The sequence below is a fragment of the Rattus norvegicus genome, chromosome 7, assembly GCF_021556685.1.
Source record: "Rattus norvegicus strain SHRSP/BbbUtx chromosome 7, alternate assembly SHRSP_T2T, whole genome shotgun sequence".
NCBI classification, from domain to species: domain Eukaryota; kingdom Metazoa; phylum Chordata; class Mammalia; order Rodentia; family Muridae; genus Rattus; species Rattus norvegicus.
This window is the reverse complement of record NC_141540.1, coordinates 93,847,174-93,919,262: the sequence shown is the minus strand read 5'-3', so window position 1 is coordinate 93,919,262 and position 72,089 is coordinate 93,847,174.

The following is a 72,089-nucleotide window of genomic DNA, read 5'->3' as shown; positions in this document are numbered from 1 at the left end:
ATGGAAATAGAAACAATAAAGAAATTACAAAGGGAGACAACCAGGGAGATGGAATACCTAGGAAATAGATCATAGAAATAAGCATCACCAACAGAATACAAAAGATAGAAGAGAGAATCTCAGGGGCAGAAGATACCATAGAAAACACAGGCACAACTGTCAAAGAAAATGTAAAACACAAAAAACTCCTAACCCAAAACATTCAGAAAATCCAGGACACCCTGAAAAGATCAAACCTAAGGATAATAGCTATAGAAGAGACTAAAGACTCCCAACTTAAAGGACCAGTAAATATCTTCAACAAAATTGGAGAAGAAAACTTCCCTAACCTAAAGAAAGAGATGCCCATACACATACAAGAAGCATAGAGAACTCCAAATACATTGGACCAGAAGAGAAATTTCTCCCATCACATAATAGTCAAAACACCAAATACACAAAACAAAGAAAGAATATTAAAAGTAGTAAGCAAAAAGAGTCAAGTAACATATAAAGGCAGAATTGCAGAATTACACCAGACTTATCATCAGAGACTATGAAAGCTAGGAGATCCTGGGAAGATGTCATACAGACCCTAAGAGAACAAAAATGCCAGCCGAGGCTACTATATCCAGCAAAACTCTCAATTAATATAGATGGAGAAACCAAGATATTCTATGACAAAAAATTACACAACCAAAAAGAGCCCAGGTCCAGACGGGTTTAGTGCAGAATTCTATCAAACCTTCATAGAAGACTTCATACCAATATTATCCAAACTCTTCCACAAAATTGAAACAGATGGATCACGACCGAATACCTTCTACGAAGCCACAATTACTCTTATACCTAAACCACACAAAAACACAACAAAGAAAGAGAACTTCAGACCAATTTCCCTTATGAATATCGACGCAAAAATACTCAACAAAATTCTGGCAAACCGAATCCAAGAGCACATCAAAACAATCATCCACCATGACCAAGTAGGCTTCATCCCAGGCATGCAGGGATGGTTTAATATACGGAAAACCATCAACGTGATCCATTATATAAACAAACTGAAAGAACAAAACCACATGATCATTTCATTAGACGCTGAGAAAGCATTTGACAAAATTCAACACCCCTTCATGATAAAAGTCCTGGAAAGAATAGGAATTCAAGGCCCATACCTGAACATAGTAAAAGCCATATACAGCAAACCAGTTGCTAACATTAAACTAAATGGAGAGAAACTTGAAGCAATCCCACTAAAATCAGGGACTAGACAAGGCTGCCCACTCTCTCCCTACTTATTCAATATAGTTCTTGAAGTTCTAGCCAGAGCAATCAGACAACAAAAGGAGGTCAAGGGGATACAGATCGGAAAAGAAGAAGTCAAAATATCACTATTTGCAGATGATATGATAGTATATTTAAGTGATCCCAAAAGTTCCACCAGAGAACTACTAAAGCTGATAGACAACTTCAGCAAAGTGGCTGGGTATAAAATTAACTCAAATAAATCAGTTGCCTTCCTCTATACAAAAGAGAAACAAGCCGAGAAAGAAATTAGGGAAACGACACCCTTCATAATAGACCCAAATAATATAAAGTACCTCGGTGTGACTTTAACAAAGCAAGTAAAAGATCTGTACAATAAGAACTTCAAGACACTGAAGAAGGAAATTGAAGAAGACCTCAGAAGATGGAAAGATCTCCCATGCTCATGGATTGGCAGGATTAATATAGTAAAAATGGCCATTTTACCAAAAGCAATCTACAGATTCAATGCAATCCCCATCAAAATACCAATCCAATTCTTCAAAGAGTTAGACAGAACAATTTGCAAATTCATCTGGAATAACAAAAAACCCAGGATAGCTAAAGCTATCCTCAACAATAAAAGGACTTCAGGGGGAATCACTATCCCTGAACTCAAGCAGTATTACAGAGCAATAGTGATAAAAACTGCATGGTATTGGTACAGAGACAGACAGATAGACCAATGGAATAGAATTAAAGACCCAGAAATGAACCCACACACCTATGGTCACTTGATTTTTGACAAAGGAGCCAAAACCATCAAATGGAAAAAAGATAGCATTTTCAGCAAATGGTGCTGGTTCAACTGGAGGTCAACATGTAGAAGAATGCAGATCGATCCATGCTTATCACCCTGTACAAAGCTTAAGTCCAAGTGGATCAAGGACCTCCACATCAAACCAGACACAATCAAACTAATAGAAGAAAAACTAGGGAAGTCTCTGGAACACATGGGCACTGGAAAAAATTTTCTGAACAAAACACCAATGGCTTATGCTCTAAGATCAAGAATCGACAAATGGGATCTCATAAAACTGCAAAGCTTCTGTAAGGCAAAGGACACGGTGGTTAGGACAAAACGGCAACCAACAGATTGGGAAAAGATCTTTACCAATCCTACAACAGGTAGAGGCCTTATATCCAAAATATACAAAGAACTCAAGAAGTTAGACCGCAGGGAGACAAATAACCCTATTAAAAAATGGGGTTCAGAGCTAAACAAAGAATTCACAGCTGAGGAATGCCGAATGGCTGAGAAACACCTAAAGAAATGTTCAACATCTTTAGTCATAAGGGAAATGCAAATCAAAACAACCCTGAGATTTCACCTCACACCAGTGAGAATGGCTAAGATCAAAAACTCAGGTGACAGCAGATGCTGGCGAGGATGTGGAGAAAGAGGAACACTCCTCCATTGTTGGTGGGATTGCAGACTGGTAAAACCATTCTGGAAATCAGTCTGGAGGTTCCTCAGAAAATTGGACATTGAACTGCCTGAGGATCCAGCTATACCTCTCTTGGGCATATACCCAAAAGATGCCTCAACATATAAAAGAGACACGTGCTCCACTATGTTCATCGCAGCCTTATTTATAATAGCCAGAAAATGGAAAGAACCCAGATGCCCTTCAACAGAGGAATGGATACAGAAAATGTGGTACATCTACACAATGGAATATTACTCAGCTATCAAAAACAACGAGTTTATGAAATTCGTAGGCAAATGGTTGGAACTGGAAAATATCATCCTGAGTGAGCTAACCCAATCACAGAAAGACATACATGGTATGCACTCATTGATAAGTGGCTATTAGCCCAAATGCTTGAATTACCCTAGATCCCTAGAACAAACGAAACTCAAGACGGATGATCAAAACGTGAATGCTTCACTCCTTCTTTAAATGAGGAAAAAGAATACCCTTGGCAGGGAAGGGAGAGACAAAGATTAAAACAGAGACTGAAGGAACACCCATTCGGAGCCTGCCCCATATGTGGCCCATACATATACAGCCACCCAATTAGACAAGATGGATGAAGCAAAGAAGTGCAGGCCGACAGGAGCCGGATGTAGATCGCTCCTGAGAGACACAGCCAGAATACAGCAAATACAGAGGTGAATTCCAGCAGCAAACCACTGAACTGAGAATAGGACCCCCGTTGAAGGAATCAGAGAAAGAACTGGAAGATCTTGAAGGGGCTCGAGACCCCATATGTACAACAATGCTAAGCAACCAGAGCTTCCAGGGACTAAGCCACTACCTAAAGACTATACATGGACTGACCCTGGACTCTGACCTCATAGGTAGCAATGAATATCCTAGTAAGAGCACCAGTGGAAGGAGAAGCCCTGGGTCCTGCTAAGACTGAACCCCCAGTGAATTAGACTGGTGGGGGGAGGGCGGCAATGGGGGGAGGGTCGGGAGGGGAACACCCATAAGGAAGTGGAGGGGAGAGGGGGATGTTTGCCCGGATACCGGGAAAGGGAATAACACTCGAAATGTATATAAGAAATACTCAAGTTAATAAAAAAAAATTACACAATATCTTTCCACAAATCCAGTCCTACAAAGGATAATAGATGGAAAACTCCAACACAAAGTGGTAAACTACACCCTAGAAAAAGCAAGAAAGTAATCTCTTTGCCACAAATCCAGAAGAAAAGAGCCACACAAATATAACTCTACCTCTAACAAAAAAAATGACAGGAAACAACAATCACTATTCCCTAATATTTCTTAACATCAATGGACTCAATTCCCTCCAAAAAAGACATAGACTAAAAGACTGGATATGAAAAGAGGACTCAACATTTGGCTGCATATGGGAAACACACTTCAGTGACAAAGACAGACACTACCTCAGAGTAAAAGGCTAGAAAACAACTTTCCAAGCAAATGGTCCCAAGAAACAAGCTGGAGTAGCCATTCTAATATTGAATAAAATTGACTTTCAACCAAAAGTTATCAAAAAAAATAAGGAAGGACATCTCATATTCATGAAAGAAAAAAAAATCCACCAAGATGAACTCTCAATCCTGAATATCTATGCTACAAATGCAAGTGTACCTACATTCATATAGAAACCTTACTAAAGCTCAAAGCACGCATTGCACCTCACACAATAATAGTGGGAGATTTCAACACCCCACTCTTATCAATGAACAGATCATGGAAACAGAAATTAAACAGAGATACAGAGAAACTAACAGAAGTTATGAACCAAATGGATTGAACAGGTATCTATAGAACATTTCATCCAAAACCAAAAGGATATACCTTCTTCTCAGTACCTCATGGTACCTTTCCATCACAAACAGACCTCAACAGATACAAGAAAGTTGAAATAATCCCATGCCTCCTATCAGATCACCACGGAGTAAGGCTGGTCTTCAGTAACAACAAAAACGACAGAAAGCCCTCATATAAACGGAAGCTGGACAAAGTTCTCCTTTATGATAACTAGGTCACTGAAGAACTAAAGAAATAAATTAAAAACCTTTTAGAATTAATGAAAATGAAGGCACAACATACTCAAACTGATGGGGCAGAATGAAAGCAGTGCTAATAGGAAAACTCATAGCTGTGAGTGTCTCAAAAAAGAAACAAGATAGAGCATACACTGGCAGCTTGACAGCAAATGTAAAAGCTCTAGAACAAAAAAATACACCAAAGAGGAGTAGAAGGCAGGAAATAATCAAATTGAGGGCTGAAATCAACCAAGTAGAAACAAAAGGAACTATACAAAGAATCAGCAAAACTAGGAGCTGATTCTTTGAGAATATCAACAAGATAGATGGACCCTTAGCCAAACAAACTAGAGGATACAGAGAGTGTATACAAATTTACAAAATCAGAAATGAAAAAAGAGACATAACAACAGAATCTGAGGAAATTAAAAAAATCATCAGATCCTACTACAAAAGCCTACATTCAACAAAACTGGAAAATCTGGAGGAAATGGACAATTTTCTAGACAAATACCAGGTACCAAAGTTAAATCAGGAACAGATAAACCAGTTAAACAACCCCATAACTCCTAATGAAATAGAAGCAGTTATTAAAAGTCTCTCAACCAAAAAGAACCCAGAACCCCAGATGGGTTTAGTGCAGAATTCTATCAGACCTTCCTAGAAGAACTCATACCAATACTATCCAAACTATTCCTCAAAATAGAAAAAGACATAGCACTACCCAATTCCTTCTAGGAAGTCATAATTATGCCTATACCTAAACAACACAAAGACCCAAGAAAGAAAGAGAACTTCAGACCAATTTCCCTTATGAATATTGATGCAAAAATACTCAATAAAATTCTCCCAAACTGAATCCAAGGACACATCAAAATGACCATCAGTCATGATCAAGTAGGCTTCATCCCAGGGATGCAGGGATGGTTCAATATATGAAAATCCATCAATGTAGTCTACTATATAAACAAACTCAAAGATAAGAACCATATGATCATTTCATTAGATATTGACAAAGCATTTGAAAAAATTCAACACCCCTTCATGATAAAAGTCCTGGAAAGATTGGGAATTCAAGGTCCATACCTAACATAGTAAAAGCAATATACAGAAAACCAGTAGTCAACATCAAACTAAAAGATGAGAAACTTGAAGGAATCCTATTAAAATCAGGGAGTAGACAAGGCTTCCCACTATCTCCCTACTTATTCAGTATAGTACTCAAAGTCTTAGCCAGAGCAATAGGACAACAAAAAGAAGTCAAAGGGATACAAATTGGAAAAGAAGAAGTCAAAATATCACTATTTGCAGATGATATGATAGTATACTTAAGTGACCCCAGAGTTCCATCAGAGAACTACTAAGCCTGATAAACAACTTCAGCAAAGTGGCTGGGTATAAAATTAACTCAAACAAATCAGTAGCCTTCCTCTACTCAAAGGATAAACAGGGTGAGAAAGAAATTAGAGAAATGACACCTTTCATAATAATCCTAAATAACATAAAATAGCTCGGTGTGACTCTAAGAAAGCAAGTGAAAAGTCTGTATGACAAGAACTTCAAGTCTCTGAAGAAAGAAATTGAAGATCTCAGAAGATGGAAAGACCTCCCATGCTCATGGATCGGCAGGATTAATATAGTAAAAATTGTCATGTTGTCAAAAGCAATCTAGAGATTCAATGCAACCCCCACCAAAATTCCAACTCAATTCTTCATAGAGTTAGAAGAAGATATTTGCAAATTTATTTGGAATAACAAAAACCCAGAATAGTGAAAAATATCCTCAACAATAAAAGAACTTCTGGGGGAATCACCATCCCTGACCTCAAGCAGTATTACAGAGCAATAGGCATAAAAACTGTATGGTATTTGTACAGGGACAGTCAGATAGATCAGTGGAATAGAATTGAAGACCCAGAAATGAACCCAAACACCTATTATAACTTGATCTTTGACAAAGGAGCTAAAAATGATCCAATGGAAAAAATAGCATTTTCAACAAATGGTCTTGGTTCAACTGGAGGTCTACACATATAGAATGCAATTTGATCCATTTTTATCCCCCTGCACAAAGCTTAAGTCCAATTGCATCAAGGACCTTCACATCAAACCAGAAGAAAAAGCGAGGAAGAATCTTGATCACATGGGCACTGGGGAAAATTTCCTGCATAAAACAACAATGGCTTATGCTCTAAGATCAAGAATCGACCAATGGGACTTCATAAAACTGCAAAGCTTCTGTAAGGCAAAAGACAATCTCATTAGGACATAACAGCAACCAATAGATTGAGAAAAGATTTTTACAAAACTTATATCTGATAGAGGACTAATATCCAAAATATACAAAGAACTCAAGAAGTTAGACTCCAGAGAGCCAAATAACGCTATTAAAAATGGTGTACAGAGCTAAACAAAGAATTCTCAGATGAGAAATATTGAGTGGCTGGGAAGTACCTAAAGAAATGCTCAATATCCTTAGTAATCAGGGAAATGCAAATCAAAACAACCCTGAGATTCTACATCACACTAGTCAGAATGGCTAAGATCAAAAACTCAGGAGACAGCAGATGCTGCTGAGAATGTGGAGAAAGAGGAACACTCCTCCATTGTTGGTAGGATTGCAAGCTGCTACAATCACTCTGGAAATCATTCTGGAGTTTCCTCAAAAAATTGAACATAGTACTACCTATGGACCCAGCTATACCACTTCTGGGAATACACCCAAAGATGGTCCAACATATAACAAGGACACATGATCCATTGTGTTCATAGAAGTCTTATTTATAATAGCCAATAGCTGGAAAGAACCCAGATGTTCTTCAACAGAAGAATGGATACAGGAAATACGGTACAGTCATACAATGAAGTACTACACATCTGTTAAAAACAATGACTTCATGAAATTCTTAGGCATATGGATGGAGCTAGAAAATATCATCCCGAGTGAGGTAACCCAATCACAAAAAAGGACACATGGTATGCACTCACTGATAAGTGGATATTAGCCCAAATGCTCGAATTGCCAGGATACAATCTAGACCACATGAAGCTCAAGAAGTATGACCAAAATACAGATGCCTCGGTCCTTCTTAAAAGGGGAACACAAATCTTTGTAGGAGGAGAAGAGCACAGACTGAAAGAATGACCATTCAGAGCCTGCCCCATTTGGGGAGACTGCCCATATACATACAGTCACAAAATCCAGACAATATTCCTGATGCCAAGAAATTCATGCTGACAGGAGCCTGATATAGCTTTCTTCTGAGATGCTCTGCCAGATCATGACAAATACAGAGGGAAATGCTAGCAGTAAAGCATTGAACTGAGAATGGGGTCCCCATTTGAGGAGTTAGAGAAAGGATTGAAGGAGCTGATGGAGCTTGTAACCCCATAAGAACGACAATACCAACCAACTGAAACTCCCAGGGACTAGACCATTACCGAAGAGTACACATGGACAGACCCATGGTCCAGCTGCATATGTAGCAGAGGATGACCTTGTGGGCACGAATGGGAGGCGAAGCTCTTGGTCCTGCCAAGGTTGGCCCCCCTAATGTAGGCAAATGTCAGGGCAGGGGGTGGGAAGGGGTGGATAGATGGGTGGGGGGACACCCTCATAGAAGAAGGGAGAGGGGGATGGGTTACTGGGTTTCTGAACTTGAAACCGGGAAAGGGCATAAAAATTGAAACGTAGATAACAAAATACAATAAAAAATGTTAAAAAATTAATGGTCTTTATATCCTGCCCCGGTGATGAGATACGAACGTGTTTAATGCAGCAAAATTTCAATTATGGCAATACTTTACATCGGCGTGTGCAGTTCAGTAGTCAACCTGGATATTTACATTGTTTATTAAAACTGAATAGAACAGAACATAACAGAACAGAATAGAATAAAACAATTAAAATTGTCATTCCTCATTTCTCTGTCACACTTCACATACTGAAATGCCTTGTGGCTACAGAGAGCTGTATTTTGCAGTGCACTTAGAGAACTCGTCCGTTAGTCCTGGAAGTGTGTTGTGCAGCCCTGCTCTAAAGTTTAGAGGTCTACACAGGATGATTGAGGAAATCCTCTGTTCTGAGTAACAAGGACTGCTTCATATGTAACTAATTCTAACTAATACAGCACCCAGTGCTTTGGTAGCATTCTTTGGGTACACTTATGTTTACTTTGAACACTCCACAGACGAGCTCTACTCCAACTAGATAGCATGGAATTACCTCAGCTTGGGTTCAAAGCTTGCCACGTTTGCTTTCTGATTTTTCCCTCACAGACTCTGCTTCCTCATTATTAATATTACCTGGAGACCTCAGCATCTCGTGTTTTACCTAATCTTTCTCAGGCCTATTTTATCTTCAGCTTCTCTACGTATCTAAAACAACTCTCCAAAACTCTTCACTCTTTTTCTGGGAATAGCATTTCTGAAACACTCACTTTCCATCTTCTGTTAACCAGCAATACGGTATGTTATGCCAACAGTAACAAATAACCCTAATTCCTTACTGTCAGTTCAGGTTTTCATTTCTCAGTCCTGATATAGAAATTGTTTCCCCCAGTGAACTAGACTGTTGGGGGGAGGGTGGCAATGGGGGGAGGGTTGGGAGGGGAACACCCATAAGGAAGAGGAGGGGAGAGGGGGATGTTTGCCCGGAAACCGGGAAAGGGAATAACACTCGAAATGTATATAAGAAATACTCAAGTTAATAAAAAAAAGTTACTAACAAAAAAAAAAAAAAGAAATTGTTTCACCTTATCCTCAATCCAGGATTCTAGATAACTGACTGTCATCTAGGTAGTCGCTGTGATTGAAAGAGAAATAGCTCCATAACACACGCACTAACTCCTAATGTTGCCCTCACAGGCCATATGCAAGTCTTTCATTCATTCCAATGATTAAAGCAAGTTACATAGTTCTGCCTAAGTCTGAAGGAGGTGGGAAGTACATGTTGCTGGGAGAACAGCCAGAAATATTTGGTACAAAGCGTGGATGGTGTATCTGAAGTTTATTTATCTTTGAATGTTATAAAATTTTCGCTTAGGCATAATAAAATAAGGATGATGACAGCAATATTTAATATTTACCATGTGTTGAATATTTTTATGGTATTTTGCATACTTATTTAAGCATCCTGATTACCTTCCTTTTGTAAATGAGGCATGGAAAGGTTAATGATCTTACCTAAGGTTGCATAGCAATAAATGTTAGAACTGGGATTGTGATTCTGGAGTCTGAACATTCCAATACTCCCCCCACTACTTCATTAGCTCCTTAGCTATCCTAATGACCCCAGCCCCATACTGTTCTTCACCTGAGGACAGTTCTGTGCAGACATACTGTTTTTCCATAAGTAATACTCATAGGTTTTAGCTGCCTTTGTGGTGATTTGAGAGCCCAAATGGACAAAATCATAGTGTATGTGGACATATGCCCCGGTCAACTGCAAAAATATAGTTTCCTTGGCATTTTGTGTAGTTTGCTGAATTTACTGCAGAAACAGTGGCTTTGTCTCTAGTCCTTTGGGCAGTCTAGTCCTCCAGGTTCGTACTTGGCCACAGGCTCAGGGCAATGCGTTTGTTAGAAGCAATTCTGTAAAGAGGAAATATTTTGGCCTGGGAGGCTTTGTACTTGAAGTGGCTTTAAACATGTTCCTCAGAACACCCATCCTTCTTTTTTTCATTCATATTCCATCCATTTCCACTTCTTCCACATGTTGCTTTGCTGCTAGAGCCTGTAGAAAGTCTATACCCCATCATTCTGAAATGATTCTAAGCTGAGTAATGCCTCCATCAGTTTCCCAAGGTGAATTAAATAATTAGGAGCATCCCACTGCTTTCTCATCATCTCCCTGCCAACATTCCGGTGAGCTCTTCCTGGCCACAGGAAAACGGTCTCCAAGTATACCATCTTCTATCTGCCCTGGACCTGCCCATGGCCTCTGCCATCGTTTTCCTTTTTCCTGCGATCGTTTTTTAAGGAATGGTAGTTGATGCTGAAACTGGCAGAAACCGTCAACTGCATAGTTCATGTACGATTGGCCCCATTCCCCAGGCCACTGCTGGCGTTTGTACCCGACACCCTCTCTTCTTCCTCTTCCGTAATTTCAGTTATTATCCTTGAGGAGAGTGGAGACTGTGTTTATGTTGTCATCCTTCCTGTGAGTCTGGCTTTTATTTTTTTCAACTTACTTTTTTTTTTAACTTAGCAGATGTTAAAGAGTTGCTTAAATTTGCATTTCTTGATTACAAGTTAGCTTGAACATTTTTCCAGACATTTGTTTCCTATTTGTGTTTTCTCCTGTGTAAATCTTGTTGGTTTGAGACTTGATCACTTAGCACGTAGAGTCCTAGGGGTAGTTTCTAAAAATACATGTATGCATTCCGAGATCATTAAGGAATTGTTCTTTTCTTTCATTTTTAACACAAATATTTTCTTGTTCAATTATAATACTTACCCTTTTCATTTTGTATATATTTTACAGTGGATTTTCAATTACATTATCGTCCCTCAAAATTATTTCCTTTTAAAAATCTTTTTACTGGCTGTGTAGGGTTTCCTGTCCCTGTAGGGCTGTCGGGATGAGACCTGGTGACCCAGTTTCCCACTTCCTCCCTAGTCTAGAAAATGTCTGCCACATGGTAGCAACTCAGTAATGCTTATTGTAGAATATGCACTTGATTTGCTTCATATATTCCAAAAGCACCATCCTCTCTTAATAGTCCAAATGATTAAATAAAATCTTTATGCACTAGTTTGATTAAGGTAAAAGACATAAAGTTCTTTAACATAATCTCTGATGTTTTTCTTCGTGTTATTATCTTTACCCTATATATTATATGATGCTTTCTTATTCCCTTTAAAAAGCACTTTAATCGTATCTTAAGTTATTATTTTTCATGTGCTGGGTGTTCTAACTCTGAAGTATTATCATGTGGATTGCATTATTACTGATAAGTTTAAAGCAGATATCATAAGTTTCATTTCCCCTCCTACCTCTTCTTCTGAGAATTTTATTAATAAACATGCTCATATTCCTCCGTGATGCCTTCAGAATCATTTGGGAGTCTCTCCTGATGGTCCCTCATGATTGCTACCATATTATTTTAATATTAATAAAAAAGATAATGGCTAATTCAGTTATGGATTGGCAGCAGGTTTGCCTGTTTGTCATTTCCTGTGACTACCTTTCCTGCCTTAGAAAACTCTGAATAATATTTCCTCATCTTTGAACTTTTGGAGTCTCTTCCAGTTTTCACAATTCATTGATCATTAGCAATAGCTTTGTAATTGTACCAGAAAAGGTCCTCAGTGTGAGGAATGTGATTATTTTTGCACTGCTGATTAAAATGAATTAAGCACTTTTAAAGCTATACATTTATCTCATTTCTCTTTCTTTTGTTTTGGAGACAGGGCTTTTCTATACATCCCAGGATGGCCTGGAACTTCAGATTGTCCTGCCTCGGCCTCCTGACTGCGGGAATTACAGGTACTATATCTAGTTGCCTTTATTTTTCCCCTGTACATGTTTTCTCTGTCTACAGTAAAGCTTAACTCATGGTTAAATATTTCTTCTTTAACAGTCACAAAATTATTAATGTATAAACGTCTACAGTCCTCGAATGGTCCTTCAGCCTTCATAATTTAATTGCTCAGATTAAGTTGTTTACTGCAAACACCTATTCCTCACCCACCTACTGACTTCAGGGAACTCTGGGAAGGCCTCAGATAGAATTCACATGAATCAAGTTTCACAGTTGAGAGGTACAAATATAGGTCAGACTTCTGGTATAGGTAAACACTAACAGAGCAAATTAGGAGAAAATATAAGACGTACAAGATGTCATCACTGGGAAGAAGCCAGTTGAATCAGATTTGCTTGAAAGGACCAAAGAGATCTATTTTTAGACAATTCCCAGGGAATGGTCAGTCCTAACGAAATGAGTGACACTTATTATATCACTGTGAAATCTGAGGTCTTGCACAACTATCATGAATAATATTGGGCCAACTAGAACATTCTCTTTCTGGAGTCAACATATATTAATCAGAGCAATGCTTTTTGTTGTTGTTGTTTTAATAATTAAAGATTATTGTTTCCTGGACACTGTGATGTGTTGTGAGACTATCAGAGACAAGAGAAAGGTCTAGCATGTGGCATTGGAAACCTTACGGAGACATTGAACCACCAAGGAACTTATAATAGCACATATAGATAAGCAATGTTGCAGTGAAAGTAAGGACACAATGCTGTGCGAATGAACAGGAGGAATATAAAATGCAGATTAGATGTGCTGGCAAAGTCCTCTCAGGAGAGAACAACTTCTAATGAGAAAACAGAGAGCAGGAAAAACAAGACATTAGCTTATCCACAGTGAGGTGGAGATAATCCTGACAGAACATACGAAGGATATGGATGTTACATACCATATTAATTACTCTTTACATTGTTGCCATGAAATACCCACCAGCAGCACCTCAGGACAGGAGAAGCTTCTTTGGGCTCCATTTCAGAGGGTACCATGGGGAAACAAGGCACAGGAGCCAGAGATGCTTGGTCAATGGTAGCAGGGACTTGTGGCATGACTTGTTCAAATAGGCGAGAATCAGGAAACAAGGGGTGGGAAGGAAGCAAAGTCAAGCCATAATCTTCACAGCCATCCATCAGTAATCTCTATGTGCTAGCTAGACTTTGTGTCCCAAAGTTTCTACAACAGCTCAAAATGGCAATACCAGACATTTCAACGTACAAGTCTGTGAAGACACCCAGGACATCTATCTATGTTACAAAATAAACAGAAACTTAAATGTACATAAAACCTATTTTAAGTCACCATTATACTGGACTTACATGAAACTATGGATTAGACCATACTGAGTTCAATAACTTTTGCCAGTGGTTACCTCGGCACTGCTAATTTTGCCCTTCATGACCTCCATCTTTGTTTGTTTTTGAAATTCTCCAACTTTCCCTCGTTCTTCCTCCCTAATTCTAAGACTGATATAATGTTAAACTATGATTACAGTAAAATAGGTTCCTTCAGAGTCCTGTCGTTGTCTTGGAAACCAGCCTATTTTCACGTGTTCTGATCCGCAGTTCTTACATTGCATGTTGCTCAAAGGCAATCTACTTCCTCGTTTCTAGGAATAAAGCTTACTAATTTTGAGGCTGCTATGTTTTGGCACTGTTACCTTCTTGTTTGCTTTCTCTAACACAGGCCAAAGACAGCACACATTTAATGTGGAGTCAAATGGACCTTCTACCTAAAGGTTCATTCACCATTCAATGGTGATTCTCCATATGACTGAAGATGGTAAAGTATTATTTGGTAATTACATATCAGACATGATAGATGCATGATTCCAGCAGCTGAGCAGAAGAAGTTAATGTTATTGTCCAAAAATCCTTCAAATCTAGGCTATTGCTTACAACTAGTAGATGAGTCATCAGAGATAAACACAAGTGTTGATAAAGTCCGCTGACACAAACTGTCATCGATGAAAGTACAAATGTCAAGAACATGGATCTTGAAGGCCATCGATCTCATTGCATGGAAAAGAAAAACCCCAGCATTATGAGACTTCTGGCTCAATAAAATGAAACATCAGGTAATGCTGCGCTTTACAAACTCCTAGATGACCTTTCTGGCTCGTTGGCATTAGTGAAGAGCAACTTTTCAGACCTATTGATATTTTGTGCAGAATTCTTTTAGAGAAATTGGGGTACATTATACCACCCCAAAGCTTAGTTCTCCTCTTCACTTGTGGTCACAACTCTGGAGCACATTTTATTCCTTCTCTGTCATTTCTTGAGAAATGAAAATGTCATCCTTGAGAGTTTTGGTCGATGTTTCAGAGTATGTCAATTTTGCTAGTCACATATGGCCCTGTGTCATTTATGTCAATATACAAGAGTGATTGACTGGGAAATTTTATTGACTGATAATATTGATCATTCATACAGAAGTGCTCAGACCTCTCTGTGGTGCTGTCCTCAAAAGGAAATTTTCCTTCATTATCATTTTCCTGAGAAATGACTTACTTCCAAGGGGTTCTGTGACCTTTAACTTCTCGGTGTGAGGGACATAAAGAGTGACTTGTCTGTGGATAACCACTAAATGGATTTTTTGGTTGTTAACCTATTGGCTGGCCAATGTTTGTGTAATACTTACCCAGGAACTCAAACACTGTGGGTGCCTTGAGAGGTATCTGGGAAATGCAATGTACTTTAAATTACCACCAAGTAATTTGATCTGAATAAGGCAACTCCAAAGAGAGCTCATTATGTTTCACCAAAATGCAATTGCAAACTGTAATTGGATTTCCTTTTAAGATGAACAGCAAACCAGGGGAAGTTGTGCATTTATCATTTTTGTCAATCCTTTTCTAGAACTTGAACACCAGGGATGAGAGTACACAGTGTCATCCCCTTGGGTAGGAGTGTTTTTATATTATCTCTTACATTATATTAGAGTCAGCAGGTACTGCTGTTACTCTTCCATATGCAATGGCCATCAGTGGACATTTGAGCAGAAGAGGCATGCATGGGTATTTGTAGAATATTGATTAAGAGTCAAAAAAAAGTTCAAGGAATGTAGATTATGAGATTGACATTCCAGTCCAAAGTTATAGTGCTGTGGTTTGGATTCAGATCAGCAGTAAGTTTGGAACAGAAGGTGTGAGTATGAGGAACAAGTCAGGAGGCTAGTATCCAGAGCACTTAGCAACCAGCCTTGTACATCGGTGATGATGTACTGTGGAAATACCTGGGGTCTAGGCATCGGGAAGGAAGATGTTCCAGGATCACAGTGAGCCTTAAGTTTCTATTTTATAAAATAAGAAATTGAACTAGAATAATTTATACTTCTTTTCAACACCCACCATTATAAGATATGGTGATTTTAGAAGTATTACAAATTTTCCCTCCATTTTCTGTAGAGAAGTCTCATGTCAGGAAAGAGAGATAGTTTTGTTTGTTGTCTTTCTGACTTCTTACAGATTCATAAGCACTCAGGGTAGATCCTTGGGCATCCAAGTGTTCAGTTTTACAGACACATCATCTTTTCTGATCACTGTTCAGATTCAAAGACATCTGTCTTAGATGGACTTATGTTGGTAGATTGCCTTATGAAATAAGTTGTAATGTGGACTATCCTACTTTTATTTTTGGTTGTGAGCCTAGCCTTTAACGGCTGAGCCATCTCTCCAGCCCACTATCCTACTTTTAAAAAGATATTTGTTTGTTTGTGGGGTGTGTGTGTGTGTGTGTGTGTGTGTGTGTGTGTGTGTGATGTGTGCACATGTGTGCTTGCATGTGCATGCCATAGTGTGCTTGTGGAGTCAGAGGACACCTTGGGTCTTGGTCTTGCACCCCACATTGTTTGAAGCAGGGTCTCTGCTGTTTCCTGCTTGTGGTGCATATGCTGGGCTAGCTGGCCGTCACATTTCTGGAGATGCTCCTGCCTCTTCCTCCCATGTCACTGTATTAAACCCATGATGACAGATGCACACTGCTGGGCCCAACTGCTTTAGAGACTTTTGAACACAGGTCTCCGTGCTTGTGTGGCAGGACTTTACCTACAAAGCCAACTCGATGGCAGATTTTCTCAAGAATGATATGTTGCTTTTGCGCAGTCAGCACAGTTTCCAGAAATAGGCAGGGTTTTAGGAGCACTCTGGGTCCCAGAGATGAAGAGCTGTCAGTTAGCTTACTCTGTAGATGAAGATTCTGAGCATGGAGACAGCTACCCAGATCTGTACCAAACCTCAGAATCGGTAAGTAGCAGAGAACAGAGCAGTTTCTGATTCCAACACCAATCCAGTTTCAACTCACACATCAAGACTGTGGAAATTTGAAGTCCCTGGGCAAGAATACTGAAGACATGCACCTGAGCTGGGGCCATGGGAAACCATGCAAAAATCACCCTTTAGTGTGATTTTCTGTTCCCAGGTACAGTCCCCTGGCACCACCTCATTTTGAACAGCAGTGGCAATATTCTATTTAGTAATCCATAGCAACGATGATCATAATTACACTTTTTCTTTGACCATCTCTAAGAACATTTAGTGTATTAATGTTGTTAATTAATCTTTGTGACATCTTAGCAAATGAAGCAGACTGCAAGTTGCTTGTCCCACTTGGCTGACTGGGAAGCTGAGGTAAAAAGCAAGGTTACTGAGTTGCCTCAAGGTGAGAGAATGAGTTCGTAGAGTTGGTGAGCCATGAATAGCCTTTCCACTGCAGAAACTTTAAAGTCTGTGGGGAAGAGGCTCTTGCTATTTTACTTGGAAGATTACTATTCAGACACCAGAAAAAAAATGCCACTTTAAAGCCCACGTTTTCTTTCTTTGCTGAGTTATTTTTCTTTTTAAATTTAATTTTCTTTTTACTTAATCACTTTACATTCCACTCACTGCCATCCTCTTGGTCACCCCTTCCCATGATCCTTCCCCTATCACCTCTCCCCTTTTTCTTTGAGCAGGTGGGGGCCCCATGGTTATTCCCCCTACCCTGGCACTTCAAGTCTCTGGGAGGCTAGGTGCATCATCTCCCACTGAGGCCAGACAAGGTAGCCCAGGTTGTAGAACATATCCCACGTACAGGCAACAGCTTTTGGGATAGCCCCTGCTCCAGTTGTTCAGGACCCACACGGAGGTCAAGCTGCATATCTGCTGCATAGAAGCAGGGAGGCCTAGGTTCAGCTTGTGTATGCTCTTTGGTTTGTGGTTCAGTCTCTCAGAGCCCCCAAGGGTCCGGGTTAATTCACTCTGGTAATGTTCCTGTAGGTTCCTATTCCTTTCTGGGCTTGCAATCCTTCCTCCTATTCTTCCATATAAGTCCCCAAGCTCAGTTCACTGTTTGGCTGTGGGTGATTGTTTCTGTCTGAGTTAGCTGCTGGGTAGAGCCTCAATTTAAGAATGGATAAAGAAAATGTGAGGCAATGGGATACTATTCAGCTATCAAAAACAAAGACATCAATTTTGCAGGCAAATGTATGGAACTTGAGAATGTCATTCTGCCAAGGCTGGACCTCCCAGTGTAAGGGAATGTCAGGATGGGGAGGCGGGAAGGGAGCTTATGGATGGGAAACCAGGAAAGGGAATAACATTTGAAATGTAAATAAAAATATCTGAGAGAGAGAGAGAGAGAGAGAGAGAGAGAGAGAGAGAGAGAGAGAGGTAACCCAGTCCCCAAATACATGCATGGTATGTACTCACTAATAAGTGGATATGAGTCATAAAATACAGGTACCATTGTACACTTCACAGACCCAAAGAAGCTAAACAAGAAGGAAGGTCCAAGTGAGGACGCTTGAATCTCACTTAAAAAGGGGGGAATAGTCATAAGAGTCATCAATAGTCATAAAAAGCAGATGGAGGGAGAGAACTGGATGAGAGATGCTATGGGGAGGGGAGTGGGGGGGTTCAGGATCAAGTGTGGGAAGGATAGGAGTGATGGCTATATGGCCATGAAAATGAATGGAAATCTGCAATTGATGGGGATGAGATGGGGGCATTTCTAGGATAAGATGGAGACTAGGGATAAGGAAGCCACCCAAGAATCAATGGGGGTGACCTTAGCTATGATTCATTATATTGGGGATACAGGACCTGAAGAGGCCACCTCCTGCAGCCAGACAGGAACCCCAGTGTAGCAATAGAGACACTAACCTGCCCACAAAACTTTCAACCTCAAATTTATCCTGTCTATAAGAAATGCAGGCATGAAGGATGGAGCAGAGGCTGAGGGAATGGCCAAGCACTAACTGGCCCAACTAGAGACCCAACCCACAGGCCAGCTGGTGCTAACACTCCCTAACACTATTAATGATATTCTATTATCCTTGCGGAGAGAAGTTATTTTTCAATGCTTTTAAGTTTATTATTTCTCTTTTTCTGGAAGTTTCTACTCTTCCAAGATTAGGGTGATTCAGTATTTCTTTTGGGAAAACCTTTTCTTCAGATGACAATATCTCCCCTCTGGTAGTGTCACATTGCCTTTACCTTCTGTGAGACTGGGGCATTCTGGTTTGTAATAGGTCTTACCAATCTGTCCCATTGGGTTTGCTTTTCCTTACTCAGGGATCTAGAACTGCATCTTGTCTTCTCAAGGTAAAAATTCTCCACTGGGAAAACATTTGTTTCTAATGTTGTATTTCAACACTTTATTTTCATGAGAGCAAAGGCTGTGTGACTTCATCTCCCTGGGTTGAAAATGATGACTGTCTAGACCACGTGCTCCGCCCAAGCTCTGTGTGGTTTTTGTGGTTACTGTAGCATTGAAAGTTGGCCGGCCTTGCTTAGCCTTGACTGATTACCCTGAGGCCAAGCCAAGCAGAAGAGTGTTATTTCTCTGTGGCAAAGTGTCTGGTTACACTGTAGGAGAAGGGAATGGGATTCCTGTAGGCTGACAGGAAGACCTTCGTTATCTGTGGGAAAAGGAATGATTATGTTTCTCTATAGTTGGGTAATGTGGTTGCCTTTAACCTTGAGCCTGACCAGAGAATCCTGCTATCATTTACTTTGACACTGTATTTAAATTCCCACAATAATTAACCATGTTTCAAACATCTCCAGGAAATGAGTTATTGAAATAATATTCTGATGGTAAGGAAAAGTGTCTTTAAAAGCCTGGGCCACTTACCAAAGATTAAAAAGGCAGAATAGAGACTACACCAAAATATTTACTGGCTATCCTTTCAAAAGTGATTCGTTGTAAACTTTTGGAAGCTTTGTGTGATAGAGAGGGATGGAAAGGCATGGAATGAAGCAATGTCACCATTTCACTAGGTATTTGCTTAATAAATGTCTTCAGTGAAGTGAGATGAATTAAATGGTAGTGTCAAAGAGTAAAACACTGGCACAGCTCTAGAGCTAAAAGGGTAGAGGAAGATAATGACCACTCTCCACGTTGACTGTGATCAGTAACATCATGGCAGACATTACTAATGGATCTCATCACTTTTCTTTTCTAGGCCTAACAGTCTAATAATCTAACAGTCTGTGTCATTATTTCACCGAACTATGCACAAATCTATTAAAAATTTTGGTTCTCTCTTTGGAAACCTCTTACCAATGCTAACTATTCTATTGTCAAGAATAAAGCCCAAAGTACAAAAGAGCCATGTGTTTGGGTCCCAGTGGCATTTCTATAATTCAGGCATTTTCCACCAAATTTGGGCTAATTTGAGTTCTAGACCTTTGATAGACTTGTCTCCACGTTTAGAACACTGGAACACACTATTAAATTAAGAAAATAAATGCCCCACTAGAGCTCTCAGGGACCACCAACCAATGAGTACACATGGAGGGACCCATGACTCCAGCCACATATGTGGCAGAGGATGGCATTGTCCAGCATCAATAGGAAGAGAAGCCCTTGGTCCTGTGAAGGCTCATTTCCCCAGTGTAGGGGAATGCCTGAGCACTGAGATGGGAGTGGAAAGTCTTTATAGTTGCAGGGGGAGTGGGGATGGGTGAAGGGGAAAAGGGATAACATTTGAAATGTAAAGACATAAAATATCCAAGAAAAATAAAATTAAAAAATAAATGCAATTTAAAATACCAGTTAAACATTTTTAGCCAAACATTTAAGAATACAAAGTTTGGGGAAGATCTCTGAAAGCATAATCATATGCCTTAGGATAGTGCAATTTAAATTAGTATTATACTTCAAAATATTTCAATAACTTCTAAATATGTTTAGAATTTCTTAATATTACTCTTACTCCTACTTTCTCCTGTCTCTCATGTACCCTGGTTAACATGTGATTTTTCATAGAGGTCCCCTTTTCAGAGCCATGTCTCTTTGCTTTGATGCACTGGATGTACCATGTACAGAAGATATTTCCAGCAACTTTCTTTGCTGCTATGATCTTTTTGCCCTATCCTATGATTTTCCCTAACCCTTAGAGGCACAGTACATATACGTGTCCTATTTAGAGCTAAGCACTGAATTGTCACTTATTTCGACTACCAACATCAGCTGTTAGCTTTTCTATTCACTCTCATTCATTGAAGAGACGGTACTTTAAGGCCGAGAGCAGTATTTTCTTACAGATATAAGCATGGGCACCACATCAATTTAATTACACAATGAGAACCATTACTCCTTAACAACTAATTCCTACTTAGCCCTGGGTTTTTTGTTTTTTTTGGTTGGGTTTACAGTACCAGATACGGATTTTATCCTATGTTATGGGCTTCAACTTTAATCAGAACCTGGTTGGGAACCAGTGACCTGGTTGTGTCACTGTTGCATCGGTGGTGGGGAGCAACTTGCCTGGCAGTTTGCCATTGTGATGTGTAGAATTCACAGCTGTTTAAACCATCAATTTTTTTTTATTACCAGCAGATTCCATTGCACTTTCTAGGACTATTAAAGCTAGCAAGAATTGATGAAACCTCCAGTCAAGTTCCTGCTTGATTTCTCAGTGAAAATGTGATTTGTCTTCAGCAACACAGTCTTGTCAATAAGTCCTGGAGAGCAACCAAGAGTTGTTAAGAGTCTGTATTTGTTTTTGAAGCCTCTGCATCATCCTTGATCAACAACCCATAAAGAGATTCCCCATACCCAGCACTGAGATATTTTTGTTTAATAATACTTAGTTTTTAGAACAAACCTTTTCTAGCCATATAGGGTGTCTCTCTTCTTAGTCTTTATTTTTCCTTAATTTATATCTTTTAATTAGATTAGAAATTGGTAGGTTTTCACTTAAGATTTTATTAAAACCTTTGTTATGGTTAATTCCACCCCCATCATCCTTCTCTACATTTAAGTGGGGGAGGGGGGCTTAACCCTTTCTGACCCAATATTCTTCCTCTCTATTTTCATGCTGCTTACATCCTAATGTCTCTCTCCTTAAGCGATCTACAACCCAAAGGCTTCTTTCTACTTTCCTAGATTCTACAGGATCTCCAAGTTAAAGACACAAATCTAAAGATTCCATGTTGGATCCACATTTAAGCATAAACCCAAGGTTTCTGTCTTTCTGTGCCTGGGTTACCTCATTCTATTTGATTTTTTTCCCTGTTCCATATACATGCACATCTTATGATCTTTAACTGGATGAAATTTTATTTTAGTTATTGTTTGAAAATTTCATACATTTATATCATGCTTATTGAGCATATTCATTAACCACCATTTCTCTCCAACTCCTTTTGGTGTCTCCTACTTTATTGTCCTCTCAACTTTCTATACACTTTTCAGTCTTTCTCTTTTGTTATTAGTGACCCCCTAAATCTAATCAGCTCTGCCCATATACGTAAAAGTTTGTGTCTCTCTACTGAGGCATGAGTAACTTACCAGCAGCCACATCTCAGAGGAGAGGGCTTTCCTTCAGCAGACATCAATTGCCAGTAACTTTTCCAATAGGTATGGATCCTAGGAGTTTCCTCCATATTTGTGCTAGAATTTTGGCTGTCTTGGTCGTGCATAAGCCTTGTGCAGTTAAGCAGAGCTGCTGTGAATTGATGCATGAACATCCGGGTCATTTCAGAAAGTTAGCATTTCCTAGCGCTCCTCCTCAACCACTCACTTATACATTATCTTCGCCCTCTTCTATCAAAGTCCCCGAGTCTGGGATGGTGAGAGATTGATATAGAGGGCCCATCTATGGTTCAAAACATGGGAGTTATTTATACAAGCACTTTGGCTGGCTATGAATCTTTTCATTAACTGCTACCTACCTCTTTGAAAGGAAAAACTTTGTGTAAGGCCGAGAGTAGCACAAATCTGTAGCAAACATAAATATTTATAATGTAGTTTGGCAGCATGACCACTGAGCAGTGTAACAATAATATGTTCCCCCTAGAACCTATAATCTCCCAGTCATGGGCTTATTAATGGGATTATAGTAAGTACTGAGCACAAACTCCCTCCAGTGGCAAAGAGCTTATATCCAATCAGAATAGAGAGTGGTTACCACCTGCCTTATTTAAGGTTTCTATTGCAGAGAAGAGACACCATGGCCAAGGCAACTCTTACAAGGGACAACATTTAATTGGGCTTGGCTTAAAGGTTCTGAGGTTCAGTCCATTATCATGGCAGGAAGCATGGCAGCATCCAGGCAGATATGGTGCCTGGAGAAGGAGCCAAGAGTTCTACATCTTGATCTGAAGGCAGACAGGAGGAGACTGGCATCCTCAGGCACCTAGGAGGAAGCTCTCTTCTGCAATGGGTGGAGCCTGAGCATAGAAAGAAACCTCCAAAGTCCATGCCCACAGTGACACACTTCCTCCAATAGGGCCACACCTCCCAACAGTACTACTCCCTATGGGCCAACCATCATTAAACTACCCTACCACCATAACCTTCATGTTACTACTGCAACAGTGAACACATCTTGCTAGTGGCACAATATAATAACATGCAGGGTGGTTCAGGGCTGGGTAAGACAATTGATGTTTGTTGTTCCCCAGAAGCTTGCATAATATATGTACACACACACACACACACACACACACACACACACACACACACACACACACATATATATATATATATATATATATATATATATATATATATATGCCATTTCTTTATGTCTTGCATCCAAAATAAATGGTATCTGAAGTAAAAGGGTCTGGCAATCTAGTTATGGAGGACAATCAAGAGGACTAGTAATAGCCTGTATTGTTTTTGGTGTCTGGGACCTTTCTGTCAATAATGCATGAGGAAGTATTCATAAGATTTTCATTTAATAACCCATGCCTTCTGGAGGAAGCATTCTCCACCCATACAGGGTTCTTCTCTTTAAATCTCCCTTAAAACATTATCCTACGTGCTCCTCCTCTCCATAAAGTCCATATCCCCTCTTAAATCTTTAACCCTGAGCATATCTCTCCTCTTTTCATGTCACCTGTATATACTATCTTCTCTAAATGACTCTTTTTTTAGACAATGACATTTCCCTAAACTTTTTCAGGCACCATTTGTTTGGGTTAATCTTTCAGCCAACGTTTCATTCCCACACCCCCCACTTCTATGCTTGTGGCCCTCCACTCACAGTGGAGCCTTTCTACTTTCATTGAGCCCATTTTTACTATCACCTATTCCTTAAAGCTTCCACCCCAGTGAAGCTGGTTATAAACTCCCAGAGACTATTGTCCTAGATATACTGCTTCCAGTAGATATGGCTTATCTTTCCTCTACATTTACTTCTTACCCCCATTAATTCCTGGTTGCTTTGGGTCTCAGATACCCTCCCCTTACACACACATCTGCACTGTCCTCCACAGGCTGGGATTTATTCTTCTGTGTGTGCTATCCTACTATTATGTTGAAAAATTATGGAACTATCTTGCTTGGATATCAAGGCTTGCTTGTTTGTCTCCCCCACCGACTTTTTTTTCTTTAATATCTGGCTTATTTATCATTATGTCCCCAGAAACTAATCCCATGTACTATACTATTAATAAATATTGTTGAATTAATGAGTAAACTGGAACTATTTGATAAGTAATCTTTACTAAAATGTTAATGTCTTTTCCTTAGAGAAATTTGTATTTTATTAGAAAAGGGCAGAAAATTCTAGATATTTACCATTAATGAGCTGCTGGAAATCCTAGTTTACTAATTTATTCTTTTGGCTTACAGGTTATCAAGTGTCTTGTCTGGGTTTCAGGGGTTTCTTGAGACACGGACAAATTGAAATGGTTGGCCACTCTAAGTTTACACAACATGCTGTTCTGTTTGCACAAATATGAAAATAGCTAGCATCATTTTCTCTTCTTGAAAATTCAGAAAAAAATGTGTACTGTGTATTAGTTATTTGCCATGTAATCATGACCATATACTAGATAGGAAACAGTCTGAAGAGGTAAAGGCTTATTTGGCTTACAGTTTCAAGGATTCAGTCACTCACAGTGGGAGAAATATGGCTGTGGGAGTAGGAGAAATATGGTTGTAGGAGTAGGAGGTATTTGATTACAGTGCATGGGAAGTAAAAAGGTGGAGAGACAAACAAACAAACAAAACATGGAGCTAGGCTATGAAATCTCAAGGCCTACTCACAGAGACCCACATCCTCCACTGAGGTTTTACCTTCTAAGGATTTAACAACCTTCCCAAATAGTTCCACAAACTGAGAACCAAAGGCTCAAAGGCCTGACCCGGGGATGCATGCTTCGCATTCACAATACAGTATTCTGCTTCTGGTGTCCATGAAGCAGTGAAGCAAAATTCATTTATTCCCACTTTAAAGGTCCCAGTGGTCCACATTATACCAACACACTATTCAAGGTACAAAGTCTCCTGAGACTCAAAACAATCTCTAGTTTTAGCCCCCATAGTGTAAAGAACAAGTTGCATAGGTTTAATATCCAATGGAACAAAGTAAACATTTCTCTCCCACAAAGAGAGAACTGGGGCACAGTGAAGAAAGATTGTACCAAAGAGAGTCCAAGATCCAGAAGGGCAGACACCAAATGCTTCAATTCTCTGGAATCTGGGTCTTGTTTTGGAATCTTCTTGTGTGCAAAGGACTTTGGTAACAGTGCACCTCCAGCCCCACTCCTCCAACTCTGATGCCTGTAGGACACACATCCTTTCTTTTGGGTTAGTTGTTTTCTGTGTACATACCTTTCCTCAGTAGAAATCCCATGGTCCTTGCATCTCTGCTATCCTGGAGTCTCTTTGGCAACCAAGGCTGAACCTTCATAGCTTCATGTAATGGTTTTTCAAGGCCTCTTTTTAGGCCTAAATTCTCCCTGTACAATACGTGGCCTCAACAGATCTTTGGAATTGTATAACAAGACACCATAACCTTTCAATCTTGCATGAAAACCAGTATTGTATGAAGGATGCTGCTGAGTTCTGCTGCCAGATTTGGATGGAGTCAAGCTCCCTTGGAACAAAGCTCTAGAAGCCCGCAGATACTTTGGTGGCTGCTTCTGCAAAATTACTTCCCTAGGCAGTTGTTTACAACAAGGAACACCTTTTGTGACATGCTCAGTTTAGACCCATTCTTTTCAAATAAATGTGCATTTTAGTAGGTTTCGGTTTTTGATCAGTGGAGTCTTGACCTAAGGGCAAGTTTCTCATTGTTCTAGCATGTACACAGCAGAGACTTTCTCTTTAATAGGTCTAGTCTCTTTAACAATTACAGCCACTTGCTTAGCTTTAAACTCCTGCTTTATTCCTCAACAAACTGAATTTTTAAAACATCTTTCTGCCAGACTTTTACCTCTATTTCATTATAGATATGGATAATGACAATAAGAAGGACTGTCATATGACCACCTGAATGCTATCCTGCCTTGAAATTTTCTCTGCAAAACACATTGACCTGTTTCTTTCAAGTTCAGCCTCATTCAAGTTCCCAGGATAGAAGCAGAATGAAGACAGATTGCCAGAATTTCACCTGAATGGCCTCTAGCCCAGATCCCAATAGAATCATGTTCCTCTCTGAAACCTCATGAGTTGGACTTCCACTGCTGGCAGTTCTCTCATTCTTCTTGTCTACCAAACTCCCATGAGATGGCCAATTAAGTTCTGTTCAGGGCATTTTAGGACTTTTTTCAGTTCATTGTTCCAAACTTCTGCATTAGACTTAGAAACTAGCTCTAAATGTCTATGAACTACATGATCAGTTTTATTGCAGTGACAAACCTCTTTCTTGGTGCCCATTTTCAGTATTAATTACTATTTTTGATGTTATTGCTGTGACCAAATACTTCTAAGAAGCAAGAACTAATTTTATTTCATTTGGGAGGGCAGTAAAGTTCACCATGGCAGGAAGGCATTACTGCACTAGCAGGAGACAGAGGTTCACACTGCATGTGAAGTCAGGAAGTAGAGACGACTTCAAACAGAAAGCAAGGTCAGATTATTCAACCTCAAGGCCCATCCCCAGTCACCCACTTCCTCCGGCAAGGCTCCACCCCTAAAGGATCTACAACCTTCCCAAACAATACTGTTAGCTGGGGGCCAAACGTTCAGACATCTGTTCCTATGGGTGTGGGTACAAATTATATCTAACCCATAGCAGAGCATTACAGTGAAGATGTAATTTTCAATATTCTCACTTCTGTTACTTACCAAAGGATGATCACAACTCCATTTATAACACACATGGTTTTACAATTCAAAAATATAAGCCATTTATTATTTTATTGTTTTCCACCATGTGTATCAAAAGCTGTCAGTCAACATGATTGTGATGGTTTGAATAAGAAAAAATCATAAGCTTTTTGTATTTTATATTTTATGCTTATATATTTTAATGCTTACTCAACAGTGAGTGGCATTATTCAAGAAGGACTAGGAGGTGTGACCTTGTAAGTGTGGCCTTGTTGCCAATACCAGGCCTGTTTTTTTCTTCTCTGCAGGCAGAGCAGAATGGAGTGTTTAACTACCTCTCCAGCACCATATCTGCCTACGTGCTACCATGTTCCTGTCATGACGATAACGGACTAAGGCTCTGAAACTGTAAGCCAGTCCCTAGTTAAATGATTTATCATATAAGAGCTACCATGGTCTTGTTGTCTCTTCACAGCAAAGAACCATGTCTAAGACAATGAGGAACTTGTATAGGGCTTTATGTAAATACAATGAAGGCAAGGGCTAGGACGTTTTTATAGAGATGTGGTGAGTCTTGAACGAATGTTTCTTTCCTATGAAGTCTTTTCATGATAAAAGTAATTATGAAAGAGGGATGACTTTAAGGTATACTCTGAGTTACCACAAAGCATTTATCCTGGCTAAGGGTTGCTCTCTATGAATAGTCCTTGGGTTTTTCCCAGGGGTGCTTATGTACCAGCACCAGAGAGACATGCTCTTAACTTTGTTAAGTCTTCATGCTTCTACCTAAGTAAAAACCACTTCCCCATAGGCTAGGAAGGGGCCAGTTAAGGCCAATGGGTAGCAGAACTGCAAAATATAGCCATCACTTAGTCTCAGCTCTGTCAGAAAATCATCTCTCTTGGCAGCAGCCGTGATGCATTATGAAATTCCCCAAAGAAATCTGAGGCCTAAACAAGATCCCAGTCCCAACTGCTCAACTTTTAGCAGCAGGGCATTTCTGCAAACATCAGACTTCATAAAAAAAAAGGGGTTGTTCTCTAAGCTGTGGTTTGGTGAACTCTTTACAATCTCCTTCCTTTCTGTCTTTCCTCTGGACTGTGTACTCTGGGAAACTTAGAGGCCCAGATGAGCAGAGACAGAAAGAGAACAAGAATTTAAATTAACAAAGCCTCGACTGTTCATTCAATCAGAAAATAATTATCTACTTTCCATTGTGTGTTTTCTGGGGAGTTGGGAGCAAGAACTCATGTCAGTGGCATCTCCCGCCTTTCTCTTCTGGGTGAAGCCCTTGAGACATCTTTAGGAAGAGCACTAAGACTATGTTTTTAGATAGAAGCACACTACACAAAGATGTATATGTAAAAGAACTAGTTTGGGGAGCTAGAGAGATGGCTCAGCAATTAAGAGCACTTACTTGGTTCTCTTTCAAACTATTGAAGTTCAGTTTTCAGCATTCATATCAAGTGACTCACAACTACTTATAACTTCAGTGCCAGGGCATCTGTTGCCCTCTTCTGTCATCTGCAGGTACCCATAAATATGTGCATAGATGCCAACACTGATACACACACATAAATAAATAATAAGATTACATCTTAAAAATAAACACGTGCTTGTGCAAAGAAGTGTTTTTGAAAACGTGAATCTGAAAACTCTGGTAGTTAGATGTTAAAAGGAACAGCATGGGAATAGAACAGGATATAGAGGAGGTGAAGCAACAGGTGACATCAATAACTAACTGGGAGCCTTTCTTTGTCTTCTTCCCTAACATCACTTCAGGATCACTTTCCTTACAGTAACGCCTAGAAAAGATTCTCAATATTGTGTGACATCTGCCTATGTTGGGTTCTCCAGGGTCTTTACATAGGGGTAACCCCTTAGGATGAGAATGGTGACCTCAATGGGGACATGCAAATTGTATCTGCCACATATAAAGTGAAGAAGTACTGTCCACCTTGGCTGCCATTTATGAGTAACTAATTGTCTCAAAGTGCAATGGGAAAGATATCCATTTGATTTTGTTCTTAAATAGGAAAGAGGTTCAAAGCAGAGGCATTTAACATTTGATCCATAATGCCTAATATCTCATTTGGGAAAAACAGAAGTCTAGAAGTGACATGTCAGGTGGCTGCTGGAATCAGCTCAAAGTATTTCCACTTTGGGGGTTCATTTATGTGATATGAATGTGTTCTGTCTCCTCAAAATTCTTACAACATTACCATAGTGATAGTATTAGGGTATGGGAGTCTGGGGATGCTTGACATTCATGGTTAAGATTAGTGACTTCCTAAGGAACTAGCCCACCCCATCACAACATGAGGAGGAAGGTAGAAGACACTGGGCATGAGGAATGGATCTTCATCAGATGCTGAACAAACCAACACCTTAATCTTAGATTTTATAGCCTCCAGAACTACAAGAAACAAAAGTCTTTTGTTTATAAATTATTCGGCTGAAGGTATTTGGTCACAGCAGCCAAAAATTTTTAATAACTGATGGTAGTAATTTTCTAGAGCCTCAGCTAGATGGTTGCCTAAGCACTTTATGCAGCCTTTCTTTGTGGTCTTTCTGCATGGGGTAATTTAAGCCTCCTTACAGCTTGATGGCTGGTTTCTAAGAGCAAGTGTTAAAGAGTACAGAATGAAGTGCAGGCATCTTTATGATAAATCTTTAGAAGCTACTTCTGTTCTACACTTGTGGTTAAGTAAAGAGCACGGTACTATGTTCAGAGCAGAGTAAAGAGAGTCCATCACCTAATAAAATGAATAAAAAAGGTATCTGCCATCATGACAAGTTAAGCAGGAAAGATGGTAGACTGAAGGGACTCTGGCTTGCATGGCCCTGCCTTGTCTTGCCTTTCTCCTAAACCACTCTGCCCTGCTCTCACCTGTTATATGTAATAGTGTAAATTATTATACGTATAAGGTAAATTCCTAAAGCTAGTCCATTCCCTTATATGGCCCTACCTTCTCTGCCTGAGGCTGACTATTAAGGTCCAGTATTGCATTCCAGCCATCAAAAGTCCTTGTTGGCTCACCTAATTATTGTTGTCAATTAAAATTGAACACTTCATCCTAACAAGGGGTTTTCCACGTTCTCTTTATAAAATGTCGTTTGCCCATGTATCATGTCTGTTTTCTCTCTATCTAGAGGTAGTCTTTTGTCCCACTCTTGGACAAATACCCATCATTCCTCTCCTTGTAGCCTCCCCATTCTCTTTTGTTCTCTATCCCTGTTCCTTATACCTGACCTCTCTCTCTCTTTCTCTGGGGCAAATGAATCTCTTTTGTGCTGAGAGCTTGATCTTGGGGTTTCTGAATCAATACTGTCCTCTTACAATGACTGCTGCCACTGTTGGAAAATGCCATCTGCAACACCTTTCTGTGTTAAAAGCTTAAGAAGAAATATTAAAATGTGAATCAGCGAGGTGGCTGAGTGGCTGGATTGCTTGCTGTGCAAGCATGAGATCTCAGTTTGGATCTCCAGAACATAAGAGCTATGTGTGCCGGCACCCAAAAGAATCATTTGGGATTCACTAGCCAGTGAGTGGAGTGTCATCAGTGAGCGTATGGTTCAATAGAGGACTCTATAGCAGAAAAAATATGAGCTAAAAACACCGGAAAGTGGAGAGGAATAGAGAGAGAAACCTCTGGCTTTCACATGCTTATACACCAATGTGCTTTCTGTTGTTTTTGCTGCTATTGAAGACCAGCCTTAGTCCTTGGTGATCTGATAGGAGGCATGGGATAATTTCAATCTTCTTGTATCTGTTGAGGCCTATTTTGTGACCCATTATATGGTCAATTTTTGAAAAGGTAACATGAAGCGCTGAGAAGATGGTATTTTCTTTTGTTTTAGGATGAAATGTTCTATAAATATCTGTTAAGTTCATTTGGTTCATAACTTCTGTTAGTTTCTCTGTGTCTCTGTTTAACTTCTGTTTCCATGATCTGTCCATTGATGAGAGTGGGGTGTTGAAATCTCTCACTATTTATTGTATGAGGTTCAATGTGTGTTTTGAACTTTAGTAGAGTTTCTTTTATGAATTTAGGTGCTCTTGCATTTGAAGCATAGATATTCAGGTTTGAGAGTTCATCTTGGCAGATTTTTTCCTTTGATGAATATGAAGTATCTTTCATTATCTTTTTGATAACTTTTGATTGAAAGTCGATTTTATTCGGTATTAGAATGGCCACCCCAGTCTGTTTCTTTGGACCATTTGCTTGAAAAGTTATTTTCCAGCCTTTTACTCTGATGTAATGGCTGTCCTTGTCACTTAGGTGTTTTTCCTGTATGCAGCAAAATGCCAGGTCCTCTTTCTGTATCCAGTCTGTTTGTCTATGTCTTTTTATTGGGGAATTGAGCCCATTGATGTTAAGACATATTAAGGAATAGTTACTGTTTTCTGGCTTTTTGTTGTTAGAGGTAGAATTATTATTGTGTTGCTCTCTTCTTTTGGGTTTGTTGCAAAGTGATTACTTTCTTGTTTTTAGTTTGTAGTTTCTCTTATTGTGTTGGAGTTTTCTAGCTATTATCTTTTGTAGGGCTGGATTTGTAGAAAGATGTTGTGTAAATTTGGTGTTGTCATGAGATATCTTGCTTTCTCCATTTATATTAATTGAGAGTTTTGCAGGATACAGTAACCTTAGCTGGCATTTGTGTTCTTTCAAGGTCTGTATGACATCTCCCCAGGACCCTCTGGCTTTCATAGTCTCTGGTGAGATGTCTGGTGTAATTCTGATAGGTCTGCCTTTATATGTTACTTGGCATTTTCCCTTACTGCTTTTAATATTCTTTCTTTGTTTTGTGTTTTTGGTGTTTTGACTATTATGTGACAGGAGGACTTTCTTTTCTGGTTCAATCTATTTGAAGTTCTGTAGGCCTCATGTATGTTTATGGGCATCTCTTTCTTTAGGTTCGGAAACTTTTCTTCTATAATTTCGTTGAAGATATTTACTGGCCCTTTAAGTTGGGAGTCTTTGCTGTCTTCTATACCTATTATCTTTAGGTTTGATCTTCTCATTGTGTCCTAGATTTCCTGGATGTTTTGGGCTAGGAGGTTTTTTTTTTTGTTTTTGTTTTTGTTTTACATTATCTTTGATGGTTGTGTCAATGTTTTCTATGGTATCTTCTGCCTCTGAGGTTCTATCTTCTATCTCGTGTAATCTGTTGGTGATTCTTGTATCCATGACTCCTGATCTCTTTCCTAGGTTTTCTATTTCCAGTGTTTTCTCCCTTTGTGTTTTCTTTATTGTTTCTAGTTCCATTTTAAAATTCTGGATGGTTTTATACAACTCCTTCACCTGTTTGGTTGCATTTTCCTATAATTCTTTAAGGGATTCTTTAAGGGATTTTTTTTTGTTTCCTCTTTAAAGGCTTCTTTTTGTTTACTTGGGTTGTTCTGTATTTCTTTAAGGGAGTTATTTATGTCCTTCTTAAAGCCCTCTGTCATCATCATGAGATGTGATTTTAAATCCAAATCTTGCTTTTCCATTGTGTTTGGATATTTTGTATTTGCTTTGGTGGGAAAACTCGGCTCCTATGATGCCAAGTAGTCTTGGTTTCTATTGCTTTTGTTGTTGTGCTTGCCTCTAGCCATCAGGTTGTCTCTGGTGTTAGTTCGTCTTACTGTCTCTGACAGTGAGTTGACCCTCCTGTGGGCCTGTTTGTCAGCACTTCTGTAGACCTGTTTTCTTTCAGCTGGATCTGGGAACAGGGAATTACACTTCGGTTTGTGTGACCTGAAGCCTCCAGGTGGTTTGCTTGGCACTGAAGAGTTGGTCTTACCTCTGCTTTCAGGTTTGTAGATGCTCCTGGTGACTGGCTTTCAGCTATCAGAGCAAGTGGAAACCCTAAGGGTCCCCCCATGACTGCTCCTAGGTCCCTGTGCCCAGAGGTCAGGAATAGGGGCAGAAAGTAGTTGTCTCCTCTGAGTTCTCAGGATTGTCCACACTTCTGAGAGTCCAGTTCTCTCTCCCATGGTATTTGGGTGACCAGTTCAGTTCAGTTCCAGGCACAGGCAGGAACCAGGAGGTTTTTACTTATTGTAAAGATTTTTTTCCAAAAAGTTATAAGATAAAGGATGCTAATCTATTCCTGTTTTTATTTTTGTTTAGTGGCCACACTGAAGGATTCAATAACTGCACTAAAGACACCTAGCACTTATGGTTAAGCTAACACTTAATGCAGAACCAAGAGGCTCAGCTTCTTTAGCATTGGTACTTTCTCTTATGATTCTTGGCATATTGACCTGTATTCTTTTACCTGCTTGTATCTTCAAATTTTAATATTTTTTCACTTAATATTTATTCGTTAAGTGACTCAGTAATTCCCAACAGAGTTGAGACAATACAGCCTTGTTTTAGCTGAAAGAACTTAAATTAGATGGATTCTCTTTGACGTGTACTTAATGTTGTTGGTATTTAATTCATTTACAATGTATACCAATACATTTAAGACATGTTTCCCTTGGAAAACTATTGATGTTTATGTGCTTAGCAAATTAGAAGTAAAAAAAAGAGAGATAGATATGGAAACAGTGTGCTCAGGTAAAAACGAGCCTGCAGGTAGAGTTCAGAGGATGGAGGTGGAAAAGTAAGAGCACAATTCATCAGAATGTATTAGTGGTGTTCATTTTACTTCACACTTGTGTAAAGTGAGGGGGAAATATGAGATGAAGACATCTGTGTTGGGTGTGGAGTACCGAACAGTATTGGATAGCCTCTGAGTTACCAGGTATAATTAATGCAGAGTGGCTGCTTCTAAAAGTGTGTTCTCAAAGGAATGAAGAGTCAAGTGTTACCGAAAGAGAGGAAGTCAAAGAAGATGGAAATACAGAAGCTGTCCAATACTCTTTCCGTGATGTAATAATATGCAGTTAAAACAAGTTTTCAGCCCGTGAAGTACGTGGCATAAAGCAAAACTTCTGTCAATGCTAGTTATCAGCATCATAGAAAAAGGATGCTAACGGGATCTATAGTGTCTTATCTTTATAAGAATTAAATGCATACAAAAGCCATAGCATTGAGCCCAACACAGAGTATTCTACTTGTTATCACTCTTGGAGGAAAATGACTGTAAAATGTTCGTGTAAAAAAAAAGCAAATACACAGTTGAATTAGAAATCAAACCGCCATTGTGAAAAGAATACCATTTTCCTAAAAGTTGGGGGTTCCTGTTCTGGGAGAGAAACTGAAGTCTTATTCCTTTAGACTCTCATAAAGAAACACCACAAAGTGCGTATTTTATAAGCAACAGAAGTTGTTCCCGGTTGCTGGGGAGGAAAAGTTCCCAATTAAGGTCCTAGCAGACTTGTGTCTGGTGAGGGTCTGCTTCTGGCTCAGAGTTTTGGGAATCCTTATCGATTATACATATGTACATTCACATAAAAACAGGACTAGACTTTGATATCCAGCTCTGTGTGTGCACAGTGCATGCATCCAGGAGCACAGTGATTCAGAGAACTACCCTGAAGCTTCAGTTGGATGAAGGTAAGGCACAGTTGCATAAAATGTGATTCTAAGCAAACTTCTACCCCCACACATATAACTTCACTGGTTCTGGGAACTTAAATGCATCTGAGACTCATGAACCCATTCCTGGCCTGTATATAAACAATGCCCAAGTTCTTCTTTGTAATTTACTTATTTTTATGTGTGGGGGTATTTTGCCTGAATGTATGTCAATGCACCACACGAGTGCAGTGCCCACAGAAGTCAGCAGAGGGCATCAGATTCCCTAAGGACTGGAGTTACAGACTGTTGGAAGGCTCTGTGTGGGTACTGAGAACTGAACTCAAGTTCTCTAGAAGAACAGCAAGGGCTTTTAAGCTCTGCTCCATCTCTCCAGTCTTCTCTTGAGTTTTCCTTTAATTTAAAAAAAGATTCACTACCCCTTCCTTAATAAAAAATAAGAAGAAGAGGAAGAAGAGGAAGAAGAAGAAAAGGAGGAGGAGGGGGGAGGGGAAGGAGGAGGAGGGGGAAGGAGGAGGAGGAGGAAGAAAAAGAAAAAGGTACACATTTTAGGATTACCTTATTTGTTAGAAAATTTCATTTTTAAATCAAAAATTATTCCCATTTTTCTTTTAAGACTATTAGTTTCACTGGCATTTTACTAAGTTACATATGACTTAGGTGTGAAATTTTAGTATTTTTTTATTTGACTAGCTCTTTGATACATATAATGTCTCTGTAAAAGCAAAGCAACTATATGGTTAATAACCAAGGCTGGTAAGATGGCTCAATTTTAGTTGCTTGCCTTGCAAGTGTGATTGCTGCAATTCTGGTTCTTAGCATCCATGTAGATGCAAAGCAGAGTAGTAGCCAGCCTGTAATTTCAGCTTGGAAGGTGGAGACTGCACCCTAGAGCGAGCTGGCTAACCAGACTAGCTGTAGCAGAGAATTCTGGGTATGGTTGAGAGACTCACTGTCACTAAACAAAATGGAAGAGATTTGGGATGATTCTTGATATCAACATGAACATACACTCAACTCCCCACATGTTCTCACACATGTGAACATTTCCCCACCCCCTCTCTTTCTCTCTTTCAGAGAGACAGGTGGGGGTAAGAAAAATTTAAAAATGTCTCCATTAGCCCTGGGTACCTTCACTTTCAGATGCCAGTGCAGTAGGTACATAATATTACTGGCTAAGTAATCGAATGAATGCATGAAGTTAATGGGTATATGAGTGGTCCATTTACCTTACAGGGCCTGGACACATGCCATAGCCAGTGTCAGGAATGTGAGAGAAGAGTCATAGACACTCTTTACTGAACCACCTATCAAGATTGTCGGTAAGATTTATACCATATTCTGTAGCATAGTCCTTTCAGCAACCTTGGGTACCAACATCCTTCAGAGGATCTAATGAATCAAAACCCTAATTAAGACCTGACACTGACACGCTAACAAGGAATGCTTTCCAGAAATGCAGAATGGTTTTCTTAAAGGAGCATAAAGAAGCATGAGGACATAAAATTTAAGATTCACTATGGAATAAATATGGCTGCAAAGTCTGGGAAGGGTTAAACATGTGACTCAGTCTCTCTTCTCCCCGTGGAAGAGAAGTAAAATTTTAAATAGCTCTTCTTTCCCAGCTTGGCAGAGCTCTGACTTTGGAAGATGTCTCTAATTGCTCAGAAGCATAACCTGCTCTCCTTGAGAATCCTGGCAAGTGAATTAGTATTTTAGTTTTTCCTTGCAGCCATCTGTGCCCTCCTTCCTACTCCCCCGACAATCCACATCTGTCTAACCTCAGACACGGGGAGTGTTTTCACTTTTTAAAAATTGAAGTTATTTTAAAGTGATCGATGAAGGGATAGCCCAAAGTCTTTTGGCCATTCTTAATTTTTCTCGAAATGAAACGTTAACAGTAGCTGATCACATAGACAAACAGACTTAAAGATGTACATGTGGGGCTGTGGAGGTGGCTTAGTTGGTACAGGACTTGCAGCATAAGCATGAAGACCTGAGCTCAACCCCCAGACTCAAACAACAACAACAACAACAACAACAACAACAACAGCAACAACAACAGCAACAACTTCACCACAACCAACCACAAAACTGTGTGTACCTTTAATGTCAGCCCTGGAGGAGCACAGACAGGAGGATCCCTGGCGCTTGTTAGTCAGCCAGTCTAAACAAATTGGAAACCTCGAAGTTTAGTGAAAGACCTTGTCTCGAAAATTAAAGCAGGTGGACCACCACCACTATCACCACCACTGCCACCATCACTGCCATCATCATCATCATCATCATCACCACCACCACCACCACCACCACCACCACCACCACCACCACCACCACCACTACTACCACCACCATCACCACCAGTAGCAACAGAGCCTAGAGAATATATTGGAAATATAAATCCTCTGGCCATTTCTAAAACATTGAGCTGGGTGGGTGTGGGTGAATTCTCATAACTGAAGAACCTCTCAGCAGTGTCCCATCTGAGTCTTCTTACCTTCTTTCCCACCAGTAAGGGCCCCGCCTATCTTGCCAATGTAGAGTAGCTTTTCAGTATACATTTATTGAATATTAATGAATTACTAATGAATAATTTCACACACTGCATGCTACACAATGAATCTTCCTTAATTCTAACCTTGTGGCCTCAGCAGACAGCACCTGTCTCAGTCAGTACTGGACACCCTACACAACAATCACCCAAGACCCTGTGGGTCTGTTGGACATTTGAACTGTGTTTTTACCTGATTGAGTTGGACTGGAGTATTCAATGCACAACAGGACTCTGAAGACTTGTTATCAAGGAAACAACATACACTGTATTAATCTTTAAACTGATTACACATTGAAATAAATAACAAAAAGTTAAGGTAGAGTGTGATTGATGACAACACTTAGCATCGACCTTCAGTGTCCACATACATACATATACCCCTTACACTCATGCAGATACACAGACATGCATACACATATGTGCCTGATTGTATTCTTATGTTAATTTGTGTCCGAAACACTGTTTGCATGAGAATGTCTGCACACATGTAGCTTTTGAGAACCTGTCTACAGTTGGTTCTGATTGGTAAATAAAGATGTAGACAGCCAATGGTTGAGCAGGGTGGACACAGGCAGGAATTTTAGGATTTCCGGGTTAGGGCCAGGAATGAAAGAGAAGGGAGTGAGATTTACCATGCTAGGAGAGAGGGAGGAGAAGAGATGCCCCTGAGGAGGTGCAGGAAAGAGAGTAAAACCGCATGTAGGAGCTGGGGGACAGCCGCCCAAGAGGGCTGTTTGACTGGGTCCAGGGCTGTAAAACTGGAATATAGAATTTAGTAAGGAATAACTGCATTATCAGAGGGTGGTGGATTAACTGTGTGGAGGTTAAGAAGTGGACCAACCCTTGAGCTGATTAAGGCATATCAAAATATTAAGGCTGTACATGTGACTTTCATTTGAAAACCCAGAACATTGGAGTAGGTAGTGAGAAATACACCTCTAATACACCTCTGGGATTTATTTAAATTCCTCCCCCTCCTCCTCCTCTTCTTCCTCCTCCTCCTCCTCCTCTTCCTCCTCCCCCCTTCCTCCTCCTCCTCTTCCTCCCCTCCTCCTCTTTCTCCTCCTCCTCCTCCTCTTCCTCCTCCTCCTCTTCCTCTCCCCCTCCTCCCCCTCCCCCTCCTTCTCCTCCTCCTCTTCCTCCCCTCCTCCTCTTTCTCCTCCTCTTCCTCCTCCTCCTCTTCCTCCTTTTTCTCCTCTTCCTCCTCCTCCTCCTCCTCCTCCTACACACACACACACACACACACACACACACACACACACACACATGCAGTCACACTCATAAGGCCAGTTTCATTTGGGAAGAGTCAGTGGCCAAGGTATCAGATTATCAAAACTCCAGGGTTGGAAGAACTCAGATCTTTAATCTCAGATATATCAGAAACAGCTAAAATTAGTCCTAGGCTTTACTTCCTGTCAGTATAATTCTGTCTTAGTCAGGGTTATTCTATGGCTTCGATAGAACATAATAATAAGGGATGGGCTGGGGAGGAAAGGGGACATTTCAGTTTATAATTTTCAGGTCATACTTCATCACCAAAAGGATCGCGAGACAGAAACTTGGAGGCAGGAATCAAGGCAGAAGACCTAGAGGAACACAACTTAAAGTCTTGTTCTCCGTGATTTGTTTAGTCTGCCTTCTTATATCACCCAAGACCAAGGGTGCCATCACCCCTAGTGACCTATGACCTCCCATATCAACCATTAATCAAGAAAATGCTATACAGACTTATCCAATCTATAGAAGCATTTTCTCAATTGTGCTTTCCTTTTTTCAGATAACTCTAGCATATACAAATTGGAAAGACACAAAAACAAAACAACACACAGATACACACACACACACACACACACACACACACACACACACGCACACGCACACACACACGCACAACCCAACCCAACCCAACCCAATCCAACCCAACCCAACCCAACCCAACCAGGGCACTTTTCAAAACATCATGTATCTCTTTTCTTTTCTATTCATATTGTCTCAAAAACTAAAGCAGCTGGACCACCACCACTGCCACCATTATTGCCGCCAGCAGCAGCAGCAGCAGCAGCCCAACCACACACCTTGAGAAGACTAGAAGTCATAAAATTATTTTCTAGATTGAGGAACCCAATACTCATGCAATAAGATATTTGCAAAGTGACCCATAACCTGAGAGTCATCAAAATGCAAATCAGCTGTACGGCTCCATTGGAGTAATTTCCACCCCACCCCCGCCAGAGTCCATGGCTCTCAGTAGAATAACCATTCTAACATCACCCTGTCACTCTGAAATGGACACTTTGTCTTATTTCAGCAAGTGGATAATACAACTCTGTTCTCAGGGGGGGAAATCTTCTTTAGGTAACTCTAGGGTCTTCAGACCAAGTGTGCTAGCATTTATACTCAGCAAAATATTAATGAATATTCTTGGAGAGGACAGATAGCCTTCAAACATGATCTTTATTGACTAGTGCTGTCTTCTAATGAGTCCCAGGCAGACAGGCTTGTCTTGGCCATTTGTGTTCCCTTTCTTTCTTAATTCTTTGAGAAATGATTGATTGGAGATTTATTCACTGAGATGAAAATGACTGACACATTTTTACTTCCAATTTTATTTTTCTTTTCCAGTCCTTTGATTTGCAAGTAGAATTTCAGCTATGTCATATTGGCTCTGACTGTGGCTACTTCATGCTCAATCAAAGATGCAGTTTAAGAGCAGGGGTGCACAACAAAAAATGTAAATTGCTGTACTGTGCTCCTCCACCATCAAATACCCTTTGTTAACATTCTCATTTTCCATTAAATGAGCTATTGTTGCTACAAGTCAGTGGCTCCACTACAGAATTTGTAGCACAATAAACAAAGTGCAAAATGTATGTAATGAGGACTGCCTCTAATTTCCCTTAATTGCACATTGAGTTACAGCCAGCACGACCCTGACACCAACATTACTTCCTCAATATACAGCCTTGATGTACAGCAAATTTTTCTTCCATGACAGGTTTATTTCTTTGTTGAAGAATAGTTTAAGAGATATTTCATTGTGTGTTGCAGCAATGTAATTGGGCTCTGGCTGGTTTATTCACTTAATAGGTACGGTAATAATTATATGTCACTTTGTAGTATATGGGCTCTTCATTCCTTTCCAGGTTGATTGCTTTATCTAGGAGCCATCGAATAGAGCTGCTCTAAAATGACATCTGTGAGAAGATGAGCTGTGGATTTATTCCTCTATCTAGGCTCCAGGCTCTGGCTTGTTCAGAGAAAAATGGTAGCTTCCTATCAAAGAAGCTGAAATAAAAAGAAAGGCAGTGGCATCTGCAGACAGAAATCGTTTCACTTAATATTTAACATGCATTTCCCTTGAAAAGTTTGGTGAGAACTATAAGGAGCATCTCTTGAGGTATTAACCACTTGCTGACCAATTACTGCACACAAAAGAAATGATGCATATTGGATTATATCCCATGAAAACCATTCACAGTGCCTGGTGAATTTATAACAGATCATTTCATTTGAAATTAGTTCTTATTTTATATCTTGTCCCTTCAGTCATGGTACCAATGGATAATTCATTTAGAATATACTTTTTATTCTATTTTTCCATGTCTCCCTTTTCTTTCTTAACTCTGTTGAGTCCAAACTGTCTTCATCATAAAATTCAGAAGTGCTATTGAGGGCGGGTAAATCTAAGAGTAGGAAAGGTGCAGATACTAAGTAGTGAATCCTGGCTACAGCACAGTAAAACTCAAAGAATGTATTCCCAGAAGTGGTCAGATCTGAAGGTCAGATCTTGAGAGACAGCAAGCTGGCCTTGTTTAGACAAGCAACATGGCGGACAACTTACATGACATTCCTGTTGAATGAGGATGTCCCAGACTCTCAGCGGTGGCAGCATTAGCAGCAGAGCCTTGATCAGACCAAAGTTTTCAATGTGGTGCCTCCAGTGAGCAGAGGTGACAAGAGTGGCATGCTTGACGTTGAAGGTCATTGAAGATATCACTCCAGTAAGTCAGAGAAGATGCCGAAGAAAAACACCAAAGCATTGTGACCTCTAATTAAAGCAGGAGTATAGGGGAAAAAAACCTACTGTGCACCATCAACTGATGAGGCTTTGGGTATGGGGTGGGAGGTTATTTTTTGAAAGAGTTTATAGAAGTGATGATATCTATATAATTTTTGTTAAATGTGATTAGCACAGGCAACACAGTTAATACAGAGCTTACAATATATTAAAAATTACTTGATTTTTGTTAATAGTATATATATTATAGTAGTTTTCTCTTAAGTATATAGACTCAAGTACCAGACTGTGGTCATGGTTGAATAATACTGATACCATGTTTAGACTGTTTTGCTGTGAGCACAGCCTTTAACAGCTGAGCTATTTTTGTGATGGCTATAGTTTATGGAATGAACTGTGTCCCCTAATTTGGTTTTCTGAAGTGTTAACCTCCAGTGTGACTTACCTTCTTAGAGATATGTTTCTATGGTGGTAATTTAATTTAATTAATTTAGGACAAAGAGGCCAGGTTTTAATAGGATAGGAAATGTGACTTTGTGAAATGAGAACTGGATAAGCGAACTCTCACTCTTTCTGAGTACACAGGGAAGGGCCAGGGAAGGACAAAGAAAGAATGTTCCAGTGGAAACAAACCCTCACAGAACCTTGGAATTAAATTAATCTTTGAAAACTCATAGCTCAGAGAATATAACATTTTACTGTTTGATCGACTCAGTCTGTGGTATTCTATGATGGTAACTGGAACAGAGTAATAAATATATCCAAACAAGCAAACAACCAAGCAGACTCTCAATCTTCTTATAATTTCACTAATTTATTTTCTATCACCTTCTCCTGTAACTTTCTACCATGCTGGTAGAGAAAACACTTATTCTTGTCAGATCGAAAATTTCCACTTCCTGGTATAAAATGTAGTCTTTCTGTACTGATTCACCATACATTTGGCTTGCCCAAGATAGTAGCTGGGTGAAAGAGGAAGTCATAGTTAGGATACATATGAGGTTATGAGGTCCTACTGGTCTTCTCCTCAATAGATCACAGACTGTAGTCACTGCTGAGTCCTCTCGATAGCTGGGATTTTATTTGCACATTATATTGGGAACAGGTAACATCTCTGTGGTGGAGTGGAATACTATGGCTATCCTCAGGGCTACTTGTCTTTGAGGTTGGCTTTGTCTTTTTCTGATTACGTAGTTTGTGGTCACATCAAGCCTCCCACAGATCATGAGAAATGGGGCAAAGAAAGATAGGGGAGAACACTATCTCTGGTCCTCCCAGATGGGACTTTCCATTTTGCCCCAATGGCAGCCTATCCTTGCTGTCATATGAAACCACATCCTCTATACAAGTTGTCAGCCTCCTGCTTTTTTATCCACATAACCTAACTAGCCATATCTTCATTCCCCAATGCTTACCTTAAATGGCAAGGAAAATGGGTTCACTTGTCTGCTCTCCAGGCTATGCTCACACAAATTCTAGTAACATCAAAGAGTCTTTTGTTTTAGTTTGTGTCCTTTCTCACTGCAAAGGTAAGGAAATGGGAATTAAAACAAATAAACACCCATCAAAGTGGTCCACTTGAGTTTAGCCTATGGACCCACAGAATATAAGCCTATGTCTTACAACTCAAAGCCATGCAATTATTTATTTTATCTAGGATGTTCTCACTTTCCCCAAAGTATTGAATGCCTCAAGAGTGACAGGAAACAAGCAGTAATTAAGGGTTGAAAAGACAGCCATGAATGAACTATTTTCAAAGATACTAAGTTACTCTCATGCTTAATATGTCTTTCCTCATGCCCACTCCTATTAATGTGTCTGTCTGTCTTGGCATTCATATTTCCTAGAAAAGGAGCTGAAGTCTCTCTAGATTCTGTTTATTCTTCTTTTCTTTGTCCACAGAGCTCAGTCACAACTGCAGGTAGAGTTTATAGAGGGAGCAAAGAGGAATTCCAGGAGCATCTTGATTGACAAGACAGTGTTAAGTAGTTTTGGCTAAGGGCTGGAAGAAGTAGATGCTGCCATTTTATCCTATTACCTACCAGATTCCCAGCTTGGTGATGGCTTTCCTAGTGTCTTAGCAGGCCAAAAAACTAGCTTAGACCTGGCTGAACAGACAGATTAGATAGATAGATAGATAGATAGATAGATAGATAGATAGATAGATAGATAGATAGATACCCAGCAGCTTGAGTGACTTCTCTTTTAGTGTCTTAGCAAGCCATCAGCTATCTCAAACTTGGCTCAACAGAGAGAAAGAAGGGGCTAAGGGAGAGGAGAGTGCACTTTATGGGTTGTATCTCTACTTGTAGATTGTCTTTCAGCCTAAGTTCTAAGCACTTTGCTAACTTAGAAAATAATTCTCTCATAATTTCCTACATATGTTCAAGGTACCTTAATATTATACACTCTCCCCTCCAATTCTTCTCAGGATTCTCTCATCACATCTCCCTTCCAACTTCATGTCTTCCAATTTCATTTTATTTAGTATTAGCCCACCGTGTCTCGCTTAACATTGCTTATATGCATGTGAGGGTGAGATCATTCACTGGTATCGATGGAACCTAGTGGTGACCATGCCTTCACAGAGAAGTGACTCTTCCTTTTCCATTAGCCACCAACTGGTCTGCCATTAACTTTTCAGCTAGGGGTGAGGTCTTAGGCACTCTTTTCCCATGCATTCAAGAGTTTAAAAGGAGTTTGCTCTTGTTCAGGTCTTGTGCAGGCATACACAGTTAATGTTAGTTCTTATGTACAAAAGTCCTGTTGTGTAGTGTGGCCTAATGTCCTAAAGTCCACTACTTCTCCAAACGTTCTTTCCTCTCCATGGAATAGCTGCCTGCATGCAGTTCTAAACATCATCTCCTCCAACACACGCACACTTTCCAAGGGAGGACTTAGTCCCTGACAGACTTAAATGCCAAGAAATAACTTTAGAGTTGTTTCTTGTCATCATATTTTCTGAATCTGCTAATGTCTACACATCATTTTTGGACAGATAAAGATATTAAACCTCCAAGTCTTCAGTTGTTATTAGCCTTAGAATCTCTACCTCACTGCATTAGATCACTGGAGGGATTGTGTTGAGAAATCCGATTACTTACTTACTCAATCCCATGTCCAGTAAGCAGAGGATTAGGGAACATCAGTGATCAAGGAGGAGGTCTGCATGTGAGTGCCAGGTCTTCCCCAGGATCTTTGCCTTCTAGTGTCACATCAATAACAAAGTAGCAGAATGTTCTCTAGAGTTTCAAAGAAGCCAATAGCATAGCAGGAGGGACTGATGGTGAAGACGGGTCTTAGCTGGAGCAAAGAAAGCACAGAAATCTAGGACCTTTCAATACCATTGGATTCCAGCAGGAAACCACAAAGATGGACACAGTCACATAGGATAACCTACATTTACTGGGAACAACCTTATAAGAGCAGATAAGACAGAGGCCAGTGGCCAAAGGCCAAGGAGATTAAGGTGCCTCAGCTGCAAACCAGCAAGGGATGGAAGCTAAGGCATTACATGAAATTCCTCTCTTGACTTGTTTGCCTCTCGTCAATGGTGAGGCTTAGAAGCAGAAAGATTAGAGATAAAGAATCCTCTGTAAAAAGTGTCTACAGAGGAAAGGAGAGAAAGTCTGAGAGAATAATACTTTAGCTTCATTTTTATAGGAATCACTGGAAACAAATTGAATGTACTTCAATGTGATAAAATTATCTTCTGCTATGGGCTGATTAGAAGCTTACACATGAAGATGAATTCACTTCTAAATATTAACTTACTATTTAAAAATATATTTCATTTTTATATGTGTTTAATATTTTAATCAATGCTGTAAAGAATCTAGGTTCAGAGAGTTGAAATAATTTGCCCAAGGTTATAGTTGATAATAAGTGGAACCCTGGTTTGAGATATTAATGTATTTGATGAAGATGATGATTAAAATGGGGTTCTAACTACTATATCTAAGTGTCATTTTGGGTGCTTTCTCTCTCTGTGTGTATGTCTGTGTATCTGTCTGTCTGTCTCTATTATGCATGTTTGTATGTGGAACATTCATGAACATGTGTGTACATTCCTGAGGAAGATCAAAATTGATATCAGAAACCTTTCTAGATTACTCCAGCTTGTTCATTCATTTTGTATCTTTCAATTGAATGCAGAGCATGTTCCTCATTTTACTCCAGGGATACACTCTCTCTATCTTCTGAGTGTTGGGATTTCAGGCTCGCTGCTCTATCCACCCAGAATTTATGTGAGTTTCCCTGGTCCAAACTCTGATCCTCATTCTGAGGTGCAAATGCTTTTTTCCTGATCTGTCTTTCTAGCACTTAAGAGTCATGTTTATACTATTAGTAGTTCTCCTCCTCTGTACTGTTTTTTAACTTATAGAAGATGTGGCTTAAGCAAGACGAGTTGTAACTGTATTCTATTATAAATGTTTTTTCCTGTTCTGATTCTGCAATTTCTTTGATACTGGTCCCTTGATTTGATTGGTTCTCCATGCTAATCTCTCTTTACCCCTGTACTTTACCCTAGGGCTGATGATCTTTTCTTCTCAGCATTTCCTTTGCCAATAACTAGCTATGTGATCTTCAGAATACAAGTTACATCCCCTTGAACCACCTAAGCTGGCATTTTCCCATGCTCAGAAGGATGAGCACGAAGCCAGCATTGTTACTAGAGCTGAGAGACTCCAAATTAAGAGTCCATTGTGTCTGAGAGGTCCAGAATTGGGCTTAAGATGAATGAATTCATCATCTTCCAGGGAAGTAAGTTTACTTGGCGAGTTTCCATTAAAATGGATTTTGAAAATGTCAGATGGAACTAAGCCATTTAAGACATATGGTGCATTAACTAAGTGTTTAAACATTTGCCTTCAGCTGCGTGAGCATATCATTGATGAGACGAGTTCAGTGAGCGAAGCTGAACATCTTTTGGAGAATCACTGTCCAGTAGAGAGCTCTATTTCTCCAATCGTTGTAATATAAACCATCCCCAGATGCTTACAACAGACACCAAATATGTGTTATAATTTCACTGCTGAATGAAAATGCACATAAAAATGAGAGGTGTAAATGAGAAAATGTGTCCGTAATCACAGCCATTACCTTTTATTTGAAATAGGCTTTACAGGAGAAGGGCGCAAACAAGAGTATCATGAGGCAGGAAGCAGTTATAGCACTGGGGTGCCAACACCCTTCCTGGTGTTTATTTTTAGAAACCCCTTCATACTTTAATATGTGATCAGCAAACAAGCAGCGAGTGGAAGTGTTATCCTCACCCCGAGTTCTTTGAAGACATTATTAATCAATTACAACTCTTTTTTTAAATCTGGCTGAACCTACACTTGGCCTGGAAATTTTTCTCTACCCAGCACTCCAGGAAACCACTGACAGTTGATTCAACTTGAAACTTTAAAAGCTACCCCAACTACAGCTTAAGGCATGGAATATTGGTGGAGCAGTGGGAGGTTCCTATACTTGGCTTTCCTACGAGATGGGATCCTGGTGTTTGAGAGGCCGTTTGGCATAGGTATTAGAAATGCAGAAGGATTTGGATAAGTGTCCACTTGTGCAATGACTCCCCCTCCTGTTTCTCAGGACGGCAGATTGAGTTCTCCTATATCTCCATTCTTTTGCTTTTGTATCTGAGTTTCATAATTTCAATGAGAATGCCAAGGATTCCAGGTCCATTTGAAACAGAATGTACCATGAACCACCAGAGCCATTGTAATGGAAACAACCACTAAGATTACAAAAAACAACTAAGAGCTTCCTTAAGTAATGGTATGTGTAGAAACTTGGAATCAGTCAACCTTTCTATTTCTCAAGGATGCTGTGAGTGCGAGCAGCTCTTACGTACCTGAGAAGGCGCTTAGCACCAACGAGCATGCAACTTTCAGTCTTTGTAAAAATTTCCCTCTGAAATATATCATTCTCTCTGAAATGCATATCTTTAAATATATATTTAAAGATGATGAAACTGAGGCCTATTGTGTTAGAGAACTTATCTATCACAAGGGCTAGAGTTGTGACAGAAGCATAAGCTAAATTAAAGAGGATAATTTATTAATAACTTTATTATTATTATTTTATTAATTTTCTGGTAAAGCTTTTATCATGGGTAAGGAAATAGTGACAGACACTGCAAGCCACTCCAAGAGAAACATTCTTCAAAGCCAATCAGGAAGCCAAATCCTGGTTTAATCTTTGAGGGCTGGGGTTTTTAAGAGTCTTTGAAGCTTCCCTTTCCCCTCATTTGTGGTTGGCCACTTTGAACAAAAACAGGGAGGATGATAAGCCCACAACTTTGGGATAAACATGTCTTGATTCACCTTGAATTTGTTGGACTGATGTACAAGCAGGAGAAAAAACCTGCTAGACCTTTGTTTTAGTCAAGAGTATAAGGAAGAAGTTGGTAGTTTGGCATCTTTATTATCTATTTGTGGCCTGTCTTCTCATCTGTCTGTCTATCAGGGATCGGTATAGTGCCTAATCCCTCATTCTTCCTCCCAGTGGTTAAACTAACTGCTGATAGGCATTTTATGGTCCACTCCACCCTAACTGCTTATAGCTGGCAAAAAACGGTTGGTAGACGGGAAGTTGTTAGTATGACTAGAACAAGGTAGGTAGAAGAAGTCAGGATAATACTTGACACATGGCAAAGATCCAGAACACAGGAGAACCTTTAAAGGCAGTATACATCCTTGGAGCATGCTGTATGAATGAGATAGCATCTGTAACATACAAAAAGGGAGACTGGTATTTCTACCATCTCTGAGTAGTTAAGAAATGGTTTAATGAAAGTATAACTTACAGGATCAGAATTCAGTTCTGGACAGTTACAGAAAGCAAATCCTACCATGCTGGAGAAGTCCCATCATGACAGCTGTGGCATCAGAGAAAGGCAGTCATTTCTGTCCAAATCAATCATGCCTTGGATGCCTGGAGGAGGATAGGAGAGAGGCTGTGCCTTCTAGTGGCTGGGTCTCTTCAGAAGGAAAGCAGCCTACAGATGCTGTCCTTCCTCATAGCTCAGCACACAAAAGAAACTGCATTAGAGCAGCCAAAGAATTCAATGGTTATGATAATGCAAGATAAATATAGTGAACCCTTTCTCACGACTGTGTGATTCTCCCCCATGTGTAGGGTTTAGAAGGTTTGGCTCAAGGTAAGAATCACTGCCTGCTTTCTTTTGAGAGCATTGGATTTAATTAGAAAACTAAACTTCTAGAGTATACCAATGATAGAGACCAGGCTATTAGCATGTAAATGCTCTGGAAAAGTGTCTTTGGTATAATTCCATCCTCCTTCTTGTCCTCTCTTGTTGCATCTCCAATGTGTTTTCCACATCCAATACAAAAAGAACCTTTATGATGTCAGAGTCAGAGTTCTTTTAATCCTCCTGAACACCAGTGATTATATGCACAGTATAAAAAGATGCTGGTGAGAATATTTAGTTAAAGAAAGTATATACCTTAACGGTTGTGAAATGTATCTGAAATTTGTTAAGGGGCTTGTTTTCTGAACTATGAACAAAGGTCTTAGTGTTTGTTAAGTGTGTGGCCCCTTGGTAGGTCCAACACACTCCAGTGAATGTCTATACAATGAAGAGTAAATGGGCAGCACTTTGTGACTTAATGTAGATTTTTTTTTTTTTTTTTTACAAAATGAGGACACAAAGTGTGGAATTGAGAGGGTGAATCTGGGAGAAGGCTGGGAGAATAAAAATGTTAAAAATGTATGAAATCCTTGAAAAATTAATAATAAATATTTTTAAAAGGAGGCCTTAAGATTATCTGCTGATACCTCTTTTTTTTTATTGATTGTGACATTTTCCCAAGCTTTATTAAGGCATATGATATCTGGGCTATGAACCATGGGGGATATTATGAGGTCTTTTTACAGTGTTCTTTGCCCTCTCTTTGCTCGATTTTCCTCTTCGTTCATCCTCAGTTCGCTTCCCAGAATGCCCCACTTTTCTGTTCAGTGTCCTCCTTCTTTTCCTCCTTTTCCTTATTGCTTCCTCCGTGTTTTTGTTTCTCTCTCTCTACATTTTTATGTTTTCAAGAATTGAAGAAACAGAGTTTATAATCTATAACTACTAACTTCAAAGGTAAACTCCTGCATTCAAATCCTCATGCTACAATTATAACAGATGTGATCAAAGGTAAATTATTGAGTTTTCTCATCCATGAACTGAGATGATAAAAGGTCTCCTAAAGCATTGAAAGGAAAATTAACAATGGATCAAAAGAAGTTTTGCTATGACAATTACTGCTCATCTGTCTTCCTTCTATTCTTCCAAAGCTATCATCTTCAAGGACAAAAGGCTCATTTATGGATTAATAAAAATGATCACGAGAATGGCAAAGCCAACAACTCAAGCTCCAGGAGAAAGACGCAACAGAGACGAAGGCAGCATTAGAAGCGTGGTGTTGAATATATAGAAACGAAAGTTGGATGCTCACAAGTGTTTCTTTTGGTGACTTGGGAGCCTCCTTTAGGTCAATGTTCCTGTTTTACTCAGTTGAGAGGCTTTGCGAGCAATAGCCTTTTTCAACAGTGGATGTTAATGTAAGGATGTTCTTTTGGACCAGAACTATGAAAACTCATAAACTGACAGAAGAGTTAGATAATTGTTCAATGTTTAATGTTCTCCACTATAGCTCAAAGAGGGAACTGTGTGAGAAGGGAACTTGTGGATAAATAATGCTGGCACAGAACAGCACACCATCTGCAGACATTGCAGAAATGAGCAAGAGAAGCCAACGAGCTCTGAGTGACAGAGATTAATCTTCAAAGTCACAAAACCATGTAGGTCTGTTTGGAATTTAGGCAGTGCTGGAGAGCATCAAGGTTCTGGGACATTCCTTTGAGGCAAAGAAGACATTTATCAGCCATGATGCTCAGGTGACAGCTGTGTCTGGAATCCTTGATGCTGTGGAATAAAAAAGAACCCAGAAGAAATACACTTCTTTTTGAAATGAGGAGGAATGTTCAATTTCTTGCTTAAAACAACTGTCTGTGGTGCTCTGGGCTATGCTGGCAGCCATATCCTGGGAGTGGAAGAAGCGCTCACCACATCTCACAACTTGGCTTCTCTAGATGATGTATGAGTTCTGTTTGGGGTGAGTATCCATTAATGATTAGAACACGGGAGATACGTACAAATTAAAACTACTTTCTGGAATATTTATTAGTTAGTTTATCTGTGTACATAAACATGTTTATATTTATTAAACATTCCCATGGAAAAACCATTTTCAATATTAGAACTTTTAGCCATAAAAAGACATCTGTTTCCATTAAGCAAAACAAAAATCTTCCTATCAAAACATTTAAAACAACACAAACAGAATAACTCTGCTTAGCACGCTCTGCATACATTCTTCCATTTGGCATCAACATCTATTTTTAATGTGATTTGTCTGTTATCTTCCTGAAAATTATTTTTCCAACATAATCTTATTAAATTCTGTTTTCATAAAATTGCCTAAACTCTTATTCTAAGTATGGTTTATTGTTAATAAATCTAAAATTATTAGAGTTTATGAATGGCTTAGCTTCATATAGTATTTCTAATTGAATAAAATTCTTTCTTTAGATGTTAATGTAACTTGCAAATCCAGAAGAAATCTGGCACAAAGAGGAAGTGGCCTTGATGACCATGTTTAAAACTAGATGTGCAAACACCTTACTCTTTCATGTGTACTAATGTGGCTACCATTTACAATACCTTGAAGATATTTTTAAAAACCACCTTTAAGCTTATTTTATGTGCGTGCATACGTGTGTATGTGTGTACCTGCACATGTACCATGGAATACGTATAGAGGTCAGAGTACAAATTTAGGGAATAGATTTTTTCTTTCACTATGTTGGGGTGCAGAGATTAAAGTTGGATAGACAGGCTTGGCACCAGGTGCCCTGATACATTAAGATATCTTGCTAGACCTTGAAAATATTTTATACAAAAAAATTTGGAGTATGGGAGTGAAAATCTATATCTAAGCCACAGCAGGATGTCATGTTGGGACAATTCGCCCATGATCACCATCACCAGAGGGTTCAAGAGTGAGCTTGCTCCAGCCTTTAAGATGCAGTATCATTTAGCTTCCTCCCAAGGGAGCTCATGACTGTCAGTGGGTCAGAAGGATAAGGAAGCTTACCTTTGGTTGTTTTTCAGATGTAATCATGTTAAATTGACAGGCCTGATTGCTGTGTTTCCCTCATTCTAAATGAAACCGTGGCAGAGGCTGGAGGTAAGTGGAAGCCCAATTAGTCTAGCAGGTTTTAATTTAATACTAATAACAATACTTTCATAAAATTGAAAAATCTGAACAGATACAAGACTAGATGGGATGCCAGGATACTAGCAAGAGTGGAGAAGGGTGGCAAGAGTGGTTTCAAGGCAAACCAGAGGATCTGACTTGTTTCATCAGATCAGTATTCAGACCATCCTGGATCTAATTCTGCTGATCTAAATCTGTCAATTAAACAGAGCCATTATTTTAGGTACAAATTTATCTGCATCAGTTACTTGTCTATCATTGTGATAAAATAACAGTACCAGAGGCAACTCATAGAAGAAGGAGTTTAGTTAGGCTTGTGGCTCCAGAGGAGCAGGGATCCATCATGGCAGAAGTCACTGTAGGTGGGATAATTTATTCTCTCATATATCACATCTTGCCTGCACTTTTCACTTCCTCCTTCTGCCCCTCACCTCCTCCATCTTCTCCATCCATTCCTTCTCTATTTCCCTTCAGAAAAGGACAGGCATGCCAGGGATAGCAACAAACATGGCACATCACGTGACAATAAGATTAAGCACCTCAAATTTGTTATTTTTAAAAATGAGGAATAAAGAAATAAAAGAAAATAAAAATGAATAGTACAAAAAGATGTGTCTTGCTTACTGGAATGTTGCAAGGGGAAATTACTGGCAAGTCACCCAAAGCAAAAGATACGGACACAAAGAAATCACATACTACATGAGATGGCATCATTACCATACTTCTTTATGAAATAACTTGGTACAAATGCCCTGGGGGAATTGCTGCTCAAGCCAATTTTTCTCATGAAAGAGGAAACAAACTCAGAAGGACTTAGTTGGGACAGAGAGGAGAGGGAAGTGGGTGGTGAAATGAAGCATCAGTTCTGCTTATTCATAAGGGGCTCAAATTGCATCGTTACTCTGGCACTGAAGAGTAATAGTCTATTGAATGCTGCCTACAACTCCATCCCTATTTTCATTGCTACTTTCCCCCATGACTACCTCAGGGGCAACGTTATTACCATCTCCATTTCCTACGTGAAGAAATTGAGGCTTCACCAAGTTAGAGAGCAAGGACTAACAGATAAGTCTATGCCTTTAAATGCCAATCCCTGGTTACATTGTTTCTCAGAAGTTAGCAATGCTGATTGATTCTTGACTCACATCTGGAATATCCAAAGATCATTCTGTTCAGTGCTAGGTAGAATTTCATAATAGAATAGTTTCCTGATTAAGAAAGTCAACTCACACAACTTAGTAACAACTTCAAAAATTAGAAACCCATAGACACCTATAATGGAGAGTTAATCTCTGAATTTGTTTAAACAGTATCCTGAGGCAATGTGTAAGCTTTACATATTGATAATAGTGAATTTTGGTAAAATAAATAGAAACTGGTGTGTGCTGTAGTATCAACCCCCAAATCTAGTTACTTCATAAGTCAAACTATTCATGTAGTGTAGATCAGCAAGGGTTGACTTTCCAGAATAGGGACTTTGGGGCTCAGATTTACAAGATAGTTAATTAAGTCAACTTGCTGTTACTATAATAGAGTACCTGAGGCAATCAAGTCATAAAGATACAATGTTTCATTTTATGTAAAATGTCATAGAATTCCAATCCTTGCATTGTGAAGAACCTTAACAAACAAGCAACAAATAAGTAAAGGTGAAATATTGATCTTTAATTACGGTTCTGGAGGTCATAATATGCAATGGAGCAGACCCACTGCTTTGTGGCTCTGATGTAGATGGCACTGTTGGTTGTAGCATGTGGCAGAGCATATTGCTTAACAAGTTGCCACAGGAAGTAGTGAGGAACCCCTGGTTCCCTCAAAATGTCCCTAATGTCCTACCTCTGAGATCCTTCAGATGACTGACAGACTCTCTCACTTACTCCTATCTCTGAACATCCATGGCACCACCACAGGTCTGCCAACATGTGGATCTTTGGAGGTCATTAGAGGCAGTCATTCCTAAAACTTTGTCTATTACCTCTCAGAGTACTCATGGGGCCTTTAAGGGTCTTGCACCATGACATGCAGCTTGAGAAAGGACCGATTTATATACCCAGACAAGTTTCTTGGCAAAACAAATTGCTTCATCTTATCTAACTACAGGGGACAAGCACTACAATTCTGCCCATGTATAAAATAGAAAAGCTAAATATTTGTCAAACAGGCATAATCATTGTGTATACATGTTATTATAAATGCTTCATTTTTTTCATTTTCATTAAATTTCCTATTTCAAGGTTCAGGTGGTTTCCTTGTATAATATACTATATTACCAGGTAGACAAAACCTTGCTCACATATTTCAACAAAAGTTCTTTGTTTCTAATGGAAGAACATCAGGCTTTAAGAGTCATTTCTGACTTTTCTAAAAGGTTCCTTAAAAAAAATGACACCAACTCCTAGCTAGGGGGGATTCTTTAAGGAAATATGTCATTTTCTTGTCTAGAAGTCAATGAGTTCACAGAAAAATAAGGGCAGGCCTGAAAGGATGTGGAATAAAAGACCCAGTTAATGCCGAAAAGATGCCAAATTGGAAAGTGTTACTTTCCTCGTATCATCCATCACCGCAAATGGCTCAGCAGGCAAGAGACTATCTCAAGCTGGCAGTCTTGCCATAGAAATAGATCATTTCAACAAGAGCAGCAGAGTCTCGGAGCTCAACACGGCCGGGGACATTCCATAGACTAGCTCCGAATCAAAAGGGTGAGAAGCGTTCAAATAAAAAATGAACATTCCATCAAATCTCAATCAGGGAAAAGCGCAATAAATCTGGGTGATCTCTTGTGTGGCAGTTTTAGGGTGGATGTCCCTAAATATTAATCAACTATAACTTACTTTGACTCATCTCTTCAGCTTTTAAAGGTGGATTGGTTTCTTCATACATAGACATCTTTATGAACCCTTGGCCTGGTTTACACTATATAAGGGAGGAAATCCTATTGGCTGCATGCAATCTTGGCACACAATAATGGCGAAAGTTGTCACAGACATCCAAACATACGGGTGGAAAGCTGAAGGTAGACACAGCCTTCAGAGTTATCAATGCCACACATAGAAAACTCATGATTGCATCATTGTTCAGGTCCTATCAAAGAAAATAATTCAGTTAGAAGATTTGCTTTTGAGGAGCTACTAATATGTCTACAAAGTAATTTCCCTACTTCAAAGGACCATATGAGATGAAAGGTATTGAGGTTCTGCAGTACATTCAATGCCGCAGAAGAAACGCAGGTCAATGGGTGTAGGCCATGAATAGCAATGAGACAAAGTGGAGAGATTGAAATTACTGACATCGCTGTCGCTGGCTGATATTTGTAGCTTACATCCTAAGTCCAGAAAAGTGGCAGTAAAAGAACAAGACTCACTTTGATGTCTGTGTCAAAGCTTATTTCATGACACAAAGCAAAGAACATATTTAAGCTTTTATAAGTATGAAATGCAGACTTCAAAAGCAGTTTGTTTGTTGTGTCAGCTGGTTAATTAGGTAGGTTCTTTGTGTGGCATTAAATGAATGTATTTTTCTATTCTTTCGCAGAGATCACGACATGGACATGGCTTATAGAAATTTATAGACATCAGATTTATGGAGAGACTCATAGTGATATTAGATGCTCTTGAATGTGGAATGTTACTGCCAGAAGTATAAGGCCATTAGTCAAATACAATTTAGAATCATCAAAATTGTATTATTAATGCAATCAGTTAATGGTACCCCAAACAAAATACTCCTCAATATGATTAGTGTTTGGTTAGAATAGCTGATAGGATTAATTGTGCCACTATTTGGCATATATTCAGTAAGGAAAGGAGTGTTATTACTAATAAAGATTTCCATACAGTAGTGATAAAATATTCCATTTACCAAGAGTATTTAGTAATTCTAAAGTTATGTGTCTGATGGCAAATAAATACAACAGATATTAAGAAGACAAACAGAAAAGCACTAGAATTTTGCTATTAAAGCAAAGCAGGGGTGGGAGATTTTTTCTCAATTGATTGATAAAGAGCAATATGAGTGTAGAATATTTTAATGGAGCCTAGTAGGCATTTATGGAACAGTGTAGCCAACAGTCTCTCTCTCTCTCTCTCTCTCTCTCTCTCTCTCTCTCTCTCTCTCTCTCTCTCTCTCTCTCTCCCTCTCATGCTCATATGTACATATATTAAAATTTTATTTTTATTTCAGTGTACGTGTGTTTTGCCTGTATTAGATGGGACTGTAGCTTTTAGAACTCGTATTACAGATGGTCGTGAGCTGCCATTTAGGTACTGAGAATCAAACTCGGGTCATGTGGAATAGCAACCTGTGCTCCTAACCAATGAGCCATCTCTCTAGCTCCCTATATATGTTTTCAAAGAAACATAACAGATTTCTGATGGGTTCAAAACTGTCCTCAATATATGATGAAGAAGAGATCAGCAAAGACTAGCCAGGTGTTCCAATCCTGCTGTCACTTCCACATCCCTGTGACTCTAGTCTCCTGTGTGGAGCTGGGGAGATGGGCTTGTGAATGTCATGATTCCCCCCACTCCTCAAGCTCTATGCAGCCAATTGCTTTATGATACCTCATGGGACAAAGTTACCAGATAGATTTTGCTTACATCCAGGGTTTTGAATTGGAGAAGAGCCACCCAGAAAATGTGCTGATAATTGCTTTATGTGACAAAGACATCGTGTGTGTGTGTGTGTGTGTGTGTGTGTGTGTGTGTGTGTGTGTGTGTACAGAAGAACATGTGCATGGCATGCTTGTGAAGGTCACAGAACAGGTTTTCGACCTCCTGTACTCTCCTACCACAGTGAGGTCTTAGGACTAGACTCAGGTCATCAAGCTTGAATAGCAAATGCTTTTACCCTCTGAGGCATTTCTTTATCTCTTTTCTTATATTTCACTTTCAATTTATTGCCACTGAATCTAAAGTGTTTCTCTTGCTGAAGACATTCTAAAAGAGTAATTTTTAGCTATAAACTTCTATACAGAAAAAAAAAGATTTTTGAAGTAGTAGCCTAAAATGAAGTGATGCGAAGACCCAAGCTTTCATGCAGGGAAAGTACCTTGTTTCACCATGTTTGACCTCATTCAAGGTAACCGTGATTACGAAAGGGTAATTTGCTGCAGGAATATACAAACTCAATCAAAACAATCCAAGGAACAGGTCCACAATGTACATAGAACATCAGTTACACCAGATGCATTATAAATCAGCAAGGCAAAGCAATACTATCAATACTATATGATTTAGACAATTGGTTATTCAGACAGAAAAAATAAATATTGGTTATGATCTTACACCACAAATCATAATCAGATCTAAGCAAATAAAACATGCAGTATTTCTAGATAAGGGAAACTTCTGAAAGGATAATCTTATGAGCTGAAGAGTCATCTCAACAGCAAAACAAAATCCCCAAATTGCTAGTAATAGGTTTTTACTTTTAATTTGAAATAACTATAGAATAAAAAGATCACATAGATGATGAAATAAAATAATGCCATATATTGAAAGAAGGCATTTGCAATTCATAGAAAGGATTAATAAGTTGTGTCTGTTATACTTTAAATGTGTCCCCCACTCAAAAAGGTCATGTGCTTGAAACTTAATTTCCAAATTTGTATGTTAATGTTACTAGGAGATGGGGCCTTTGGGAGGTAATTTGGATTAATGAGGTCATGAGAGTGGTGCCACCATGTGGGTATCAATGGCTTTGTAAGAGAGAAAAGGAGGCCTAAGTTAACACACTGTTCTTGTGCTAACTTCAGTCTGTTCATACTAGAGTGCACCCGTGGCTGAGCTCTTAGATAACCCAGCTACTCAAACCATGAACTAAATGAATTTTTAATGGATATTTTTATTTACATTTCAAATATTATTCCCTTTCCTGGTTTCCCATTCATAAGCCCCCTATCTCATACCCTTATCCCTTCTTCCAAAAGGTTGTTCCCCTTCTCCAACCACCACTCCTTCCTGTCACCTTGCCCTGACATTGGACAGGACCAAGAGCTTCTCTCACTGGTGCCCAACAAGGCCATCCTCTGCTACATACGCAGTTGGAGTCATGGGTCTGTCCATGTGTAGTCTTTGGGTAATGGTTTAGTCCCTGGGAGCTCCTGTTGGTTGAGATTGTTGTTCTTATGGGATTGCAAGCAGTTTCAGCTCCTTCAATCCTTTCTCTGACACCTCCAGTGGGGACCCCATTCTCAGTTCAATGGTTGGCTGCTAGCATTCGCCTCTGTATTTGTCATGCTCTGGCAGATCCTCTCAGGAGACAGCTATATCAGGCTCCTGTCAGCATGCACTTCTTGACTTAATCAATGTTTGGTGGCTTTATATATATGGTCTGGATCCCGAGGTGGGGCAGGCTCTGAATGATCATTCTTTCAGTCTCTGCTCCAAACTTTGTCTCCATTTCTCTTCCTATGAATATTTTTATTCACCATTTTAAGAAGGACTGAAGCATCTGCACTTTGGTCATCCTTTTTCTTGAGTTTAATGTAGTCCGTGGATTGGATCTTGGGTAATTCAAGCTTTGGGGCTAATATCCACTTATCAGTGAGAATATGCGATGTGTGGTTTTGTGTGTGTGTGTGTGTGTGTGTGTGTGTGTGTGTGTGTGTGTGCGTGTGCGTGCGTGCGTGCGTGTGTGTGTGTGTGTGTGTGTGTTTGGGTTATCTCACTCAAAATGATATTTTCTAGTTCCATCCATTTGCCTATGAATTCCATAAAGTCATTTTTTGATAGCTGAGTAGTACTCCATTGGGTAGATGTACAACATTTTCTGAAACCATTCCTCTGCTGAAGGGCAGCTGGGTTCTTTCCAGCTTCTGGCTATTATAAATAAGGCTACTATGAACATAGTGGAGCATGTGTCTTTGTTGTATGTTGGAACATCATTTGGGTATATGCCCAGGAGTGGTATAGCTGGATCTTCAGGAAATACAATGTACAATTTTCTGAGGAACCTCCAGACTTATTTCTAGAGTGGTTGTACCAGTTTTCAATCCCAACAATGGAGGAGTTTTCCTACTTTTCTACATCCTCACCAGCATCTATTGACACCTGAGTTTTTGATCCTAGCCGTTCTGACTGGTGTGAGGTGGAATCTCAGAGTTGTTTTGATTTGCATTTCCGTGATGACTAATGATGTTGAACATATCTTTAGGTACTTCTCAGCCATTCTTCTTCTGATATTTATTTAGCTCTGTATCCCATTTTAATAGGGTTATTTGACTCTCTATAGTCTAAGTTCTTGAGATCTTTGTATATATTGGATATTAGCCCTCTATCAGATGTAGGATTGGAAAAGATCTTTTCCCAATCTGTTAGTTGCTGTTTTGTCCTAATGACAGTGTCCTTTGCCTTACAGAAGCTTCGCAGGTTTATGAGGTCCCATTTGTTGATTCTTGATTAGAGTATAAGACATTGGTGTTTTGTTCAGGAAAATTACCCCCATGCCTATGTGTTTGAGGCTCTTCCCCACTTTTTTTATTAGTTTGAGTATATCTGGTTTGATATGGAGGTATTTGATCCACTTGGATTAAACATTGCACAGGGCAATAAAAGTGAATCAATTTGGATTCTTCTACATGCTGACCTTTAGTTTAACCAGCATCATTTGTTGAAAATGCTATTTTTTTATCCACTGGATGGTTTTAGCTCCTTGGTCAAAGATCTAGTGACCATAGGTGTGTGGGTTCATTTCTGGGTCTTGATCTACCTGCCTGGCTCTGTATTGATACCATATAGTTTATATCACTATTGCTCTATAATATATTTAAGGTCAGGAATGGTGATTCCCACAGAAGTTCTTTTATTATTGAAGATATTTTTTGCTATCCTGGGTTATTTGTTATTCTGAATGAATTTGTAAACTGCTCTTTCTAACTCTATGAAGAATTGACTTGGAATTTTGATGGGGATTGCATTGAACCTGTAGATTGCTTTTGGCAAAATGGCCATTCTTATTATATTAATCCTGCCAATACATGAGCATGGGAGGTCTTTCCATCTTCTGAGATCTTCTTCAATTTTTCTACAGAGAGCCGAAGTTCTTGTCATACAGATCTTTTACTTGCTCAGTTAGAGTCCCACTGAGGTGTTTTATGATATTTGTGACTGTTGTGAATGGTATCATTCCCCTAATTTCTTACTCAGCCTGTTTATCCTTTGAGTAGAGGAAGGTTACTGGTTTGTTTGAGTTAATTTTAAACCCAGCTACTCTGCTGAATATCAGGGTTAATAGTTTTCTGGTGAACTATTGGGGTCACTTAACTATCATCTGCAAATAGTAATGTTTTGACTTCTTCCTTTCGAATTTGAATACCTTTGACCTCCTTTTGTTGTCTGATTGCTCTGGCTTAGACTTTGAGTAATATACTAAATAAGTAGGGAGAGAGTAGGCAGCCTTGTTTGGTCTCTGGTTTTAGTGAGATTGTTTCAAGTTTCTCTCCATTTAGTTTGATGTTGGCTACTGGTTTGCTGTATACTGCTTTTACTATGTTTAGGCATGGGCCTTGATTTCCTGATCTTTGCAAGACTTTTAACATGAAGGGGTGTTGAATTGTGTCAAATGCTTTCTTAGCATATAATGAGATGATCATGTGGTTTTTTTTTTTAGTTTGTTTGTAGTGGATTACATTGATGCATTTCCATATATTGAACCATCCCTGCATCCCTGGAATGAAGCCTATTTGATCATGATGGATGATCGTTTTGATGTGTTGTTGGATTCAATTTGTGAGAATTTTATTGAGTATCTTTGCATCGATATTCACAAGGGAAATTGGTCTGAAGTTCTCTTTCTTTGTTGGGTCTTTGTGTAGTTTATGTAGAAGAGTAATTGTGGCTTCAAAGAAGGAATTGGTTAGTGCTCTGCCTGTTTCTATTTTGTGGAATATTTGGACAGTATTGGTATGAAGTCTTCTATGAAGGTCTGATAGAATTCTGCACTGAACCCATCTGGTCCTGGGCATTTTTTGGTTAGGAGAGTTTTTATAACTGCTTTTATTTCTATAAAAGTTATGGAACTGTTTAGATGGTTTATATGATCCTGAGTTAACTTTGGTACCTGGTATCTGTCTAGAAAATTGTCCATTTCATCCAGATTTTCCAGTTTTGTTGAATATAGGCTTTTGTAGTAGGATCTGATATTTTTTGAATTTCCTCAGATTCTGTAGTTATGTCTCCATTTTCATGTCTGATTTTGTGAATTTGGATTCACTCTCTGTGCCCTCTGGTTATTCTGGCTAATGGTTTATCTAGCTTGTTGATTTTCTCAAAGAACCAGCTCCTGGTTTTGTTGATTCTTTGTATAGTTCTTTTGGTTTCTACTTGGTTAATTTCAGCCCTGAGTTTGATTACTTCCTGCTGACTACTCCTCTTGGGTGTATTTGCTTCTTTTTGTTCTAGAGCCTTTAGGTGTATCATCAAGCTGCTAGTGTATGCTCTCTTTTCTTTTTAGAGACACTCAGAGCTATGAGATTTCCTTATACATTGCTTTCATTGTGCCCCACGATTTTGGGTATGTTGTGCCTTTACTTTTATTAAATTCTAAAAAGTCTTAAATTTCTTTTTTATTTCTTCCTTGACTAAATTATCAGTGTGTAGAGCATTGTTCAACTTCCACATGTATATGGGCTTTCTGTCATTTTATTGTTGTTGTTGTTGTTGTTGTTGTTGAAGACCAGCATTAGTTCATAGTGACTGGATAGCATTCATGGGATTATTTCAATCTTCTTGTATATGTTAAAACCTGTTTTGTGTCCAACTATATGGCCAATTTTGGAGAAGGCACCATGAGGTGCTGAGAAGAAGGTATATTCTTTTGTTTTAGGATGAAATGTTCTATAAATATCTGTTAAATCCATTTGTTTCATAACTCCTGTTAGCTTTTCTGTCTCTGTTTAATTTATGTTTCTATAATCTGTCCATTGATGAGAATGGAGTTTTGAATCTCCCATTATTTATTGTGTGAGGTACAATGTGTGCTTTGAGCTTTAGTACAGTTTCTTTTATGAATCTAGTTGCCCTAGCATTTGGAGCATAGGTATTCATGATTGAGAGTTCATCTTGGTGGATTTTTCCTTTGATTAATATGAATTATCCTTCCTTATCTTTTTTGATAACTTTCGGTTGAAAGTCTATTTTATTCAATATTAGAATGGTTTCAACTTGTTTCTTGGTATTATTTACTTGGAACATTGTTTTCCAACCTTTTACTCTGAGGTACTGTCTGTATTTGTGTGTTTCTGAGGTGTGTTTCCTGTATGCAACAAAATACTGGATCCTCTTTACATATCTATTCTGTTAGTCTATAGCTTTTTATTGAGGGAATTGAGTCCATTTATCTTAAGAGATATTAAGGAATAGTGATTGTTGTATCCTATTATTTTTGTTGTTAGAGGGAGAATTATGATTATGTTGCCTTCTTCTTTGGGTTTGTTGCAATGTGATTATTTTCTTGCTCTTTATAGGGTGTAATTTCCCTCCTTGTGTTGGAGTTTTCCATCTATTATCCTTTGTAGGGCTGGAGATGTTGTGTAAATTTGGTTTTATCATGAAATATCTTGGTTTCACATCTATGTTAATTTAGAGTTTTGAAGGACATAGTAGCCTGGGTTGGCATTTGTGTTCTCTTAGTTTCTGTATGACATCTGTCCAGTATTTTCTGACTTTCATAGTTTCTGGTTTGAAGTCTGGTATAATTCAGATAAGACTGCCTTCATATGTTACTTGATCCTTTTCCCTTACTTTCATATTCTTTCTTTGTTTGTGAGTTTGGTGTTTTTAATATTATGTGACAGGAAGAATTTCTTTTCTGGTCCAATCTATTTGGGGTTCTGTATGCTTCTTGTATGTTTATGGGCATCTCTTTCTTTAGGATAGGAAAGTTTTCTTCTATAATTTTGTTGAAGATATTTACTGGCCCTTTAAGTTGGGAGTCTTCACTCTCTTGTATACCTATTACCCTTAGTTTTGGTCTTTTCATTGTGTCCTGGATTTCCTGGATGTTTTGGGTTAGACGTTTTTTTTTGTTTTACATTTTCTTTGACAGTTGATTCAATGTTTCCTATGGTATGTTCTGCTCCTGAGATTTTCTCTTCTATCTTTTGTATTCTGTTGGTGATGTTTGTGTCTATGACTCTTGATCTCTCTCTTAGGTTTTCTATCTCCAGGGTTGTATCCCTTTGTGAATTCTTTATTGTTTCTATTTCCGTTTTAAAATCCTGGACGGTTTTGTTCAATTCCTTCACCTATTTGGTTGTATTTTCCTGTAATTATTTAAGGGATTTTTGTGTTTCCTCTTTAAGGCTTTCTACCTGTGTTGTCCTGTATATCTTTAAGGGAGTTATTTATGTCCTTCTGAAGGTCTTCTATCATTATCCTGAGATGTGATTTTAAATCAAAATCTGTCTTTTCTGGTGTGTTTGGATATCTAGTATTTGCTTTGGTTTGAGAACTGGGCTTTGATGATGCCAAGTAGTCTTGGTTTCTGTCGCTTAGGTTCCTGTGCTTGCCTCTGGACATCAGGTTGTCACTAGTGTTAGCTTGTTAGAGTGGCTTGACCCTCCTGTAAGCCTGTGTGTCAGCATTCCTGTAGACCTGCTTTCTAACAGCCGGCTCTGGGTACAGAGTGCTGTGGGAAAGGTTCTGCTCTGAGCACAGGCAGAAACTGCAAGTGCCCTGTCCCAGACTGCTCCTGGGTTTTTATGTCCTGAAGATAACTTGGAGCAGAAGAATTGGTTTTACTTCTGCTCTCAGGTATGTCAGTGCTCCTGGCAGCTGGCTTTCAGCTCTTGGCCCATGCAGAAACTGGAAGGGTCCTGCCCCTGACTGCTGCTAGATTCTTTTTTGCAGAGGGCATTAGGTGGGTTCCTCCTTGACAAGGAATGTGAGCAGAAGTAGTGGTCTCCCCTGAGCTCTCAGGAATGTCCACACTTTGGAGAGTCCAGCTCTCTCCACGGGATTTGTGTACAGATATCTGTGGGACCAATTCAGCTCCATGTGAGGCAGAAGCTGGAAGGCAATGAACTTCTTTATAAGTTACCTATCTCAGGTATGCAGTTTTAATAATAGAATGTGGATGAAGAAAACATATAAAACAATGAACAATAAAAGCAAGAGAAGACAAACATACCTCAGGGAAGAGGAAGCATAAATGACTAAATACACACTAAAATGCTTGACTTCATTATGAATCAGAAAGATACTAATGCAAAGCTCAATGAGACATCATTTCATGTCTACCAGTGGCTCAGATAAGAGATGATTAACAAAGCATAGTAAAGATATCAGGAACAGAAACCTGCAAGTCTCATGCGTAAGGTATAGTAGAGGTGTTAGTGACCCTTTTCCAGAACCATCATTTTGCTCCTAGATATACAATAATAAAGAATCTTTGTGCCTGCATAGCAAGAGACACAAGAAAGTTCATGCAACAGTGAATGTAGAGACAGAAAATAGAAAACAACTTGAATAGTCCACCACAGATTATGTGGATTCTTATGTTGTTATATACCTGTAAACATACACTTAATTATGGCATACAACCTTCATTTCAACATGGGTGAACCTTATATTACTGAATATGCTAATCTTTGGCAAGCACTTGTATTTTATTATTTCTTTCTAAGATTTACATGCATATATATTATTCACTCCTTAATTCATACAATTTACTATAAAGTACTGGCACCGGACTATATTTTTCATTTCCATTTGCTGTTTATAGCTTAAGGATAGATTGTATTCATTCCAGATTCTTCAGGAATGCCACAAATAAGGCAAAATGATTGCACTGAACAGAGTGACTTTTGCACTTGCTTCCTCACAGCAAAAGAGACAGTACTTCTGTAAGTTAGTTCTAAGAAAATAAAGTCACACTGAACAAGATTCTTGGTGAATTATCAGAAACTTTATCATTCCTGGGAGAATTTGGGGTTTAGGCAAGATATATAAAGCTGTGCCCCTGTATAAGCCCCTCTACAGGCTCAACATGCTAAGCAAAAGTTAGTATGAGCACGTTGTACTCGAATTGGTGACCCCACTTTGCAAGTGTGTCCAAATGTCATGGACATATTACAGATTTGGAGAATGCTTTTGGGAGACAGTACGGCCTTAGAGACAGAGGAAAGAAGCACTTGTAATGTTCTGAACAAATCAAGAATCTGACACTGAAAGAATTAATGTCATGGGGAAAGATGGCTTTCTGAAGTGAGTTTTGCAGGATCAGGTAAACTGAGATAACCAGACATTACAATGAAAACGTCAGAAAAATTGAAATGAACCACAGTCATTTAATTATTAAATATAAAGTTCCTTTGCATTTCTTTTCTGTGAACTCTTCTCTATTGAAAATGCCTTTGACTGTCAGAGGAAAGAGATTTGATTGATATAAGAAAACTGTGACCTATATATGACTTAAGAAATGAGTTACTAGACAAGCCAAGTAAAAAAAATAAAGGCTAAAATGAGGGTTTAGGATAGGACTGGAGAGGCTACTCACAAATCACACAATCTAGAAGAATATCTCTGCGAAAGAACTCAGGAACAGAAAAGAACTGAGGCAGAATCAGGTTCCCAGTCACAGTGTCCCAAATTAAACAAGAAATGTTTCTACTTCTGCACAGTAAAGCCTGGGGCAAGCCAGTTGATCCCATTGGAGGGAGATTTCAGCAGACATAATGCCAAATGACAGAAAATTTTAGTATCACATTGCATTAACATTGCAATGTGGATTTTCCCTAAGGTTGGAAGATACAAAGTAGACAAATCACACATTATTTTAGCACACTCAGCATTCTGTATTCTACAGTTTAATGAATCCAATTAACAGTCCTGGCCTCAAGGACTGTACAAACTAGCTGTGGGTACAATGTCAGAGAGACATTTTGAGATTAAAAATAGTGAGTAGGATGAGCAAGTCATGTGTTTGATGGGGACTGTGCTACCTTGCTGGGTTTGGTAATGAAACAAGTGAGTAGGATGTTTGCTGCTAGCCTGGGTCATCTGCAATCTCACACATGCCCAATTACCACTGTGTGGTTAAAATTATGTGAGAAAAACTGAATGGGAACATATGTGGGTCAGAAGCATTAAAAAATGGTTTCAAAGAAGAAGAGGAAAAGAAAGAGAAGAATGAGAAGGTGGAGGAGAAGAAGAGGAGGAGGAGGAGAGGAGGAGGATGAAGGAGGAGGATAAGCAGAAGGAGGAAGAGGAGGAGAAGGAGAAGGAGAAGGAGAAGGAGAAGAAGAAGGAGGAAGGAAGGAAGGAAGAAAGAAAGAAAGAGAGAGAGAGAGAGAGAGAGAGAGAGAAGAAACTAATAATGAGAAAGGAGATCTAGACCATGATAGTCTAGAAATGGGTTAAACTACAGCTCAAACCAGAAGCATCAAAATAAAAATCAGCTCAGGAGACTAGGAAATGTCTCAGTGGAAAAGGGGCTTGTTGTGCAAGCCTGGATATCTGAGTTTGGATCCCTAGTACCTACATACAGGGGGTACGGGGAGAGAAGTTGAACTCATGACTTGCTGGTTACCTAGTCTACCAGAAATGGTGACCTCTAGGTTCCATGAGAGACTCTGTCTTGAAAAGTGGTGTAGGAGTTGGGTAGGAAAATCTCTCAGTGAATGGGAAGTTTGCTGCATAAGAATGAACACTGAGTGCACATCCCTAGCATTCATATAAATGTGTGGCAGGCATGGTGGCTCTCTGTAATCCCTTCATTTTGGAGACAGACACAGGGAATTCCTGGAACAAGCTGAAGAGCTCTTGGTTCAAGCAAGAGACTATGCCTCAATATATAAGGTGAAAAGGTGATTGAGGAAGACACCCAGTATCAACCTCTGACCTTCACATGTACACATGGGTGTGTGTATGCCTCTACAATATGCACACAAACATCACACACACAAGAAAATTAAAAAAAGGAATAAAGCCTTTTGCATGTGGAGGGAATATAAGCCTCAGTTATCAGGACAGATGACAGCACAAGCCACCTCATTACACAGCCAACCTGGATAAATGAGGCATTACTCCATACCACTGACTCAGTCATTGTGCGGAACAGGCCATATTTTCTATATTATTACAAAATAAAATTGTAATAAAATATGATTTTTGCAGTAGCACACTTTTTATGGCAGTTCCTACAGCAGCAAATGAGTCAAATTTTAAGCGTAGCAACGAAAAGAATCTAGATCAAATGGCTTATTAAATAGAAACGCTCGAGTGAAAGTAACTGTATGTTTCATGCAGGTTTTCTGTTTTAATGTTAGAACTTGGAAGTCTTCAATGCTTTGGGATAGTGCACAGCCCATATAAAAGGCATTGAATATCACAACCCAGAATATTATGAAAGGAAAGCTATACATGTATATTTTAATTCTAACCAAATTTTGAAAGATGTTTACTGTGAAAACAGCACTGATTTGGGGGGCAGGAGGGAAGGAAGATGGAAATAACAGAAACCTAGGTGAAAGTAATGGTATTTTTCTCATATTGATTATCCCTTCTTAAGTTCACCAGTGAAGGAGATCCTAGAAGTCATAAAATCAATCTCACAAATTGAAGTTGACAAAAACCAGCCCCTACCTCAGTCTAGATGGTGATAATTAACTCAGGAGCACCTTGGTTACTCTTCCATTAAGGAGTTCCCCCAGGGATCCAAATTATTTTAGATTATTTATTGGATTCATCTTAAGCACTGGAGTTGCTTGTGAAGGATATGACACTAACTGTTAGCATCATTTAACACATATTGAACTATAGCATCTCGTAACTCAGAAAACAAAGATTTAATGAGAAAGACAATACTCTATTTCCATTTTATAAAGAGATTAACCAAAGCAGGCAGGTAAAGAGCTGCCTGGAGTGAGCCAGAAAAATCTGAGAGACCAGGACACAATTAGCCCATCCTAGGAAGCTTGCTCTTTCTCTGCTGCTCCCCAAACTGGGTTTGCTAGAGAACAGAGTCCCAGAAATCATTGAATGTGATTGAAAAGAAACCAGAGAGTTTGGGGCTCTGCAAGGGAATTTAGAGTGTTTAACACCAAGAGTTGCAAAGAGAAAGGTGGTGGTTCAACACCAGTGTTTGCCTAGCCAGCATTCCTTACTCGTCCTTCCTTGTCAACTGTTTTCAGAGTCCCATCAGTGAGAAGGAGGGACAGGAAAAAATGGTCACTGGTCATGAGTATGTAAATTGATGGATATGATAGCTTATTTGTCTTATTGTAATTTAAAAATTTGTGACTAAGTTTTATTCCAAAAATAAAATGTTAGGTTGTCAATAGAACCAGAACTGGTAGGATTGTTTAAAGCCCCCTTTCCTGAATAGAGTGAAGGAGAGAGGATTATAGGCCATTGGAATAGTCAAGTCTCTCAGCTCCTTATACACAGAAAGAACTCACCATCAACTCTGCTGTTTCCTGTCATGGGAACTGTGTTTAAATGAGACATGGCTTCCCCAGGTCCACATATTTGTACACTTGGTCTCCAGTTAGGGAGCTCATGGAACCTTCAGGAAGGTTATTTCATTGGAGGAAGTCTACCACTGAGAGGGTTTAAAGTCTCATCCTACTTCTTGCTCATTCTCTCTCTCTCTCTCTCTCTCTCTGCCTCTCTCTGTCTCTGTCTCTGTCTGTCTGTCTTTCTGTATGTCTGTTTCTCTCTGTCTCTCTCTGTCCCCCACTCTCTCATTTCCTGTGTGTGGGCCAAATTTCATCAGCCAGCATCCTGTTTCTCCTCTCAGAACTCCTTGCCTTTGACCATGGTGTTTTGTCACCAACATAAAAGTAATTAATATAGATACTTACTGACTCTTTCTACCACAATCCCATCAATGTGTCTGGCTGAAGCAGAATCCAGACAACCCTGGACCGAGATGGGGGAACATATCCTTCTTTCTCCAAGATGGTTCTGCAAGTCACCAGGCCAGTCACTCTAGGCTGAGTCTAGAAAATCTGCACACAGGATTCTAACTCTTCTTGGTGGACCAGCTTTGGGTGGAGTTTTATATTCTAGAATTTTCCATCTATGTAAAAAAATCTGGGTTTCTTATATCCTATCTCCAATACTGTATACTCGTTTTTATTCCTCTCCCCCAATAAATGCACTTCTTATCAAAGAAGAAAGGAGAGAGAGAATAAGAAATTATAATAATGGAGGTAGATGATTGTTTTAAAAACGATTTTTGACTCTTGGTTTCTGAAAACGTGATGGCTTCTAATCACAAGGTTCAAAGAGCAAGAGATGAGAAAAAGCTCTTTGTTCTCCTACTGGTCTGTCTTAATTGTATTCTTTTATCTAAGAAATAAGTCAGATTTAGCTGCTGGTACCTACAGTTGGTTTCCAAATTTGGGGGGGGGAGGCATTTCTGAGCAACACATAACAAAGCCAATATTACTTTTTTTAGTGGCATCCCTGAATGGATTGATCCTGAGAAAATATTCTGAGATAAATTGGAAATTCTACTTTTATCAGTTCCTGTACATAAGCATTGCAGTCTGAGCAGCCTATCAGTAACATTTGTATAGATTCAAATGGGAACAATTTCACCAAGAGAGCGAGACATTAGTACTTCAGGGACCCGATTGGAGAAGATTTCATAAAAGGGGCAACTTTTGTCAAAGGCATGAAGAATGTTGAGGAGGAACTGACTGAGAGATTGGGAGCTCTAAATAGACGAGTCAGAAGTCAAGAGTTCTTTCAAAGAATAAGCTGTCCATCGACTGGAATGTGCACAAAAGAGGGAATGAAAGGCGTTGTAGCCAGAGCCTTCTTGTGAGCGGTCTGAAGCGCCTGTGTCTGACTTAGAGGCCATGGCTGAGCTGTTGGAAGTTTTTAAAGCATGCATGGAATAGGTTTGGGGTTTAAGAAAAGCAGAATCTTGACCAAAATGAGGATAGCGTGGAAGTAGAATGAGCCGCAGGAATATTTTATAGGAGCATAATTAATAACCACTGGAATCAAGAGAGGGTAATGGGGTATTAGTACGCGCAAAGAACATTATAATCATGCATGAAAATGTAATAGTGAAACTCATTATTTGGTACGATGAATATATGCTAATGAAAAGAATAAAAGAGCTGGGGGAGTAAAGGGGGAAAAGAGAAATCATGAGAACTGAAACTAAAGGAAAAGCTCAGCTTCTCTTGCCCACATCCACATGAGAGAAAAATAATGAAAATCTATGGAAATACCCTAGAAAAATGTCAAATTTGTACATACTCTCAAAATGCTCATTATGGTTCCGGGGGAGCATCCCTTTGGAACTAGGACTCCTTAGGAATCTATAGACTATAAGTTACACAGCTTGGATTCTGGCTGATTTGATTGACACTTTTTAAATAAATCAACCACTTAAAACAAAAAAACAATTGCTTGCTATTTTGGCTTAGTGTAGACCAGAATTTCCTACTGTTTTCCCTCCTCTGCACATTACCTCAGAAATAACATCTGGTATTAAAAACTAGAAGCAGAACTATATGGCAGTCACAGGCAAACTCTGTGGTTCCTAAGAATTCCTATTTTTAAAATCTCATTTCCTAGCATAAAAATCTGGAAATTGGGTCAGGGAGATAGCCCAATAACTAAAAGCATTTGGTATGCAAGCTTGACAACATGAGTGTGCTCTCTAGAACATGCACTGGAAGGTGAAACCCACGTCCTGAACACTTCCTATGGCCTTCACATCATGACGTGTGCATTCTTATGCATGCACATACACACGTACAAGGAGATGCACATACATGAACTAAAATAAAAATGAAAAGTAGAAATTGCTCTGTATTTTACTATGTTCTGGAAGGCCGGTACCACACATCATCATATCCCAGCTGGACCTCGGGAGTGGTGATCAGAGTGTGAAGTCTGCTTTGAGGAACTGCTTAACAGCTCAACAGTTTCAAAATCTTGAGGTACCAATGGGACCCAGGAGTAGGGAATCTGAAACTACTTTTTATCACAACTCTACTCTACTCTCTTAATATAATCTCTCTCTTTATTTTATACATACTCTTTATTCATTTGTGTTGTGGTAGTGAAAAAAATTACTGATCTGGAGATTCATCCATGTAAGAAAAGGGTACGGCTGTCTTATTCATCTCTCCAAGAAAAGATCAATTCTGCAGCTCAGCAGTGTACACAAAGAAACATTAAATGATCCACCATGAGATCTTGATTAAAACACACAGCACTGGGGTCACCATAAATGTCTTAATTCTGAAGTTAAAAGTCAGTACTGAGCATGAGCCTTATTGCTGGGGTCCTGAAGCTGGTAGTCCATGGACCAGATATTTAAGAATGCCATTATCATGTGATAATGTGACAGACAGTATCATGTGATCTGTATAGTTCTTAAAGCTTAAGACTTTAACTCTGCCACTCACATCCCTCCTGCCTGAGATAATCATGCACTGTCTAGGTGTTCTTGGATTGTGTCTGCACCATGCTGTTTTCTGGGAAGCTAACTGCATTCATCACAAGTGACCTTTTATTTTTAATTAATGTATTTTTCTTACAAATTAATTTATTGAGAAGTAACTCAGTTTCTGGGATTAATAAAATCTGCTATATGAACTTTGTATAAAATATAAAGCCTTGAAAATCAGAAAATTTACACAAATATAATGATTTATCATTGACGTCATTGTATAGTAGTTGCAATTTGAAATTCCTTCATGACCAGTTCTTCAAGGAATGTTGACATGATCGTCTATCCCCTGACAGGCCATAAAATGACTGGAAAATTGAAACTGGAAGATGTGTAGATCATAGCCCCAAAGCAAAATTATTATAGACACATTAATAAACTTAATCTGACCAAAATTTTCTTCAGCTCCCACAAGAATGGTAAACCAAATGCTATATAAATCATTTCAATGTGTCCCTTTTTACTCTTCAGATCGTGTGTGTGTGCGTGTGTGTGTGTGTGTGTTGTAGGCCAGGGGACAACTTTGGATTCTTTTTTTCTCAGGTGGTATCTACTTTGTTCTCATTGGCTTAAAGCTTGTCAAAGCAGATTAGGCTACTAGTCAGTGAGCTCTTGAGATCTGCCTGTTTGTGCCTCCTTGGTGTTAGGAGTACAAGATCCTGCTGCCACGCTTCTTTTACATGGATTCAAGATGCTCTAACCGGCTGCTCAGGCTTGCCATGAAGGATAATACTGAGTTACCACCACAGTCCTGGATAAACGCTTCCTTAAATCACAGTGGACTGCAGTGCTATGTGTAAGTATAAACATTTCAAGAGGAATTCAGACAACATTGAGACAGATCTGATAGCACAGTGTACCTGAGTACATGACATTTCTTCTAGGGAACACTTCCCTTTAAAACCATTAGTGTTCCTGGCGGTGCTTCTCAAACAATGAAAAGATTGCTTGCACTCACAATGCACAGGAGTACCCTCTGTAAACTCAGTGCCAGGACAACATAGTGACATTGATGGAGTTTGACTTTGGGGTCCCTTCACTGTGTGTTCAGTCATTTAATAAATATTTACTCATTGTTGGCTTATAAAGCATTAAGGTAGATGCTTCCGGGAATACAAAGATAAATCAGTTCAAATCCTTGCCTGGCATGAAATTTATAACCTAGTATGAGATGTAAGATGTGTACATCTCAGGAGAGAGTGTGTGAAGCTGCTGCATTATCAGTTGGGGTCCAATGACAATAAATCTAATTACTAGTTATGAGACCTTGAACAATTTATGTAGCCCCCTTGAGCCCCAGTCTCATAATGGTTGAGAGGTAAAATAATAACCCATAGAATTAACTATGACTTCATTGCGAAACCTCACACAGAATATTTTCCTTGCTGCTCAAAAAATGGTATGCATGCAGCAAATGTGGCAGTTTTGAAATTGTCACCCTGAAAGTGAAGAATCATAAGTGTAAAAGGTGATGTTAGATTGTTTAAATGTGTTGAATAATGATTTAAAAGTTGTACAGTGCTTACATCATTTGCTCTTCATAGCAGTTCCAACGAC